At 39.7% G+C, this 72,089-nt stretch overlaps 1 protein-coding gene and 2 pseudogenes across 2 annotated transcripts in view; 2 read left to right on the top strand and 1 right to left on the bottom strand.

Annotated features, from left to right (window-relative positions):
* The first annotated feature begins 27,784 nt into the window (after nucleotides 1-27,784).
* LOC110202930 (uncharacterized) lies at nucleotides 27,785-47,648 on the top strand. The gene is made up of 5 exons (XM_078149313.1): nucleotides 27,785-28,119; nucleotides 29,073-29,198; nucleotides 37,422-37,548; nucleotides 38,898-38,993; nucleotides 42,882-47,648. The coding sequence occupies exons 2-5, from the start codon at nucleotides 29,166-29,168 to the stop codon at nucleotides 45,548-45,550; spliced, it is 2,925 nt and encodes a 974-aa protein (XP_078005439.1). The 5' UTR covers nucleotides 27,785-28,119; nucleotides 29,073-29,165; the 3' UTR covers nucleotides 45,551-47,648.
* A 4,389-nt stretch (nucleotides 47,649-52,037) lies between these two features.
* On the bottom strand, nucleotides 52,038-54,780 carry LOC110202932 (m-AAA protease-interacting protein 1, mitochondrial-like; annotated as a pseudogene).
* A 12,697-nt stretch (nucleotides 54,781-67,477) lies between these two features.
* The window catches only part of LOC144454146 (uncharacterized), a 20,429-nt pseudogene continuing 15,817 nt past the window's right edge, over nucleotides 67,478-72,089 (top strand). Inside the window, exons 1-2 of the transcript XR_013484392.1 lie at nucleotides 67,478-67,808; nucleotides 68,799-68,887. The product of XR_013484392.1 is annotated as an uncharacterized LOC144454146 (transcript). The remainder of the gene's footprint in view (nucleotides 67,809-68,798; nucleotides 68,888-72,089) is intronic.

The raw sequence follows: 72,089 nt of genomic DNA, 5'->3' as shown, positions 1-72,089 counted from the left end.
CTACTGTGGGATTCAAACCCTTCTCCTTCTGAGTACAAAGACTGCCACAATAAAACTTTGGTAGTAGACTAACCCAAAGGGATGGAACCTTTGTTCTGAGGTGCTGAAAGCAAATGACTCTAGGGAAAATTGAGATTTTGTATGATATACCATTTGTAAGTGTGAATCCAGTTTTCATAACACTGAGTTTGTCCTAAACTAAATTCATATATGGTTTCATTTAAAATCACATCTGTTCTCTAATTAGGATACTTGTGATGTTTGACTCTTTATAGTGAGATCACTACTTTATGCAAAATACACTTAAAATTTGGCACTGAGGCAGAATGTTTAGAAATGATAAAGATAAGAATTAAATGGATCATTGTATCACAATGACTCATGGTATCTGAATGCAATCAGTCTAGAAATTCAAACTGATAAATGGATAATATGATTTTCTTTTTCCTTTTTGGTAAATAATGTATTTAATTTTAGTTTTCAATATTCACTTTCATAAGATTTTGAGTTTTAGATTTTCTCCCCTACCTACTACTCCTCATGGAAGCCCAAAGATGGCATGCATCTGATATAGGCTCTACTTATACATTCATACTAAGCATATTTTCCTGTTAGTCATGATGTAAAGGACAATTAGAACTAATGGGAGGAACCGTGAGAAGGAAGCAATAAAACAAAACAACAAAGGAAAAGGAGAGCAAACAGTATGCTTCCATCTACTTTCAGACTCCATAGTTCTTTCTCTGGATATGGACAGCACTTTCCATCATGAGTTTTTGGAATTGTCTTAGATTCTTGCATTGCTGTGAAGAGCCAAGTCTACCAAAGTCAGTTATCACACTATGTGTCTGTTGCTGTGTACAATGTTCTGGTTCTGCTCATTTTATTCTGCATCAGTTCATGTAAGTCTTTCCAGGTTTTTTTGAAGTCTGCCTGCTCATCATTTCTTATAGCACAATAGTATTCCATTACATTCAGATAGCACAACTTGTTTAGCCATTCCCCAACTGATGAGCATCCCCTCAATTTCCAATTCTTTGCCACCACAAAAAGAGCTGCTATAAATAGTTTTGTCCATGTGGGTACTTTTCCCTTTTTGAGGATCTCTTTGAGATACAGACCTAGAAGTGCACCTGCTGGGTCAGAGGGTATGCACAATTTTATAGACCTTTGGGTGTAGTTCCCAATTGCTCTCTAGAATGGTTGGAACATTTCATAACTGCAGCAACAATGCATTAGTGTTCCAATTGTCCCACATCTTCTCCAACATTTATCATTGTCCTGTTTTGTCATGTTAGCCAATCTGATAGGTGTGTTGTGGTGCCTCAGAGTAGTTTTGATTTACATTTCTCTAACCAATAGTGATTTAGAACAATTTTTCATATGACTATATATAGCTTTAGTTTCTTCCTCTGAGAATTGCCTGTTCATATCCTTTGATCATTTATCAATCGGGGAATGACTTGTATTCTTACAAATTTGTTATATTTATTTGTTTGTTTGGCAAGGCAACTGGTGTTAAGTGACTTACCTAGGGTCACACAGCTAGTTAAGTGTCAAGTGTCTGGTCTGAGGTCACATTGGAACTCAGGTCCTCCTGATTCCAGGGCTGGTGCTCAATCTACTGTGCCACCTAGCTGCCCCTATTCTTAACAATTTGACTCAGTTCTCTGTATGTTTTAGAAATGACACTGGTTCTAACAATCCTTTCCCAGTTTTCTGCTTCCCTCCTAATATTGGTTGCTTTGACTTTGTTTCTGCAAAAACTTTTCAATGTAATGTAATCAAAATTATCCATTTTGTATTTCTGTATGTTCTCTATCTCTTGTTTAGTCATAAATTCTTCCCTTCTCCATAGATCTGAAAGGTAAACTATTCCTTGGTATTCTGGTTTGCTTATAGTATTAGTCTTCATATCTAGCTCCTGTACCCATTTTAACTTTATCTTGGTATAGGGTGTAAGATGTTGGTCTATGCCCAGTTGCTGCCACACATTTTTGCAGTTTTCCCAGCAGTTTTTGTTAAACAGTGATTTCTTATCCCAGAAACTGGAGTCTTTGGATTTATCAAATAGTAGATTAGTATACTCATTGACTGTTTTGTCTTGCATGTCTAATCTGTTCCATTGATCTACTATTCTATTTCTTAGCCAGTACCAAGTAGTTTTGATGATTGCTGCTTTCTAATACAATTTAAGATGTGGTACAGCTAGAATACCTTTCCTTGCATTTCTTTTCATTACTTCCCTTAATATTCTGGAGTTTTCCTTCTTTCAGGTGAATTTTGTTATTTTCTTTCTAGCTCTAGAAAATATTTTTGGTAGTTTGATTGGTATGATGCTGAAAAAGTAAATTAATTTAGGTAGAATTGTCATTTTTATTATATTAGCTCAGCCTACCCATGAGCAACTGATATTTTTCCAATTGCTTAGATCTGACTTTATTTGTTGTGAAAAGTGTTTTGTAATTGTGTTTGTGTAGTTCCTGGTTTCCTAATGCTATGCATTAGCTCTATTCCAGGTTGATAAAATATGACATTTTTGATGAACGAACCTTCCTTTCTCCACAGTCACCCTTAATTCTCTATAACTATTAGAATGAGTGAAATGTAGGGATTAAAAATTGCCCAACCTAAAAGAAATTGAGGTAGAGCCCTGACCCAATGGCACTTGATGAAAGGGCCCATGTCCTTTTCTAATGAAATGGACCTCTCATCATCTTCAGTATCTGAGATGCTCCCTTCCTCCTGGACCTTAGATTGGTACTGCTTGATATGCAGACAATAACGGTAGAGCTGACCAGATTTTACATGTGTTTTACATTAAAGGTAGATCTGCCCTGAGCTGGTCACACAACTCAGTTATCCTCCTGGGATCTGACTTTAAATGAGCCCACATTCTGTGAGGTATAAGAAGTTATGTTTCCACCAATGTAGAGGTAGTGGTACTAAACAAGAGAATTCAGAAGTTGTCACAGGAGCAGAAGGGGCAGTTTTACTCAAGAATTTTGAACAATTTTTAAGAGATAGACAAAAACCTGCTGAAGTTAGTGTGGTTAGAAGTGCTGAAAAGTGGGAGAAAAGTTACAAATTGCTCAAAATGCACATGCTTAATAAGTCTATGAATATTATCTTGGGGGCGAGAATTAACACAATTTTAGATCAATGTTGTATATAGAGGGAGGGACCTGGCATTTCTGGACAGGAATAGAACTGCTTGGTTTAGCTTCTGTAAGGTGTGTCTGCCTCTAGCAGCATACCTGCTTCTTGCAAGCATCTACCTCAGGAGTCTCTGTTTTTTTCTGTAGAAGTTATCCCTAAGAATTCTAATTGAAATTAGGAGAAATGTGCTAACAAAACCGACTGCATTTTGTGAACAGCCTCCATGATGTAACTAAACTGTGTTTTGCTGTGAATCACTTGTTTGTCTGGACTTCTGCAGGCTGCCTGTTCCTTGCTCTCCCCCTTCCACCTCCTAAAGTCACGAATCTTTCCTCCAATAAGAAATCAGATGATGGAGGCATGGAGGAGGAGGAGGTCTCTGAAAGGACCAGTCTGGTGGGTGGGGGCTCAGGTGGAATAGGAGCTCTGGGGTGGAGTTTAAAGGCCTGGGAGGAGTCTAGGGCGGAAGAGGGCTCATTCCAGTGGCTGAGGCATTTCAGGTGAGGGAGGGCAGGGCTTGTGGAGGATAGGCAGAAAGGGTCCTTAGCACTTGGTCCTGTCCTTGGGGCCTCAGAGATTGGGCAGAGGGTGGGAGGGCCGTCCCATAGTGGGCTGTCTGAAAACAAGAACATTTGTGGTGAGATTGATCTGTCTACTTCCCATGCGGCTGAACTATTTCCACCTTCCCTGCCACTGAGATCTCTGCCTTCTTCCCTGGGAATTGAGATCTTTCTGCCTTCCCTTAGAGCTGAAATCACACTGCCTTCACTTGGACCCGAGATCTCTGCCTTCTGCACACCAGTTCTGTGGGGTCAGTTCCCAGGTAGGTCTGAGTCAGCCCCTCACAGACCTGGGGCATCTGCTGATTTTTTCTGTTACTGGATCTCATCCTTGTTCTCTGACAATGTGGTGAGTGCCTGCCAGGTCCACCTGGAGCAGTCCTCCTTCCGTAGCCTTGTGTCCTGAACAAGTTCCTCACTGCTAACTCTTTTCCAGACTGCCAATCACTTCCCATGAGTGTGGGGTCACCCTCCCCCAATTTAGGATTGGGCCACCTTTCCCCAAAATTCAAACCTTATCTATCCATGGGGACCCACGAATCCTGTCTTGAGTGAAAGATAACTGAAACGCTTGAGTGAACCCTGAAATGCAAGGGTAAAGGGCATGAACCTACTTCAAAAGAATTTGACCTCTCAAGCCTTCTTTCAGAAAGACAAGGTTTATTGTGCAGCAAATAGAAGCAGGGGAGATTTTAAGAATCTGTGCATTTTCTAGGGACAAGACCGACTTTTTTTAATAGGGTAAAAGATTGTGGGAAGATTTGGGATGGGATCTAGGGGTGGTAAATAGCTTGGGCCAATCTAGAGGTAACAGAGAAGGGGTCTAGATGGGATGAAAGGGTGGGAAGTAGCCTGGGATGTTGCAGAGGTAACAGACCAGGAAGGGGCCACAATGGAAGGACCATTGAAAGGATTATTGAGTATCTAGGTGGGGATAGGTGGGAAAGTTCTGGAAGTGGGTTGCCCTTTTGGGGTCAAGGTCCCATACCCCACCAGAGGGAGATCCCTGATTCAGGAGCCATTGAGGCTTTGACTGGTCTCATCCCATCTGGGATTCCAAGCCTCTTCTGCCTCTTGGTTCTCTGAAGGAGAATGGGGGAAAGGAAGGGGACAGAAGAGAAGGAGTTGGAGAGGGTGTGGCCATCTTTTTCAAGCCTGGCCCTACCTGTAAGTTGCAGTCTCTGCCCTGAGGTCAGGGCATCATCTCCTTTAAATTTCTGTAGGCTGGCCTCTTGCCCTGGGATCCTTCTCCCTCCCCAGGTCTGTGTGCTGAAGATCAAGGCCTGGCCCAAGCAGGGAGCCAGGAGACAGAGGGAATGGCCCCTGGAGCTTCAGACCCCTACCCCAGGTGAGTGCACTCTTTCTACAGACTTTACCAACATTAACAAAGAGGCCATTTCCACAGACAAAGAGGATGGTTTCTGAGGCTGGCAATTCCCCCATCTATGGATTGTTTCTTTACAAAAATAGGCAGGAAATTGAAAACAGTAGTAACAACACCACCCTGTTCTCTCCTTCTGTATTTTGAATTGATTCATGGCACTTTGGCATGACAAACACTAACCACCCTCCAACCCCCCTAATTGCTTCCCTACTTGTGTCCTTTTTTTCTTTTGTTGTTGTTGTTAAATTTTCCCTCATGATCCCTGAGATGCAGGGAAGATCACTTCAATCATTCCACTCTGCTCTGTAGGGGTCTTGTGTTTTTGCTCCTTGGAACAAACAGTTGAAATGTCTGGTGCACACTCATGTCTTGGTAGCTGGTTTGACTCTCAAGGGCACACTGAGAGGGCAGTGAGGGTTGAAAGGAGCAAATGCTGTGAGCTGGGCCTGGGAATGTTCCTGGCCTCCTGTATCCTCTGGTCCAGCATTTCCAGGAAAATATGGCAACTGAAGAAAATAGGTGAATCAGCATCAGGGTCACATTCACATGTTCAAAAACCAGAGTTATTTGGACCAGGCCAAAGAAAAGGGTACCTTCTTTAGCTGTTAATTGATTAGCATTTGTTAAGGACCTACTACTTCCCTTGTTAGAGAGGATATAGGAAAGAGCTGAGTTTGGAGAAGTATTCAGAGTTCTGGTAGTTTTTTTTTTCTGATGAGTGAAAGGGGGGTAGTGAAGAAGACACTCAGTTCTTATCAATGAGGCAGCAGGCTCAAAGGCAAAGACATAATAGAGTGACTTACTTTCTCCTGAAAATCCACTTTTGACCATCTTCACAACAACCCTATATAGTAGGTGTTCTTATCTATTTCACAGTTCAGGAAACTGAGGAAAACAAAGGTTCAGTGACTTACCAACCAGGGTCACCTAACTAGTAAGTGTTTGAGGCTGGATTTGAACTCAGATCTTCATGATCTCCTACCATTACATAACTCCATCAACATTGTATTAATGTGCCCATCTTCCCACAACTCCTGCAATATTGACTGATACTATTTGTCATTTTTGTCAATTTTTCAGAATATGAGATGAAACCTCAGGGTTTTGCTTTTTATGTTTCCTTTATGAGTGGTTTGGAGTCTTTTGTTTTTCTTCTTTTAAAATTTATTTTATTAATTTATTTTGATTTATCAACACTCACTTCCATATGCTTTTGAGTTTAAAAGTTTTCTCCTCCTTGCTCCCCCCAACCCTCCCCACGATGGAGCACAATCTGATATAAGCTATACATTTACATTCCTATTAAACGTATTTTGACATTAGTGAAGTTGTAAGTATAAATTAAAACCAATAGGAGTAACCATCAGAAAGAGGAAAGAAAAGTCAAGAGAAGAAAAACAAAACACAGCTTTTTCTCCATCCTTTTCCCCCCTGTTTATGCTTTTCTTTCTCCTTTCTCCTTCCCCCCCAACTAATGTTTTGCTTTTGCCTACTGCCTCCTTCAGTCTCTCCTCCCTTCTATTATCCCTTTCTCCTATCTTGTCCTTTACCCTTACTGCTTCTTCGCTCCCTTCTATCCCCCGGCCTTTCCTTATCCCCCATGAAGGATTATACATTTTTTTCTGTGTATAAGATGGTTGGTCATAGTACTACTTCCTTTGTCTTGCTGAATATCATAGTACACACCCTCTCATTTTTTAATGTAAAAGCTACTAACTTTTGTGTTACACTGACTGTGGCTCCATGGGATTTGAGCTGTTTCTTTCTGGTTGCTTGTACTCCTTTCTCCTTGATCTGGGAGCTCTGGAATTTGGCTGTGGTAGTCCTGGGAGTTTTCATTTTGAGATCTTTTTAGGAGGTGATTGGTGGATTCTTTCCATTTCTATTTTACCCTCTGGCTCTAAGATATCAGGTCTGTTTTCCTCAATAATTTCTTTGACAAGAAAACACCGTATAAAATGTGTTGTAGGGTATTGTTAAGATGTTAATTTAATCTTAATTTCCTTCTTGACTGCTTTCCATTTTTCTCAATAGGTTTTTTAAGTAAATAAGGAATTTTGCCCTAAGTAATCTGTTTCCCACTTTATCAAACATTGAGTTTTACTGATTTCTAATGGTTCTTAATTTCCCTTGTTTAATCTGTTCCATTCATTTATCTCTTTTATTTTATCAGTACCACATGGGTTTGATGACCAATGCTGTATGCTACAGTTTGAGGTCTGGAAGTTCCCTTCCCTATATGTCCTCACTTCTTTTCATCATTCCCCTTGATATTATTGTAGGTCTTTTGTTTTTCCAAATGATTTTTGTTACTTTCTTCAGCCCTGTAAAGTATCTCCTTCATAATTTTGTTATTGTTACTGATGGTGTTCTTCAATCACGTCCAAGTCTTTGTGACTCCACTTGGGGTTTTCTTGGCAATGATATTGGAGTGGTTTTCTTTTTCTTTCTGCATATCATTTGTCATTTGAGGAACCTGAGGCAATCAGAGTTAACTGACCTGCCCAGAATCACACACAGCTAGCAAGGGTCTGAGCCCAAATTTGAAATCTTTTCTTGTCTCTGAAACAATTTCCATTCTTATTTTTTTATGAAATGAGAAGATATGTTGATTATTTCTGCCTTTTTACATTTGTTTGCAGTATCTTTCTGCCCTAGTCCATGCTTAATGTTTGCAAAAGTTCCATGGGGCAGAAAGAAGCAAATAATGTCTTCACTTCTGATTTTCTTTCTAAAAATATTTGATAAATTTCTTTTTTATCATTGAACATCCACTTTTTGTCCCACATTGCTAAGTTCATATTTACAGGATATGTGTTCCTGGGCTGCATACTGTACTTCACTGCTCTCTGGAATGCATTCCTCCAGTCCCTCTTTATTTCTAGTGGGTTTGGAATTGTATATTTCAGTGTCCTTTCCACTGTACTTGAAAGTTTTCTCTGGATGCCTTATAGAACTCACTTAGCCCCAAGGACCTGACAGTCTAACAGAGGAAGAGAAACATAAAAAAATGATAAAAATTGGTTGGAGTGAGAAGGTACCCCAGTTTTGGGCTACAATGGAGCAGTGAGTCAGAGAAGTTCCAAAGATGTTGAGCCAGGTGAGAGATGAGATATCTTTCTCTTAAATGGAGGTTTGGAGTTCATAACTCCATCCGGCAGTTCTGAGAGATGGAGGTGGCAAATTTGCAAAAGAAGGTGATTTGGAATAGCTTTTGTTAGGTGTGAGTTAGGGAATCAGAGATCAGTTATCAGTCAATAAGGGTCCTCCTTTCCTGTAATGAAAGCCCACATGGTGAATACTATGCAATGAAGAATTGTGATTCAAGAGACTGCAGTTAAAAAAAAACAAGAATTATAAATTCTTGGGACTCTGAAAATGTAAAACATCAGGACTTACCTTAATTGTTCCCAGATAAAATAATAGAGTAAAGGAAATGAAAGGTAATATATCAGTTAAAGTATTAAACCTTGAGGGGCAGCTAGGTGGAACAGTGGATAGAGCACCGGCCCAGAAGTCAGGAGGACCTGAGTTCAAATCCAGCCTCAGACCAAACACTTGACACTTACTAGCTGTGTGACCCTGGGCAAGTCACTTAACCGCAATTGGCTAAAACAAAACAAAACAAAAACATTAAACCATGAGTCAGATGTTTTAAAGATGAAATCACAATGATTTAAAAAGTAAAGGACAATTTTGTATGTATGATGTAGAATTGTTCCCAAATATCATAATCTCTGATACAGTGAATCATATCCTAGAACACTGGCCAAACACACATTGTGCACGAAGCAGATTGTAATTATAGATCACTGCTTCCACATATAAATACATTTTCCTATTTGGCCAACCTCTCTTGTATAGGTCCATTCTCTTGACTTTTGTCCTCCCAAGTTTGCCGAATTCTAGAGGTATGTTTAGATCTTTTACTTCTCTTGAGGAAACTGTCAATATCTTTCTCATGAATTAGCTGAAATACAACCTACATTAATTAGATTTTGCTTTTTTAAAGTATGAAGGAACCCTCCATGATTACTCTTATTTCTATGTAACTGAATAGCAGCATATGGATCAATTCTTTGATGGTTGTGCTAATTTTGGTCTGACAATAACGCCAAGAAAACAGAGGTTCTCCAAAAGCTTAAAGATATCAAGGTACTCAATAGGGGGAAAAGAATGAAGGAAGCCGGTCTTTTCATACCAGATCTCAAACTGCATTATGAAGTCATAATTATCAAAAATTGTCTGATGCTGCCTAAGAGAAAAAGTGGTAGATCAGTAGAATAGAATAGGTATAAATTACCTTATAGTAAGTGACCCTATATGGTATAAGATATCTATATCTATTTTGTATACCCATATTTGGTATATGATAAACCCAAAGATCCAAGGTTTTGGAACAAAAATTCATTATTTCACAAGAACTCCTGGGAAAACTGGAAAACACAATGGCAGAGCTACATATACACCAACATTATTTTGATTATATAAAATTAAAATTTTAGCACAAACAAAACCAATGCAGCCAAAATTATAAGGAAAGCAGAGAACTGGGGAAATTGTTTTTCCAAAAAGTATCTCTGATAAAGGCCTCATTCTTTAAATACATAGAGAACTGAGTTTAATTTCTAAAAACCAAAGTCATTCTGCAATTGATTATTTGAATTAATTGAATATTAGTCATCGCACAGTGTGGATGTTACTTTGTACAACATTCTCCTGGTCCTGCTTATTTCACTCAGCATCATACCATACAAGTCTTTCCAGGTTCTTGTAGCACAATAGTATTCCATTACATTCATATACCACTTGTTCAGAAAATTCTGTAATTGATGGCCATCCTCTCAATTTCCAATGCTTTGCCACCACAAAAAGAGCTGCTATAAATATTTTTGTACATGTGGGTCCTTTTCCCATTTGTATCATCTCTTTGGGATATAGCCCTAGAAGTGCTCTTGCTGGGTCAAAGGGTATGCACATTTTTATAGCCCTTTGGGCCTAGTTCCAATTGCTTTCCAAAATGGTTGGGTCATTTCACAACTACACCAATAATTTTCTCACATCTTCTCCAACATTAGATTATTTAGTTTCCAATTAATTTTTAGTTTATATTTCTATGGCCTTCCATTACATGTAATTTTTATTGCTTCAGTATCTGCAAATGGTGCATTTAGTATTTCTGCCTTCCTGGGAAGAGAAAGGGTCCCAACATGAGAGAAATTCTAAACCTTTTCCCTTAATTTCTAGTGAAGTAGGTTACATTCACGGACCTTCAGTAGAGATCCTCTAGTAATGTCTTTTGGTTTCAGCATTTCTGTCTTAGAGCTATTGTTTACAAAATCTGCATTCCCTTATTACATGCAGCAACAAAAATGGGAATGCCTTACATTTCAGCTCATGCTTCTTAAAGAAGAGAGTTTGTTTTGTTCACCTCATCCACAGAGCTTTCTTCACCCATTTTCCCCATTATCAACTAATATCTGTACTTATCAGAGACAAAGGAAAATTACGTGTGTATATTTTAAATTCAGAAAGAGGATCTGAAGCAATATGCTCACTCCCAGATATGTAATTATTAAAGGAAACCTTTTTCACACAAGTAACAGTACATGACGGTCCCTGCAGTTACATTGAAGTGTATGCACTTTGGGTGCTGGGGCTCTGCTTTTTGGTGTGTATGTTTTTGGGGGTGGGGGAGGGAAACTCATATTCAAGATCTCCATAGTGAGTGTTGTGTTGGGTATGAAGTTGACATCTGTCTGCTGGTTAAGTTTTAGGAGAGATTTGCTTTTTAAGTTGATTCTTATTTAGGAACTTGAGCAAGTAATTGAAAACTGGGTTAGGGCTGATTTGAGTATTGTCCTAAATTCATTAAATCTTGCACTACTTTAAATACATCTACAGGTGGGTAATAGGACAGTGAGATTACCCTCAATTTAAGAGGTATTTCATTTTTCCATTTTGTTTCTTTTAATCCTTATTTTGTGCTCATAAAGTGTTTATAAGAGAGTTATAGCAAATTGATTTCTAATTTTCCTTTTTTTTTCATTTCAACTGATGTAAATGATAGTTTCAGTTTATTTTGTGGGAAATTAAAAAATAAAGCACTCATTCTGAATTGATTCTCAATTAATTAAAAAATTTTTTTCTGTTAAGAGTATATTTATTTGAAAAGTTGGGATTTAAACTTTTTGTTAAGGGGATAACTTTTCTTCGTTCTGTGAGAGTTAAGTCTCAATGGCAACATTGTGATAATTCCATTTTTACATTTAACAGTTTTATTCAAATAAATTTTGGTGTTTTACAAGCAACTGGATGTCTAACACTGAATTCTTTATCTTCTTATGGGGTGTGGATTCTGTCCTTTTCTCGTCAGACAACACTGAAACATGGGGCTCCTTTTGGGTGGTGGGTAAATGGGGGGTGATTCATCCATGATGAGAGTCCATTAGCTTAGTGTCCATGTACGAAGACTGCTCTTCAGTGTGGTAACTTTTGGGGGCTAGTTTTTGTAATTTGATGGGTTTAAATAGTGGGAGGTTGTCTTCAACCTTTTTTTCTTTTTAATCTATTCAGAGAACAAATTCTAGTGGCACAGTAGAGACACAATACCATGCAGCTTTGGTGTATTAGAGTAATCTCCTCTTCCCCCTCCATCCATTAGTATGTAAGCTCCTTGAGGGCATGGATTGTCATTTTAAAATCTTTATGCCTCCAGCTCCTAGCACATAGCAGGCACTTAATAAATGTTGGTTGAATCATGTTGACAAAAAAAAAATTCTGCCTTTCTGCATTGGATTGTGAGGTTTTTATGCCCTAGTACAAGGTCAATTTTTGTGTAGGTGCCATGTACCACCAAGTGAAAGGTATATTCCTTTCTGTTCCCATTCAGTTTTTTCCAGAGGTCAACTATATTTAACTTTTCTAAAATTGTATTGATCTCCTTAACTTCTTGTTTATTTTGTGGTTGGATTTATTTAGATCTGAGTGAGGGAGGTGAGGTCCCCCACTAGTATAGTTTTGCTCTCTATTCCTTCCTGTATCTCCCTTAACTTCTTTAAGAATTTAGATGCTGGGGCAGCTGGATGGCACAGTGGATAGAGCACTGGCCTTGAACTCAGGAGGACCTGAGTTCAAATCCAGCCTCAGACCAACCACTTGACATTTACTAGCTGTGTGACCCTGGGCAAGTCACTTAACCCCAGTTGCCTAAAAAAAAAAGGGGAAAAAGGAATTTGGATGCTATACCACTTTGTGCATATTTATTTAGAAATGATATTACTTCATTGACTGTGGTACCTTTTAGCAGGATGTAGTTTCCTTCCTTATCTCTCTTAATTCGATCTATTTTTGCTTTTGCTTTGTCTGAGATCAGGATTGCTGCCACTTTTTTTTTCCCGTCAGCTGAAGCACAATATATTCTATTCCAGCCTTTTATCTTTACTCTGTGTATCCCTCTACTTCAAATGTGTTTCTTGTAAAAAATATATTGTAGGATTCTGGTTCCTTATCCATATGGGAGAGTTTGAATGGGATGTCCCAGTGAAGACTTCTCAGTGTAACTAAAGTTTGGGATAAGACTATTCTAAATCTGGTAACAGGTTCAGGAGGTAGGATAGGGTTAAGTATAGATTTCTGCAAGTTCCTTTTTTTCTAGTGCCATATGAGTAGTTAAAGTCTGAACCCCCCCCCCCCCGCACTTTGTTTTTACATCTGTAAGCTATATTTCTGTCATGGTGACCTGGCTCCACAGTACAATGTATATCAGTAGTTAAAGTCTGAAACCTCCCCCCTGCACTTTGTTGTTACATCTGTAAGCTATATTTCTGTCATGGTGACCTGGCTCCACAGTACAATGTATATCAGTAGTTAAAGTCTGAAACCTCCCCCCTGCACTTTGTTGTTACATCTGTAAGCTATATTTCTGTCATGGTGACCTGGCTCCACAGTACAATGTATATCAGTAGTTAAAGTCTGAAACCTCCCCCCTGCACTTTGTTGTTACATCTGTAAGCTATATTTCTGTCATGGTGACCTGGCTCCAGTACAATGTATATCAGTAGTTAAAGTCTGAAACCTCCCCCTGCACTTTGTTGTTACATCTGTAAGCTATATTTCTGTCATGGTGACCTGGCTCCACAGTACAATGTATATCAGTAGTTAAAGTCTGAAACCTCCCCCTGCACTTTGTTGTTACATCTGTAAGCTATATTTCTGTCATGGTGACCTGGCTCCACAGTACAATGTATATCAGTAGTTAAAGTCTGAAACCTCCCCTGCACTTTGTTGTTACATCTGTAAGCTATATTTCTGTCATGGTGACCTGGCTCCACAGTACAATGTATATCAGTAGTTAAAGTCTGAAACCTCCCCCTGCACTTTGTTGTTACATCTGTAAGCTATATTTCTGTCATGGTGACCTGGCTCCACAGTACAATGTATATCAGTAGTTAAAGTCTGAAACCTCCCCCCTGCACTTTGTTGTTACATCTGTAAGCTATATTTCTGTCATGGTGACCTGGCTCCACAGTACAATGTATATCAGTAGTTAAAGTCTGAAACCTCCCCCCGGCACTTTGTTGTTACATCTGTAAGCTATATTTCTGTCATGGTGACCTGGCTCCACAGCACAAGGTCTGGCTTGACTGCACATTTTTAGTTGCTTCTTTGACATTATCTCAGCAAACTAAGAAATACAGAGATGTCTACTATTAACTTTGTTCTATGGTAGAGTTTTGAATTCCCACAGCTGGTGGGAGAGGGCCTTACCCCTGAGGGCTATTTAAATCTGGTTCTTTGTTTCTGTGTCAGTCTCCTCTCATCAGAACATATTGGTGGGTGGACACCCAAATGTGGAGATTTGAATAAACTTTTAACTTTCTGTTTCTACCATGAGACACCTCTCAAATTTTTTTTAAGATTTGAGTTGCATCCCACACAAGTTCATCCCATTCACTTTCATAGTTATGATTACTATCTGTGTCTTCCTCTACATCCTATTTCCTTCACCCCCACCCACATCTATGCTTTACTCTCTCCCTTTTCCCTTTCCCTCCTCAGTAGAGTTATTTTTACCACTGCCTCCCTCAGTCTGCCCTCCCCCTTTTTTTTAGCCTTCTCCCTTTTCTTTTTTTCAAGTTAAATTAGTTTATTTTTAAAAATTGTACTTCAGAAAGGGGAAAGACCATGAAAGTAGATATAGACAATCTGGTTGTTATGTATGCAAAACTAACTCTATCCCTACTTCTTTGTTTGATTCAATTTTTGTGCAATCCTTGGTGATTTTTCTTTATATTTTAATGTACTTATTTACAGTAGTGGCTGACATCCTGTATCTCTTCCTCCTAAGATCCAAGGTAAATTCAAAGCAAGTCTAAACATTCTATTGCCTCTTGCCCCCACCAAAAAAGTTTGTGCAACTAGAGACACAATTTAACCTTGTCTCTCCCTTACCATGCTCAAAGTCACAAACCAAAAAAAGACAAAAAGAAAAAAGTTTACAACATTCTTTTCTTTTTTCTTTAAAAAAATTTTTTTTTATTCTTAGCATGTGTTTTTAAAACTTTGGGTGACACATTTTCTCCCTTCCTCCCTCCTCAACCAACCTGATTGAAAAGGCAAACATCTAAATATAGGTTATATATGTGTAGTCATGCAAAACACTTCCTTGTGAAAGATTAAGCCAAATCCTATGAACAACTCACTTATTCCCTCTCACCGTCCCCCATTTCCCCTCAACTGTAAAAGCCTTTTCTTGTCTGTTTCATGTGAGATAATTTACCCCATTGTACTTCTCCCTTTCTTCTTTTCCCAGTATAATCCTCTCTCACCCCTTAATTTTATTTTGCAGATATCACCCCTTCATCTTCAACTCACCCTGTGCACTCTATTTATCTATCTATATATACATATAATTTTTTTCCCTCCCACTACCCTAATACTGACAAAGACTCATGAATTACAAATGTCACCTTTCCCTGCAGGAATGTGAACAGTTCAACCTTAATAAGTCTCTTATGATTTCTCTTTCTTGTTTACCTCTTCCATGTTTCACTTGAGTCTTGTAATTGAAATTCAGATTTTATATTCAGCTCTGGTCTTTTCCTCAGAAATGCTTGAAAGTCCCCTATTTCCTTGAATGACCATTTTTTAACCCTGAAGGATTACACTCAGTTTTACTCAGTAGGTGATTCTTGGTTGTAGTCCTATCTCCTATGCCCTCTGGAATATCATACTCCATGCCCTCTGGACCCTTAATGTAGAAGGTGCTAACTCTTGTGTTATCCTGATTGTGTTTCCACAATACTTAAATTGTTTCTTTCTGGCTGCTTGCAATATTTTCTCCTTCATCTGGGAATTCTGGAATTTGGCTATAATATTCCTAGGAGTTTTCCTTTGGGGATCTCTTTCAGGAGGTGATTGGTGGATTCTTTCAATTTCTATTTTTCCCTCTTGTTCTAAAATATCAGGGCAGTTTTCCTTGATAATACCTTGAAAGATGATGTCCAGCCTCTTTTCTTGATCATGGCTTTCAGATAGTGCAATAATTTTTAACTTCTCTCTCTTGCATCTATTTTCCAGGTGAGTTGTTTTTCCAATGAGGTATTTGAGTTTCTTTTCTATTTTTTCATCCTTTTGGATTAGTGTTACAGTGCCTTGATTTCTCAAATTGTCACTAGCTTCCAATTTCTCCATTCTAATTTTTGTGGATGTATTTTCTTCAGTAAGCTTTTGGAGTTCCTTTTCCCTTTGGCCAATTTTGCTTTTTAGGGCATTCTTCTCCTCATTAGCTTTTTGGACCTCTTTTGCCATTTCGGTTAGGCTATTTTTTTAGGTGTTTTTTTCTTCAGCATTTTTTTGGTTCTCCTTTAGCATCACTCTCAGTTTTTCCTCTACTTCTCTTACTTGCTTCTCAAAATCCCTTTTGAGTTCTTCCATGGCCTAGGACCAATTCATATTTTTCTTGGAGGCTTTGGATGTAAGAGCTTTGGCTTTATTGTCTTCCTCATCACCCAGCCCGGTGTGATATGCCTTTCAGATCAACCATTCAGGTTTTCTTGGGCTGGGAATTTGTTTCACTCTGTCTTTTTGTGGGTTCTGCTGCTTTAGAATTTATTTAGAGCCATTTTTTAAATAGCTATTTGGAGAGGTTTGGGGGACAGCTTAAGGAAGGCAGGATTTTACTCTGCCATCTTGGCTCTGCCCCTCAAAGTTTTTCCATGACATTATTTTCTTTATGAGAATAAATGGGTAAAACCACCACAGCTTGCCACAGGACAGCAGATCCTTGATTCACCCTCTCTTAGGCCACAGTGTATAAAATGATTGGTGTCTGTAAAAAAGAACCAGGTTACAAGTGGGCAGTATACCTGATTTGTAAAATTTCTTTCTTTTTCTTTTTCTTTTTTTTAGGCAATTGGGGTTAAGTGACTTGCCCAGGGTCACACAGCTAGTAAGTGTTAAGTGTTTGCTCTGACGCTGGATTCGACCTCAGGTCCTCTTGACTTCAGGGCAGGTGCTCTATCCACTGTGCAGCCTAGCTGCCCTGCAATTTGTAAAATTTCAAATGGCAGAATTTTTTTGTCATATAGACCTAAAAATCTAGAGGAATCCATTTCTTTATGAAAGAAGTCTTTCTTTATGGATAAGGATTCACATTTGTATAAAGCTTGCCATTACTAAGCATTTTCCTCACAACAACCTCGTAAGGTAGGTTATGCAAGTACTGTTGCTTCTTCAGGAGATCCCTCATATACCAAAGATGTGGGTTTTTCCTCCAGTGGTTTCTCCCCTCATCAAACACCCTCTCATCACATGCAATTCTTATCCATGTTGAGAATGCTAAACAAAGCAGTGGAGGCCTTCTTTTAAGGTTTTTTTTGTTTGTTTTTAATGTGCTAATATTATCCCCATTTTTGCAGATAAGAAAACTGATGCTCAGAGGGATTGAGTTGCTTGCTCCCAATCATGACTGTGTAAATCCAAGCTCCCTGATTCCTACGCTTTTACTCTTTTCACTGTCATCGTGCTACTCAAAAGGGCCAGGATTAGCTGGGAGAGTTCCATAAAGGAGATGGATCTTAAAGGATGGGTAGGATTTAGATGTGAGAGAGAAAAGAAAAGCATCCTGAAAAGCATGCTGGGGTATTATAGCTCTTACTGATTTTCTGCTTGCTAATTCCTATAGCACCAAGATTACAACAGTCTGGCACTCAGTTACATACTGACTTAAATGGCTTATTTGTATTTCTGTGTGTTAACCTTATCCTCTAAACCAGACCACATCATCTAAAAGTATCCTTCATTTAATGCTTTCAGTTATTTCTACAAGAATACATTAGGTAGTGAAACAATGTTTCAGGGAATAATTAGTTACATAGGAACAGTGTTCTAAGTTTCACAATAACAATGTTATTAGAAAATGCATTTACCTGCCTAGCACAGAACTCACCACAGAGGAGATGCACAATGAACATTTACAGGCTGCCCTCAGTGAAGAGAAATTCTGGACAATCTGAATACTTTTCCTTTCTGTCTCAAATGTATGCTGATGACAACCCAAGTAATTTACAACTATGAAATTTCTTGAAGGCACCAATGTTATTAGGTTTGGAACTAGCTGACCATGCAACAAATTTTTAGCAAGATAATTTTGGTCTTTATATGTTACAGAAGTTAAAAAATAGTTGTTTTAATTTTTTTTTTTTTGGTGAGGACTTTGGGGTTAAGTGACTTGCCCAGAGTCACACAGCTACTAAGTGTTATGTACCTGAGGCCGGATTTGAACTCAGGTCCTCCTGATTCCAAAGCCCTCCAAGGTGCTCTATCCACTGTGCCACTTAGCTGCCCCTCCATTTAAATTTTTAAAGGGACCTTGACTGATTATCATGCTTTATATCTCTGGGGAATGCAGCCAAGAAGAAGCTTCAGATAAAAACAAAATTTCCATTTGCTTTTTTTTTTTTTGGTGAGGCAATCAGGGTTAAGTGATTTGCCCAAGGTCACACAGCTATTTAAGTCTCAAGTGTTTGGTCTCAGGCCGGATTTGAACTCAGGTCCTCCTGACTTCAGGGCCAGTGCTCTGTCCACTGTGCCAACCAGCTGCCCCTGCTTTTTTAAAATTTAATTTAAAAAGTGTTATGATAATTTCAAGGATAGAAAGTTTAAAGATTTTCCTGAATAGAAAACAACAGTAAAGTCCATGTAAGAAGAAAAATTTTCCAGGCTTTTCACTTGATTTTAAAAGGCTACAAAAAATTACATATCAGTATGCTCCTCTAAGTATTAGAGAATTCAACAATCCCAAGTATGGAAAAGATAAGCAGGAAAAGCACCATAGACACAATTGGGTGCTACTCACCACCAAGTTGAGAATTTGACTTTAAGTATTATAGGGGCTAAGCTGCTTTGAATGGTGTCTACCACATTAAATGCAAACAGCCACTTAAAAGTTTCTTGAAATGAGACAAAGCTTGGAGTTCTTTTTTTCTATTGACAGCTTTATTTCATCCTTGTAGCACAAAATAACCTGGGAAAAATATGAAAGGTAAATCAATTGAGTATTTATGAACATGACAAAGAATTTTGAGTAAGAAGGCTAAGCAGTTTTTATAGGGAGTTGGTGGCACACACCTGCAATCCGTGCTGCTGGGGAAAGTTGGAGTTCTGAGTTACAGTAGGTGAAAGCTGACTGGTTGTCCACATTAAGTCCATCACCAATACCATGAGCTCCAAAGGTACTGCCCTGAAGTGAACTGGCCCAGATGGAAAGTGAATAAGTGAAAGCAATGGGATTAGGCTCATGAGTAGGCCCTGCATTTCCAGCCTGAGTAAGGTCACTGATCTTTTAAAAAAAGGAGTGGAAACGAGAGGACAGGAGAGGGGAGAAAGCAAGGCTGAGAGTAGGGGAAGGCAAGGAAGAGAGAGGAGAGAAATTGTCAATGTTGGGAAAGGTTTCTGACTTGACATGACCTGCTTTTTGCTTGGAGACAGTGATATTGCTGAACATTCTGGCCTCAGGCCAATGTCATTGTGGAAAAATGCTGAACCTAGTGTCACAAATCCTGGCTTCCTGTTTTGGGCCCGCCATTAATTAGCTGTGTAATCCTAGGCAGGTCACTTAAGTTCACTGGATCTTAGTTTTCTCATTTGTAGAATGAGGGTTTTCAATTAGATACACTCTTAGGTCTGTTCCAATTTAAAAATATTAATGGTTTCAGGTTTGGGAGTTGGTGAATTCATTACAAGCCTTTAAACTGCTTATGCATTTATTTGACTGTGAGAGGTCAGTGGTATTCAGCCATATGTGTCTTTCCTTGGCAACCACTATTTTATCAATAACCAGGAAAAATATTCAGTTTGTTCCAAGTTACAATTTGTGTGACTTTCTCAGTTAAATTAACACTTTCAAGAGATACATTTCATTTCTGACTTAAACAAAAACCCCTTGTAATGGACCTGATTAAATACTCTAAGTGAGTTAAGCACCAAATATCTAAGTCTTTAGGGTTTTATAGTCCCTCTACATTACCTCTTTTCAAGGATAGTGAAATCTCTTCCTGGTGGCATATGTACAGTGATCATTTACAACATCAAAAAGTCTACTTTTCCCTTTAATGTGGTGTAGTAACAATAGAGTTCTCAAGCATTACTAGTATCACCTTCCCTTGTAGGAATGAAACAGTTTGCCCTTATTAGTAACATGCTGTTTCTTTTGATATCTTTTGATATTTTTTGACATCTCTCTTGAGTCTTGTGTTTGAAGATCAACTTTTCTGTTGAGCTCTGGTCTTTTTAATCAGGAAGTTTTGGAAGCCCCCTATTTCTCCGAATATCCATCTGCTCCCCTGAAAGTGCTTATTTTTGCTGGGTAGTTGTTCCTTGGTTGTAATCCAAGCTCCTTTGCCTTATGGAATATCATATTCCATACCATACAGTTTTCTGATGTAGAAGCTGCCAGGTCCTGTGTAATCCTGACTGTGGTTCCTTCATATTTCCTTTTGGCTGCTTATAGTATTTTCTCTTTGACCTGGTAATTTTGCAGTTTGGCTCCTATGTTCCTTGTTGTTTTCAATTTGGGATCTGTTTCAGGAGGTGATGGGTGGATTCTTTCTATGGCTATTTTACCCTGAGGTTCTAGGACCTCATGATTTCCTGAAAGATACTGTCCAGGCTCTTTTTATCATCATGATTTTCAGGTAGAACACTAATTTTTAAATTGTCTTTCCTGGATCTATTTTCTATTGTTTTACCAATGAGGTATTTTACATTTTCTTCTATTTTTTGTTTGTTTGTTTGTTTTGGCTAGGCAATAGGGTTATGTGACTTGCCCAGGGTCACACAGCTAGTAAGTGTTATGTACCTTAAGCTAGATTTGAACTCAGATCCTCCTGAATCCAGGGCTGGTGCTCTATCCACTGCACCACCTAACTGCTCCCATCTATTTTTTCATTCTTTTGTTTTTCGTTTGACTGATTGTTGCTCATGTTAAAGGGGAATACATAAATGGGGTGAGTATAAGTTGACTTGGATGTAATGATAAAAAAAAATCTAATCAAGTGGATTAAATGTATCCAAGTAAGTGGATTAATCTGATCTAAGAAAATGTACTTAGAGGAAAGGAAGGGAGGAGGCAGAGAAGGGTAAATTACATTACAGTAGAAGGCACAAAAACCTATTACTGCAGAGGGAAAGAAGGAAGGGAGAAGAGCATTGTTTGAACCTTTTCCTCATCAGATTTGGCCCTAGAAGGAAATAACATAATCACTTACATACTAATATTGATTGACTTAACCCTTCTCAGCAATCCAAGGATCTTAGACATCCCCAAAGGCCTCATGATGGAAAACGCTATCCATATCCAAAGAAAGAACTATGGAATTTGAATGCAGATGAAAGCATACCATTTGCTATTTTTTTCTTTTTTTCTTTTCTGCTTTCTTTCCTCTTTCTCATAGTTCCTCCTATTGATTATATTCTATTCTTTCTTTTCTTTTCTTTTTTTTGGCTGGGCAATGGGGTTAAGTGACTTGCCCAGGGTCAGACAGCTAGTAAGTGTCAAGTGTCTGAGACCAGATTTGAACTCAGGTCCTCCTGACTCCAGGGCTGGTGCTCTATCCACTACACCACCTAGCTGCCCCTTGTGTCTAATTCTTACTTAGAAGTAAGTGAAAATATGTTTAACAGGACTGTGTGTGTATAGCCTATATCAGATTGTGTGCTGTCTTTGCGAGGGAGGAGGAGAAAAATTTTAAAGTGAAAAGCTTATAGAAGTGATTATTGATAAATAAAAATAAGTTAATTACAAAGTCTAATTTTTTAAAAAATATTTTATATAAGGTGGTGGATGTTATTTGATTTACAACATGTTTATATTATTTATATTATTATTATGCATCTATTGCTTCTTTTATTGTAATTTTTTTAATTTGAAAAATTATTCCTAGAAACTGATTCAATTGTATCCTTAGGAAATTGACTCCTTGTGAACTAGATGCTGCTAAATCATGAATTAAGCTGATAAAGTATGTGGCTACAGTGTTTAAAAACTTATGTATTCAAGTAGGTATATTTTGCTTCAAAATCAATAAAAGTAATGATAAGAAGAACTTTCTGTTTGGGAAATGTAAAAGGGAGCTTGTAAGTTCTCCTTATCTGGGAAGTTCTTTGGGGACTCAGCAGAGAGGTACTTTGGGACTTTCTTTTGGGCAAGGCCATGAAATCTTAATCAGCCTTGGAAAGAAGTTACCTAAAGAAAGCAATGAAGTAGTTTAGGAAAAGTATCAAATTTCACCTGGAATATTATGGATGGCAGCTACATGTTTGAGCCATCTCAGGCTCAGGAGATCCCAGCCTTGATTCAAATCAGGACCCCTTACTTGAATACTATTGATATTGCCCCATCTTAGAATGCAGAAAACAAGAAAATGGCTTCAGTCCCGATGATCTTGGGACTCACTTGTGTCAATTCAACAGGCACTGATTATGTGCCAGGCATTGTGCTAAGTGCTGGGGGTACAAAATGCCAGGAAACAACCCCTGCCCCAAAGAGCTCACTTTCTACATTAAACCCACTGGTTTAGTCAAGTTAACAAGTCAACAAGCTTTATTAAGCATCTGCTATGAATTGTCAACCTGAAAGTTTGGTTAAAGAAGGGAAACTAGTTAGGTGACACATGAATATACAGTTTATTCCCTTTTTGCTAGTAAGTCATGTACATGGAGGCCAGAATGTGATTCTGACTTGGAGATTAAGGAAAATGAGAGAGGTTTTATACAGTTTAGAGTGATCAGGCTCAGGATGTCTGTGTTACAAAAAAATACAGCCTCCATATGTTTGCTTAACATATAGCATGGGAAAGGAATTTTCTTAATTGAATAGGTTGTAAATACAATAAAACAGGAGAATGTCAAAGTGTCAACTGAAACTCAAGATAAGAAAAATCCCATTATTCAAGAGAGTATCTGGTCCCAGACATCCTGGGCTTAGTTGTAACAAACAGGAAGAATGGTGATCAGTTCTATCTGGTCTCGGAATTTGCTGACACAGGAAGGGGTGTTTTTAGTTCACTCAGAGAGAAAAAGATTAATTTAGGTTTTTGGCCCTTATTGGGGCTCAATTACTCTGAAATTATCAGAACCAAGCAACTTAAAGGCTGTTGGAATGCCAAGAGAGGAAAAAGAAAACAGGAGGCATTTTGTAAATAACTACATATATACATACATATATACATGCACACATACAAAATCAGAAGCTCGGATGTACAGTGGATAGAGTTCTGAGCCTGGATTCAGGACAACCTGAGTCCAAATCTGGCCTCAGACACTTTCTAGAGAATTAGTCTCAATTTGCTCTTCTGTAAAATGGTAGCAGTGGGACCTGTCTATGTAGCAGTTACTGTTAGGATAAGTTGAGACAATATTTGTAAAGTACTTGTGCGTGGCACAGAGTAGACACCTAAGAAATGCTTTGGGGGTGGAGTAAAAGCAGTGACTTGCTTGAGCTCTCTCCCAAACTCTTACAAATACCTATGAAACCATTTAAGATCAATTGAGCCCCAATAAGGGCAAAAACCTGAATTTATCTTTTCTTCCTCATTGAACTGAGAATGCCCCTTCCTGTGTCAACAGCTAAAGCTGATCAAGAGCTTTCTTCTGTTTATGACCACTAAGGTACCTTAAACCCTGACACTACCTTGCATAATGGGATTTTCTTGTGTTGATATTCTGTGGTGGTAAAGGAATTTTCTTAATTGAATAGGTTGTCCTGCTAAAATTGCTTGATTCAGGCAGAGTTAAACCTCTGGCTCCATGTACATACATTTTACATGCTGCTAACTTAAGGGAATAAAACAATACGCATTTACTTCTCACCTAGCTTGTTGTCTCCTTGACCAACTTTCAGGTCCACACCTGTTAAAAAATGACTCTAAACAAATTCTGGAGCAGCAGAACCCAGAAAAAGACAGAGTGAAACAGATTTCCAGCCCAAGACAACCTAGATGGTCTCTGAGAAAGGTCTGTTGCACTGGGCTGGGAGAGGAGCACAGTTCAGTGCAGGCAGAGCAGGCAAAAATGGGGTCCCCAGAGCAGGCCTCAGGGGATTGAATCATGGGGAGTTGTAGTGATTTCCAGACTTCTTAACCCACAAATGCCAAAGACAACTTAGAAGATCAGTAGGAAAGGTCTGTAGGACCCGGGTGTGAGAGGAGCAAGGTCTGGCCCCAGCCCTGGAAAAAATCATCTCCCATAAAAGGCAAGAAGAAACTTTTACAATGGAGGGGAAGAGGAGGAAGGTGAGAGGGAAGGAGTGAATCTTACTCTCATTGGATGTGGCTTAAGGAGGGAAAAACATACAAACCCAATTCGGTATGGAAATCTATTGTTGGGAATAACTTCTGGTGCCCAAATAGACACAGTAAGTTAGACACACTCAGGATGAGTGAAGTAGTGGAAACCTTTCAGAGGCTTCCTACAGGATGGAGGTGTGGAACTGGAGCAGAGCACACACTACAGAAGGGAGAGCAAACTGTATATCCCTATTCCTGGCTGCAAGTCCCTCCTGGCTGACTTTCATTGGTAGAAGTCAGGACTAGCACAGGTCACAGACTTCCTGAAATGCCCACCACATGTTCCCCTTGGGATGTTTTTCCCCTTCTTCACACATCACATGTTTAGAAAATGGTGTCTTAACCCTGCCCAGAGTAGGAGAAGCTAGTATTCAGGAGTGTGTTAGGCATGTGAACTCTAAGCAAAGCGTAACCTTTGTTCTGCTTCCAGCGTCCCCAACCACACTACCACTCCTAATCAGATTTAACTGGTTCTTGAAGCTCCTCAGCCAGAGCTATTTCCTTATATGGAAATGTAATCTTTTCAGGTGGCAGCTAGGTGGTGCAGTAGATAGAGCACCAGCCCTGAAATCAGGGGGACCTGAGTTCAAATCTGACCTCAGACCAAACACTTGACATTTACTAGCTGTGTAACCCTGGGCAAGTCACTTAACCCCAATTGCCTTAAAAAAAAAAGAAAAGAAGTATAATCTTTTTTTTACTACTCACACTATCTCAACCTACACGAATGTAGCATGGAAGTGGATAAGAGAGGGGGAGATGACAGAAGGGAGGGTAGATGAGAAGCAAACACTTTTGAGGGGGACAGGGTCAAAGGAGAGAACAGAAATAGGTGGTGGGATAGGATGGAGGCTTTCACAACATGACTGTTATGGAAGTATTTTGCATGACTACACTTGTATAGCCTATATGGAATTGCTTTCCTTTCAATGAAGGTGGGTGGGGAAGAGGAAGGCAGAGAATTTGGAACTCAAAGTTGTAGAAAGAAATATTAAAAATTGTGTTGACATGCAACTGGGAAGTCAGATATACAGGCAATGGGATACAGACATCTATCTGGCCCTCTGGGAGAATAGAAGGGAAAAGGGATAAGAGAAGGGGGTGGAGGTGGTGACAGAAGGGAAGGCTGATTAGGGGAAGGGGTATTCAGAATGCAAGTGTCTTGGTGTGGGGGAGGGGAGAGATGAGGGGAAAATTTGGAACTCAAAATCTTGTGGAGGTGAATGTTGAGAACTAAAAATAAATTAATTAAGAGATGTTTTGTTTCCTACATACAAAATATGTATAAGGCAAATTTCAGGAAATCAAAGGGAATAAGTAGACCAAGAAAGATGGATTTGCAGAAGTGGCTGCTCTCTTGTTTGTTATCCATCAGTTGGCCTCTTAACTCCTGGTCCCAATCTTCTAGATTTCTGGCAGCAGAATCTAATTGTTTTCCACAAAGAATCTGTCAAAGTGTTTGCTATGCATTAACTCTAAGTCCAGTTGATAACATACTACATTTTTAATGAATGAATCCTTGTTTCTCCACAGTCACGCTTAATTCACTGCAATTAAATATTAATATGAGTGAAATTGACATGGTGCTTGGATGCTTGTACTTGGACCCCAATTTCTCCCTAGCCTCAGAACACTGTCCCTGACAGTTTCTCCCAGCCGAAGGATACTGTGCCTTGCAATTATTCATGAGTGGGCCCCAGCAAGACCTTTATCTCTCTCCCTGGTGCTGTTCCAAACAGCACCTGAAGGAATTATTGGTTTAAACTGGCTTTGCACTGGGTTATAAAGACATACCACCACCCTACCTCAGTATCTACATCCTGGGCTCCTCCTTAACTGTATTCTAGACTTAAGACATATGTATACTCCTTACATCCATCTTGTTAAACAAGGCATTGATTGGTGGCAGACTGGACAACTCTCAGTTACCCTGAACTCTAGTTGACTTAGTGTCATAGCAGGCCTAAAACCACACCTCCATGTGGCCCCCCCTTGTGGGCTTTTCCTAGTGAACTCTGGGTAAAATGCCTGCTCAGTAGATAGAAGAAGTGCTTGTTCCTTTAAGAACTGAGCATGCCTTAACCACTCCTAATCCCACCCTGAATCACCTAGTTAGCATATTTATGAATGGGACATCAGAGTGAAGACTTCTCAATGTAATTAAGATAATGAGTTCAGAAGGCAGTGTGAGAGGTGAACTCTCAGAAGTAAAGCCTCCTCAAAGGTCAATAATTCATGATTGTTACTTTTAAAATCCTCCACCTCGAAGAACCTGGTTTGTTTTTTTAAGCATTTAACAGAAAGAATTAGCCCTGCCTCACCCCCAACCTGAGTTGTTTGCCCTTGGCTTCATGACTCTTGTCTTTTAATTTCCAGCCTGGAATGTAAGCCTCACCTCCCAGTTAAGAGGATAGGAAGAAACTTTTGAGCTTATAATGTAAGCCCACCCCCAGTTCAAAGGAGCAGACAGCCATCTCTAGAGATTGTAATAAAGCTAACCTTTGCTTTCCACCTTGAGAAGTCTCTGAGTTTAATTTGGGTTAGGCTTGCTGTCCCACACATTTGGCACATGTTTTATTGTATTTTATCCTATATAAACTTTAACTGTACCTCTCTAAGGTGGCAGGAATCCTTAAGAATTCTTGCCCGCTGAAAAGTGTAACAATAAATCTTTGCCACCTTGACTTAAAGAATGCTTGAGTCTGTGAATTCATTCCAGATGGCCCTGTGTACTCCAGTCTCTGAGGGGTCACAATTTGTGATATTGCAACATAATGTAGAGATTAAAAATTGCCCAACCCAAAAGAAATTGAGGTAGAGCTCTGACCCAGTGGCACTTGATAAAAGGGTCCATGACCTTCTTTACTGAAATGGACCCCTGATTATCCTCAATATCTGAGATACTCCCTTCATCCTGGGCCTTAGTTTTGTATTGCTTGATATTCAGACAATTCAGTAGAGCTGAGCAAATTTTAAGTGTATTTTACATTAAAGGTAGATGTGCCCTGATCTGGTCAAACAGCCCAATTATCCTCCTGGGATTTGACTTTAAATGAGCCCACATTCTGTAAGGTCTAAGAAGTTATGTTTCCACAAATGTAGAGGTAGCAGTACTAAACAAGAGAATTCAGAAGTTGTCATAGGGGTAGAAAGAGCAGTCTTACTCAAGAATTATTTTTAACAATTTTTAACAGAAGAAAACCTGTTGACGTTAGTAGTGTGGCTAGAAGTACTGAAAAGTAGGATAAAGGTTACAAATTGCTCAAAATGCTTATGCTAAATAACTATGAATATTATGTTGGGGGGGGGAGGTAGGATTAACACAATTTTAGGCCAGTATTGTATGTAGAGGGAAGGACCTGGCCTTTGTGGGTAGGAATAAAACTGCTTGCTTTCCCTTCTGTAGGGTGTCTGCCTCTAGCAGCATTCCTGCTTCTTGCAAGAAGATATAATAAATGAGCTTGCCTCATCTACCTCGGAAGTCTTTGTTTTTTTTCTATAGAAGTGATTCCTAACAATTCTACTTTAAATTAGGAGAAATGCGCTAATGAAACTGACTGCAGTTTGTGAACAACCTCACTTGTTTGTCTGGAATTCTGTAGTTTGCCTCTTCTTGCTCTCCCCCTTCCACCTCCTAAAGTCCCGAATCTTTCCTCCAATAAGAAATCAGAAGATGGAGGCATGGAGGAGGAGGAGCTCTCTGAGAGGCCCAGCCTGGTGGGTGGTGGCTCAGGTGGAACTGGAGCTCTGGGGTGGAGTTTGGAGGCCTGGGAGGAGTCTAGGGTGGAAAAGGACTCATTCCAGTGGCTAAGGCATCTCAGGTGATTGGAGGGCAGGGCTTGTGGAGGAGAGGCAAAAAGGGTCCCTAGTACTTGGCCCTGTGTGTGATTGGAAGAAACAGCCCTTCCTGGGGGCCTCAGAGATTGGGTAGAGGGTAGGAGGACCTCCCAGAGTGGGCTGGCTAAAAACAGGAACGTTTGTCCTGAGATTGTTCTGCCTTCTTCCCTTGCAGCTTAACTGTTTCTGCTTTCTCTGTTACTGCCATCTTTGCCTTCTTTCCTCGGAATTGAGATCTTTCTGCCTTCCCTTAGCGCTGAGATCACACGGCCTTCACTTGGACCTGAGATCTGTGCCTTCTGGACACCAGCTCTGTGGGGGCAGTTCCGAGGTAGGTCTGAGCCAGCCCCTCACAGACCTGCTGGTTTCTGCTGGCTGTTCATATTATTGGGTCTCATCCTTGTCCTCTGACCATGTGGTGAGTGCCCTCCAGATCCACCTGGAGCAGTCCTCCCTCCCTAGGCTGGCTGGTGGACAAGATTCTCACTAGTAACTGTTTTCCAGACTCCCAATCACTTCCCATAAGTGTGGGATCACAGTCCCCAGATTTAAGATTGGGTCACCTTTCCCCGTAATTCAAACCTCATCTACACGGACTCAGGAATCCGGTTTTGAGTGAAAGATATCTGAAAAGCTTGAGTGAACCCTGAAATGGAAGGGCAAAAGGTATGGATCTATTTCAAAAGAATTTGACCACTCAAGCCTTCTTTGACACAGACAAAGTTTATTGTGTCACCAATAGGAATGGGTAAGATTTTAAGAATGTATGCATTTTGTAGGGGCAAGACTGACTTTTTTATAGGGTAAAAGAGTGTGGCAAGATTTGGGATGGGATCTAGGGGTGGTAAATAGTTTGGGGTGATGTAGAGGTAACAGAGAAAGGGTCTAGATGGATTAAGGGGTGGGAAGTAGCCTGGGATGATCCAGAGGTAAGAGACCAGGAAGGGGCCACAATGGAAGAACACTTGACAGGACTATTGAGTATCTAGGTGGGGATAGGTGGGAAAGTTCTGGAGCTGGGTTGCTCTTTTGGGGTCCAGGTCCCATACCCCATCAGAGGGAGCACCCTGATTCAGGAGCCATTGAGGTTCTGACTGGTCTCATCCCATCTGGGATTCCAAGCCTCTTCTGCCTCTTGGTTCTCTGAAGGAGAATGGGGGAAAGGAAGGGGACAGAAGAGAAGGAGTTGGAGAGGGTGTGGCCATCTTTTTCAAGCCTGGCCCTACCTGTCAGTTGCAGTCTCTGCCCTGAGGTCAGGGCTTCAACCCCTGTGAATTCCTGTAGGCTGGCCTCCTGCCCTGGGATCCTTCTCCCTCCCCAGGTGTGTGTGCTGAAGACCAAGGCCTGGCCCAAGCAGGGAGCCAGGAGACAGAGGGAATGGCCCCTGGGAGCTGCAGACCCCTACCCCAGGTGAGTGCACTCTGTCTGCAGACTTTACCAACATCAAGAAAGAGGCCATTTCCACAGACAAAGAGGATGGTCTGTGAGGCTGGCAATCCCCTATCTATGGATTGTTTGTTTACAAAAATAGGTGGGAAATTGAAAACAGTAGTAACAACACCACCCTGTTCTCTCCTTCTGTACTTTGAATTGATTTGTGGCACTTTGGCATCACAAGCACTAACCACCCTCCAACCCCCCTAACTGCTTCCCTACCTGTGTCCTTTTTGTGGTTGTTAAATTTTCCCTCATGGTCCCTGAGATGCAGGGAAGATCACTTCAGTCATTCCTCTCTGTTCTGTAGGGGTCTTGTCTTTTTGCTCCTTGGAACAAACAGTTGAAATGTCTGGTGCACACTCATGTCTTGGTAGCTGGTTTGACTCTCAAGGGCACACTGACAGGGTAGTGAGGGTTGAAAGGAGCAAATACTGTGATCTGGGGCTGGGGATGTTCCTGGCCCCCTGTATCCTCTGGTCCAGTGTTTTCAGGAAAATATGGCAACTCAAGAAAATAGGTGAATCAGCATCAGGTTCACATTCACATGTTCAAAGACCCTTACCAGAGTTATTTGGACCAGGCAAAAGAAAAGGGTACCTTCTTTAGCTGTTAATTGATTAGCATTTAAGGACCTAGTACTTCCCTTGTTGGAGAAGATATAGGAAAGGGCTGAGTTTGGGGAACTATTCAAAATTCTGGCAATTTTCTTTTCTGATGGGGGAAAGAGGGGGTACTGAAGAAGACACTCAGTTCCTATCAGTGAGGCATCAGGGTCAAAGGCAAAGACATAATGTAATGACTTACTTTCTCTTGAAAATTCACTTTTGACCATCTTCACAACAACCTATATAGTAGGTGTTCTGATTATCTTCATTTACAGTTCTGGAAACTGAGGCATGCAGAAGTTCAGTGACTTACCAGCCAGGGTCACCTAACTAATAATTGTTGAGGCTGGATTTGAACTCAGATCTTCATGATCTCCTACCATTTTATAGCTCCATCAGTATAGTATTAATGTGCCCATCTTCCCACAACTCCTCCAACATTGACTGGTGCTACTTGTCATTTTTGCAAATTTTGCAGAATATGAGATGAAACTTCAGTGTTTTGGTGTGTATGTTTCTCTTATTAGGGGTTTGGAGGCTTTTTTCATGTGCTTGGGAATACTTGGCAGTTCTTTTCAGAATTTTTTGTTCTATCCTTTGACCGTTTATCTATTGGGGAAAGGCTGTTTGCTGTTCTTCAATTGCTTCAGTCTTGTCTGACTCTTTGTGACACTCAGGCATTTTCTTGGTAGAGAACTAGAATGGTTTGCCATTTCTTTCTCCAGCTCATTTTACTGAAGAGGAACTGAGGCAGATATGCTTAAGTGCCTTGCCCAGGTTCACATTGCTAGTAAATGTTTGAGGCTAAATTATAACTTGGATCTTCCTGACTCCAGGCCTGGAGCTCTATGTACTGTGCCACCTATGTGCTATTGACCATTAGGCTTTTTTAAAATAATATTCCATTTTTCCCCATTTTTCTTCAATTCTATATAAAAAAATTTTTTATTCCTAAAATTTGAGGTCACAATTCTCTACCTGCCTCCTTCCTCTTACCCCTCCTGTGTATGGTAAGGAATCAGAAACAGGTTATACATAAGCAATTATGTAAAGCATTTCCATATTGGTCATTTTGTGAAAGAAAACTTGAACCATGAAGAAAGAAAGTGAAAAATAGTATGCTTTAGGTTTATATTCTGACTGAATTAGTTTTTTCTATGGAGAGGGATTGTATTTTTCATCGTGAGTCCTTTGAGATTGTCTTAGATCATGGTATTGCTGAGGATAGCCAAGTTATTCACTCTTCATCATTTAGTATTACTGTTACTTTGAGCAGTATTCTCCTGGTTCTGCTCACTTCACTCTGCATGAATTCATGGAAGTTTTTCTGGGTGTTTCTGAAACCATCCTGCTTGTCATTTCTTGCAATCATATACTACAACTTGTAAAGACATCCCCAATTAATGGGCTTCTGCTCAATTTCCAATTCTTTACCACCACCAAAAGAGCTATTACGTAGGTCATTTTCTCTTTTTTAAAATCTTCTTAAAATTAATTAATTAATTTTTAGTTTTCAACATTGGCTTCCATAAGATTTTGAGGTTTAAATTTTCTTCCCTTCCCTCTCCTCCCCCCTCCCTAAGATGGCATGCAATCTGATAGATGCTTTTACTTATATGTTTATATTAAGCATATTTTCACGAGTCATAATGTATAGAATAATTCTTTTTCACAGTCCAGTGATTTATTTTAAATTTGAGTAATTTTAAATTGCACACTGAAAACTGAACAGCAGTATTTTGTTTGTATTCTGTCTTCTGTACACTCAGTGATCTAAAACACCACAATATCCAATGTACACAAACCTCAGGAAAGGGTTAGTAAATAAATACACATGGATTGGAATCATGGTGCTCTTTGTTCCTGAATGGAATGGTCCCACAAAAAAAGAGGATACAGCACAATGCAAGGGCATCTGTTACATATGGAGTGAGCAAAACATGCTATCATTTCTGTACGTGTAATTTTAAACCTGCATAGGTTAGAGGGCCTTTTATGCTCATTTTAAAATATTGGGTGAAGTTGTCTGTAGGCATTTTACAGTAATTTGAAGAGCTATGCCATCCAACCAGTGTAGGAGATTCTGATTAGTATTGTCTTTGTTGTTACTGGCAGTCTTGCATGGTGAAGTAGTGATTTTTGCTTTAGCTTTTCTAGGAATATACAATAAGACTTAAATGCATTTAGACAGTACATGTTTTAAGTTGCTCACATATATTGAATTAAAGAGATTTTGTATTAGAGTTGTTTTTGTTTTATATTTTTTTAATAAACACTACGGAGTGCAAATCAAGTTCTTCACAACAGACTGAATGTTAAGCTGTTCTATAAAGGAGGAGGGGGAGGAAAAAAGCTCAAAACATTTTTAAAATCTTTTGTGGATACTGACTTGGTAATGCTATTGCTAGGTCAAAGGGTATGCAGTTTTATAGCTCGTTGAGCATAATTCCAAATTGCTCTTGTGAATGGTTGGATAAGTTAACAAATCAACCACAGCTCAGTATTGTTCCAGTTTTCCTACTTCCCTTAAATATTGATTATTTTTTCTTTTCTGTTTTATTAGTTAATTAAATAGGTAAGAGGGGGTGACCCAGAGTTGTTTTAATTTGCATTTGAGAATTTTTCTATGACCATATATAGCTTTGATTTCTTTGTCTAAACTGCATGTCCACATCTTTTCACCATTTATTAATTGGGTCGTGACTTGTGTTTTTACAAATATGACTCAGTGCTGTGTATACTTGAGAAATGAGGCTTGTATCAGAGATAATTGCTGTAAATTTTTTCCCAGTTGTCAGCTTTCCTTCTAATCTTGTTTCTGCAAAAAACCCTTTTAAATTTAATATAATCAAAATTTTCCATGTTACATTTAGTAATGCAGTTTATATGTGAATTTATTCCATTCGTATTGATAGTTATAATAACTAACTGTATTTCCCTCCATCCTGTTTCCCCTTATCTCTCTCCCTGTCTCCTCCTCCCTCTTCCTGTTCCTCTCTGTCTTTCTGTATCTTCTCTGACCTTTTACCCTGTCTCTCCTCACAAGGCTTTTGTTTCTGACCAATCCCTTCCCCAGTCTGCCCTTCTTTCTATCAGTATCCCCTCCTTATCCCTTTCCCTTTCTACTTCCCTAAAGGATGAGATAGATTTCTATACCCATCTGAGCATGTATGTTATTCCCTCCTTGAGCCAATTTTGATAGGAGTGAGGCCCAAGCCCTCCATTCCCACCACCCGCATCTTCCCCTTCACTGTAATAGCTCTTGTTTGCCTCTTTTAAGTGAGATAATTCACCCATTCCACCTTTTCTTTTTTCCTTCTTGGAGTGCAATTCTCTTTCTCACTCCTTAACTGTGTTTTCTTGAATATCATCCCATCATAGTCAATGTATACTGTCAATGTATACTCCTTCTAATTGCCCTAATCATTATAAAAGACTTAAGAGTTGCAGGTATCATCTTCCAGTGTAGGAATACAAATAATTTAACCTCGTTGAATCTCTTCTGTTTTCTCTTTCCTCTTTACCTTTTGATTCTTCTCTTGGGTCTTGTATTGGAATATCAAATTTTTTGTTCAGCTGTGGTTCTTTCACTTAGGAATATTTGATTATCCTCTATTGAATGTCCATTTTTGTGCTCCCATGAAGGATTACACAGTTTTTCTGTATGAGATGGTTGGTCATGGTGCTAGTTGCTTTGTCTTGCTGAACATCATATTGCACACCCTCTGATTTTTTTAATGTGAAAGCTACTAACTTTTGTGTTACACTGACTGTGGCTCCGTGGTATTTGTGTTGCTTCTTTCTGGTTGCTTGTACTCTTTTCTCCTTGACCTGGGAGCTCTGGAATTTGGCTATGATAGTCCTGGGAGTTTTCATTTTGACATCTTTTTTAGGAGGTGATTGGTAGATTCTTTCCATTTCTGTTTTACCCTCTGGCTCTAAGATATGAGGTCTGTTTTGCTCAATAATTTCTTTGCCAAGAAAACACCGTATAAAATGTTTTGTAGGGTATTGTTAAGATGTTAATTTAATCTTAATTTCCTTCCTAACTGCTTTCCATTTTTCTCAATAGTTTTTTTAACTAAATAAGGAGTTTTACCCTAAGTAATCTTTCCCCACTTTATCAAACTTGGAGTTTTACTGATTTCTAATGGTTCTGAATTTCCCTTGCTTAATGTGTTCCATTCATTTATCTCTTTTTTATTTTATCAATACCACATGGGTTTGATGACTAATGCTGTATGCTACAGTTTGAGGTCTGGAAGTTCCCTTCCCTGTATATCCTCACTTCTTTTCATCATTCCCCTTGATATTATTGTAGGTCTTTTGTTTTGCCAAATGAATTTTGTCATTTTCTTCAGCCCTGTAAAGTATCTCCTTCATAATTTTGTTATTGTTATTGATGGTGTTCTTCAATCACGTCCAAATCTTTGTGACTCCATTTGGGGTTTTCTTGGCAAAGATATTGGAGTGGTTTTCTTTTTCTTTCTGCATATCATTTGTCAGTTGAGGAACCTGAGGCAATCAGAGTTAACTGACCTGCCCAGCATCACACACAGCTAGCAAGGGTCTGAGCCAAAATTTGAAGGCAGATTTTCCTGACTCCTGGCTCAACATTTTATGCACTCTGCCCCCATAATTTCAACACTATAGTAGTAAAAGTGTAAACATCTTTATTAAATCTCCTTTTGAGTTTGAATCTTTTGTTGTCTCTGAACTAATTTGCATTCTTATTTTTTTTATGGAATGAAAGGATACATTGATAATTTCTGCCTTTTTACATTTGTTTGCAGTATCTTTCTGCCCTAGTCCATAATTAATTTGTGCAAAAGTTCCATGGGGCAAAAAGAAGCAAATAATGTCTTCAGTTCTGATTTTCTTTCTAAAAATATTTGACAATTTTTTTATCATTGAACATCCACTTTTCGTCCTACATTGCTAAGTTCATATTTACAAGATATGTGTTCTTGGGCTGCATACTGTGTTTCAGTGCTCTCCAGAATGCATTCTTCTACTTTCCTACTTATTTCTAGTGAGTTTGGAATAGTTTTGCATATTTCAGTGTCTTTTTCCTTGTATTTGAAAGTTTTCTTCTGATGGCTTCTAGAATTCACTTAGCCTCAAGGACCGGACAGTCTAACAGAGGAAGACCAACATAAAAAAATGATGAAAATGGGTTGGAGTGAGAAGGTGCCCCAGTTCAGGGGCACAATAGAGCAGTCAGTTAGAGAAGTCTCAAAGATGCTGAGCCAGGTGAGAGATGAGATATCTTTGTCTTTAAGTGGAGGTTTGGAGGTCATAACTCCATCCGGCGGTTCTGAGAGATGGAGGTGGCAACTTTGCAAAAGAAAGAGATTTGGAATAGCTTTTGTTAGGTGTGAGTTAGGGAATCAGAGATTAGTTATCAGTCAATAAGGGTCCTGCTTTCCTGTAACAAAAGCCCACATGGTGAATACTATGCAATAAAGAATTGTGATTTAAGAGACTGCATTTTAAAAAATACAAGAATTATAAATTCTTTGGAATTTCAAAGTGTAAAACATCAGGACTTACCTTACTTGTTCCCAAGTAAAATAATAGAGTAAAGGAAATGAAAGGTGATATATCAGTTAAAACATTGAACCATGAGTCAGGTGATTTAAAGAAATCACAATGATTAAAAAAGTAAAGGGCAATTTTGTACATATGATGTAGAATTGTTCCCAAATATCATAATCTCTGATACAGTGAATCACATCCTAGAACATTGGCCAAACACACATTGTGCATGAAGCAGATTGTAATTGTAGATGACTGCTCCCAAGTATAAAGGCATTTTCCTGTTTGGCCAGCCTCTCTTATATATGGTCTCTTGACTTTTCTGCTCCCAAGTTTGCTGAATTCTAGAGGTGTGTTTAGACCTTTTACTTCTCTTGAGGAAACTGTCAATATCTTTCTCATGAATTAGCTGAAATACAACCTACATTAATTAGATTTTGCTTTTTCAAAATATGAAGGAACCCTCTGCAATTATCTTGTTTCTATGTAACTGAATGGCACCATATGGATCGATTCTCTGATACTTGTGCCAATTTTGGCCTGACAATAAAGCCAAGAAAGCAGAGGTTCTCTAAAAGGTCAAGTTTATCAAGCTAATCAATGGGGGGAAAGAATGAAGTAAGCCGGTCTAGTCATACCAGATCTCAAACTGCATTATGAAGTCATAATTACCAAGATTATCTGGTGCTGGCTAAGAGATGAAGTGGTGGATCAGCAGAATAGATTAGATATAAATTACCTTATAATAAGTGACCCCATACAGTATATGCTATCTATACCTATTTTGTATACGCCTATCCGATATACGACAAATCCAAAGATCCAAGCTTTTGGAACAAAAATTCATTATTTCACAAAAACTGCTTAGAAAACTGGAAAACACAATGGCAGAAACTAAATATAGGTCAACATTATTTTCATCATATATAATTAAAATTTTAGCCCAAACAGAACCAATGCTGCCAACATTATGGGGAAAGCAGAAAATTGTGGAATTTTTTTCTAAAAAGTATCTCTGACAAAGGCCTCATTCTTTAAATATATAGAGAACTGAGTTTAATTTATAAACACCCAAGTCATTCTCCAATTCATAAACGGTGAAAAGCTGTGATCAAGCAGGTTTCAGAATAAAAAATTAAAGCTATATATATAAAATCATGAAAAAGTGTTCTTAATCACTATTGTTTAGAGAAACACAAGTTAACACAACTTTGAGGTACCACCTCATACCTATCAGATTGGCTAATATGATGAAAAGGAAACTGATTGATGTTGGAGGGAATGGGGAAAAACTGGGACATGAATGCACTGTTGGAGTTATGAAGTGATACAACCATTCTGGAGAACAATTTGGAACTATGCCAAAAGAGTCATAAAACTGTGCACGCCCTTTGATCCAGAAGTACCCCTACAAAGTGTAGACCTCAAACACATGAACATAAAGAGGAGAGGGCCTATTTGTACAAAAAATATTTATAGTAGCTCTTTTTGTGATGGCTGAGAATGGGGAATTGAAGAGATGTCCATCAATTGGAGAATGGCTAAAGAATCTGTGGTATATAATTATATAATGTATTGTGGTATAAGAAATGACAAGGAGGATGATTTCAGAAAAACCTGGAAAAACTTACATGAACTGATGGAAAATGAACAGGACTGAGAGGACATTATATACAGTAACAGCAATATTGTTCAGTGAAGAACTAGGAATGAATTAGCTACTCTCAGCGACATAGTGATTCAAGAAAATCCCAAAGGACTAATGATGAACCATATTTTCTGCTTCCAGACATAGAAACAATATTGTTTGCATACCGACTGAAAGATGCTTTTTCACCTTCTTCCTTATGTTTTTATCAAATACTTTTCTCCATATTTCATTGAGCTCTTCCTGATGATGGTTTTTAGTGTTGACTCTGATACTCAACAAGGATATGACTTTTGGGTAAATCCCCTTTCTGTGCTTCAGTTTCCTCCTCTCACTTAATGAGGGTTAGATTGCATGAATTGTGGAGTCTTTCACCTCTCAATCCTGTGACATTTGATGGTTTAGGAGTTGGTGACATTCCAGGATGTGGCTGTGGACTTCACCCCAGAGGAGTGGGTCCTCTTAGACCATCCTCAGAAGGAGTTGTACAAGGAGGTCATGCTGGAGAATGCCTGGAACCTTCTCTCCCTGGGTAAGGACATTTCCTCTGGCAGCTCTGAGTCTGCTATGAAGGGAATATTTTAATTCCTGAGTGTGCTGGCTTTGGAGCAGTTATCAATTTCTAGAAAGAGGAAAGTGCTGGTCTCTTGTGTCCAAGAGACAAGGACCTCCTGCTCCCTGGTTTTCCTATAAAAGGTCAATATGTTGTGTGAAGATTACATGAAGGTTTCCTTGTTGCTCCTGAAACTGTCTCTTCCAATTCTAGGTAGGTTGAGGTCAAAGTCAGATCAGTGTTGAAGCTTCTCAGATGTAGAACCAATCCCATGGATTATTTAGTCCAAACTCTCCCTGGACATGAATTTTGTCTGCCACATTTCTGAAAAGTGCTCAGGTGGCTTTTCCTTGCAACCCTTTCCTCTTTGGGATGGCCCAATCACTTAGGATATTCATTTTGAGAAGCATCAGTTTGTACCTCACAGCTCCTAGTTGTGCCTAATGTAACACATTTGTCCTTCATCTTCTTTTACATCAGCTCCACATTCCAGCACAGATCGTGGCAAAGGAATAAGCATTTCTATTCACCTGCTGTTCACCAGGTGTTGTGCAAAGTACTTTCTTTACAATATTATGTTATTAGGTGATGTGATTATCCCCATTTGACATTTGAGAAAACTAAAGGAAACAGGTTAAGTGACTTTTCTAGAGGCTCACAGCTAGTAATTGTATGAGCCTAGATTTAAACCCTGGCATTCCTAACACCAGGGCCAGGGCTCTTTCCTCTGTACTGCCAGCTGTGTCTAATTTCTAGATAATGGAAACCATGCAGGGGGTCCATCCTCCTATGAGAAAGGTACACCAAGATCAAAATTTCTCATTGAATATTGCCTCCAAGATCTTCTTCCCCACCTCTCCCCTAAACTCCCAAAATGAATGCTATGGAAACCATGCTTAAGGACTTGTGGGACTCATCCTGTGCTTTTTGCTTGCATGCCCCTGTCAATGGCAGGAATAAGAGACTGGCCAGGAATCAGACTAACTAAGGTTCCTTGAGTTCCCTGGCAGGAGAATCTTACCGAAAAAGGCAATGACTACCTGCGTGAACAGTGGGAAGGTTTTTTATGGGTTTCTGGGAGTGATGAGTAGGGTAGGGGATAGGGCAAAATCTGTTCATCAAGGTCCCTTTTGCTGGAGCTGAAGGCTGATCTGGCACATCCTGTTTTGTGTTCCTTGCATTACAAGCATTAATGGGAGAATAATCTTGATATGTTGAACATGATGGAGTGATTCTCAATGGAGTAGCTTTGTATGTACACTGTTTTCTGTAAAGACAACCAAATGGCAAGTTTTTCTCTATGCTCATTGCTGATTCATCATGCTCAGGGCTTCCAGTCCCCAGAGAATATTGGATTTCTTATTTTGAGGGAAGGGAAGCACCATGGATGCTGGAGCAAGAAGGCCTGAGGAGCTGCTGCCCAGGTGAGTGAGGTGAAAGCAGGTATAGGAGAGCTGTGGTTACAAGAGGCTTCTAGGTGTTGTGGGAAAGGAAGTGCTAGATTTGGAGGCAGGAACACCTGACTTGGAATTCTTTTTCAGACACTTTTAGAAGGGTGTCCCCGGACAAGTTACTGAACCCCACTGAGTCTATTCCCATTCTGTAAAAGGAGGAAGTTGGATGCCATGGCAATTAAGCTCTCTCCCAGTGATAAATCTATGATCCTAAAAATAATCATTGTTTGGAGGTGCAAAAAGGGTTAGGCTTTCCAATATGGGCTGTTCCTTAGACTTTCTGCAAGTTGATGAACATTTATTGAGTGCCTGCTATGTGCCATACCTTCTGTTAAGCACCAGGGATAGAAAGAGATACAAGGAACATTCCATGCCTCCTGGAGCTCAAAGGCATGGGGCAGACCACACCCCAAGAGCACTGTACAAACCTGTTATGGTCAGGCAAAATTGGAGCTCATTGAGAGAGTGAAGGAGGACCAGAAAGGCCTTTTGTGGCTAGTGGGCTCTAGCTGGGGCTCCAGGGAAGCCAGGGGAAGCCTTTGAGGTATGGGGATGTCATTGGAAATCCCACAGAATCATGAGATGGAGTGTCCTGTTTATGGGCCTCCTAAGAGAGTCTCAGACCGGTGGGTTATAACATGTTTGGTGGAAATATAAGTTGAAAGAAAATCAGAAGTGTAGCAGTGGGCTAGGTAAAGGAGAGGTAGGTGATTAATAGCCCTAGAGAGGATTTTATACTTGATCTTTTCCTAGGGAGCCACAGGAGGTTGTGGAATACATGAGGCCATGGTCAGTAAAGAACCTTAGGAAGATGAACTTTGATCAGTGGGTGGAGGCATGACTGGACTGGGGAGAGACTGGAGGCAGCTGGAGCAAGGAGGAGGTTCTTGGAAAAACTGAGCTGTGAGGTGTTTGGGGCCTGGACCAAGACAGTGGCAGTGTTGGGAGAGATGTTACTAAGGTGGAATCAGAGGACTTTGCAGCAGATTGAATGTGGGGTTCAGGAGTGTGTGTGAGGCAGTGAGGAGTGTGTGGAATCTCATTTGTAAGCCTACTCTGTTGGGAGGATGCCTTGGAGACCATTGGGAAAAAAGGAAGATGGGAAGGCTGGGGGAAAGAGAATGAGTTTGGTTTGGGGAACAATGAGAGGAGTGTTACTAAAAGTGTGTGTGTGTGTGTGTGTGTGTGTGTGTGTGTGTGAATGAGAGAGAGAGAGAGAGAAAGAGAGAGAAGGTGATTGACTGTGAAAGGCCACAGGAAGGCAAGAAGGATGAGGATGAAGATATGGCCAGTGGATTCAGCAAGTTTGAGATTTTTGGTAATTTTGGAGAGAGGAATGTCAGTGGAACAATGACATTGGGAGCTCGACTGCAGAGAAAGTAGAGGAAAGGAGTTAAGACAGCAGTTGTAAATGGGCATGACCAGCTGTTTAGCCAGGAAATGGAAGAAAGACATTGGAAAATATGTCTTGGGTTGAATGGATCACGTGACTGTGTTTTGAGGATTAGAGAGAAATGGTTTTATTTCTGGCAGTTGGAAGGAGTCATTAGTGTGGGAGAGACTGGAAAGTAGTGAGAAAAGGGGGTGTTGGAGAAACTACATACTGAGAAAGACAATGTCCTGGAATGGGATGATTTACACATGGCAAGGAGTTTGCTTTAGCTAGCAGAAAGAGGACCATTTGACCTGATTGTGGTATCAAAAAGGAAGAAAAGGCACTTGATTTGGGAGATGAGGAAGAGAAAATTAGATGGCAAATTTCTCTGCTGAGAAGGTGAATGGGGGGTCGACAGAGGGAGTGAGCAATAAGGGACAGTTGGGAAAGAATGAAAAGAATTGGAAAAGCTGCAGTGGTGAATGACATAGGGAGTCACTTATGTGGTTTTTAGTTATTTTAATCATTTCTGAATCTTCATGATCTGATCTGGGGTTTCCTTGGCAAAGAAACTAGAGTGATTTGCAGTTTCCTTTTCAGACTTATTTTTTAGATGAGGAAACTGAAGCAGACATGTCTGAGTGACTTGATGAGGGTCACACATCTAATAGGTGTCTGAGCCTAGCTTTGAACTTGAGTGTTTCTAACCAGTACTCTATCTACTGCACAACCTGGCTACCCCAAGGGAGTCAGTTAGGGAGATGTCAAAGGATAGCCTTGTCACAGTGAGGTCCACACTGAAATGATGTACCCCAAATTTGCATGGACCCAGACAGGTTAGCTTTGTTATTTTCTCTCCATCCAGCAGCATCTAAGTAGTAGCAAAGGCTGTTGCCTTATTTAGAATTAACCTAAGGCTGTGCTTTACATAAATCAGCAATCTGTGTTTTCTCCCCAAATCTTTAAGGCTCAATCTTTGGCCCATTCTTGGAGAATCCTTGGCCTGAATTACTGAGTTGCCAGCCCCTTTCGGTTTGGTATAGTGGGAAGTAGAAACTCCCAAGTATCCTATAGTATGAGATGCTCAGGAGCCTGAAAAGAAGTCTCTGTGATCTTCACTGTGGGTCTGGTCAGGTCCTATCAGGGTTAGAAGCAGACAGGTCACTCAATAAAGGAGATGAGGTGCAAGGAAGAGCCAGAAACTGGGCTGAGGACAGAACTTGCATTTGCTAAATAAATCAGGGAGCAGAATTCAAGGACTGAGGTAAAGGCTGGGGCCTGGTGTCAGCTTTGGGCCCAGTCAGTCCATAAGCATGGATTGAGCCCCTCCAGTTTTCTCAGCACCTCGGTAAGCTTTAGGAAGGGAAAAGCCAGTCTCTGCTGTCAAGGAGTTCCCAATCTGGCATACAAACATGGAGATGGTTTGAGAAGAAGCAACAGATCAGGATGCTTGGTCTCAGCTGATCCAGGGCAAGGAGAGTGTTTGTGAAAGGAAAGACATCTAGTTCAGCGGCATGTGAGCAAACTCAAGGAGTGGGGTTAGTAATGGTTTGAGAAGGAGAATAGAATTAGGGAGGACAGAGTCAAATTCAGAAGAAGAATGAGTCACCTCAGAGACATCTGCAGGTTCAGTTCCAGAGCTCTACGGTAAAGTGAATACTGCAATCAAGTGAATCATCTGAATTTTTGGTTTCTCAGTGCGTTTGAAAGCTTTGTTTACCACATACTGTTATCTATGACATGTGCAATGTTATTCTGTCTAAAAAAATGTACATACTTTAAAAATATTTAATGGACAATAAAAGCTAACTATCGTCTGAGTCCTCTGACTGATCACAGTGGTGGTTGCTCAGGGTTGGTGGCTGCTGTGGCAGTTTCTTAAAATAAGGCCACAGTGAAGTTTGCCACAGTGATTGACTCTTCTTTTCCCTTGAACTTAAATCCCCATTGTAGGAATATTAATCGGCCTAATCTTAATATTGTTGTGACTCATCGTAGACGAAGACCGAAAGAGAGGGAAAGAACAACTGAACATTTAGTAATAAATTAGTTTTCTTAAGAAAAAAATAGTAAGTGTCATGGAGAAAGGCTGCTTAGCTCTGTGGACAGAACATGGCCACTTGCAAGGTTGGAGTTCTGGTCTCAGCAGCAGAGATGTAGGTCAGGTCACTCAGCCATTCTGAGCTCATGGCCTGACTTGAGGGTGTAATAAGAAAGCCCTGGGTCTGTCCGTGTCACAGGTGTTTGAGGATCCAATGTGATTATGTGTGAAGCTCTTTGTAAGTTAAATTGTCCTGCATATATGACCTAGTGGCATTTTCAAATGATTGATTCTATCCATTAACTTTGCAGACTGTTCTCTTAGCCTGGGGAAGTAGGATATAGATCAGTTAGTTTACTTTGTCGCAATGGAGGGAAGGGATTATGATTATGTATGGGTATACATGTGTCTGTATGTGTGTTTTATTGTTTGTTTCTTGCAGAAGGAGAGATTAGACCTGAAATGAAAGAGACTACTGAAAAGCTAAGCATTTCTGTGAAAGAGACTCACCAGGAAAGCTTCATGACTGATGGTCCTTGTGACTTCACTGAGAGACAAATCTATCCTGTATTTCACAGATTCCACACAGGAGAGCAACCTTATGATCATCATCCTTGTGGGAAAGACTTGAGTCAACAGTCATCCCTTATTTACCACACAAAAATTGATACTGGAGAGAAACCACATGAGTGTCATGACTGTGGTGAAACTTTTAGTGAACACTCATCCTTCATTATTCATCCCAGTATTCTCAGTGACAGGAAACCTCATGAATGCAATGAGTATGGAAAGGCTTGGAGTTGCAGCTCCAGTATTGCTGTTCATCAAAGAATCCTCACTGGGGAGAAAGTGTATGAAAGTAATCAGTGTGGAAAGGCTTTTAGACAAAACTCCCAACTTGCTGCACATCAGAGAATCCACACAGGAGAGAAACCTTATCAATGTAATCAGTGTGGAAAGTCTTTTAGAAGTACCTATGATCTTTCTGTACATCAGAGAATCCACACTGGGGAGAAACCTTATGAATGTAATCATTGTGGAAAGGCTTTCAGGCAAAACTCCCAACTTGCTCAGCATAAGAGAATTCACACAGGAGAGAAACCTTATCAATGTAATCAGTGTAGAAAGACTTTTAGAAGTACCTCTGATCTTTCTGTACATCAGAGAATCCACCCTTGGGAGAAACCTTATGAATGTAATCATTGTGGAAAGGCTTTTAGACGTACCTATGATCTTTCTGTACATCAGAGAATCCACACTGGGGAGAAACCTTATGAATGTAATCATTGTGGAAAGGCTTTCAGACAAAACTCCCAAGTTGCTCAGCATCAGAGAATCCACATGGGAGAGAAACCTTATCAATGTAATCAGTGTAGAAAGACTTTTAGAAGTACCTCTGATCTTTCTGTACATCAGAGAATCCACACTGGGGAGAAACCTTATGAATGTAATCATTGTGGAAAGGCTTTCAGACAAAACTCCCAACTTGCTCAGCATCAAACAATCCACACAGGAGAGAAACCTTATGAATGTAATCAGTGTGGAAAAGTTTTTAGAAGTACCTCTGCTATTTCTGTACATCAGAAAATCCACACTGGGGAGAAACCTTATGAATGTGATCAATGTGGAAAGGCTTTCAGAACAATCTGCAAACTTGCTGCACATCAGAGAATCCACACTGGGGAGAAACCCTATGAATGTGATCAATGCGGAAAGACTTTCAGAATGAGCTACAATCTTGCTGCACATCAGAGAATCCACACTGGGGAGAAACCCTATGAATGTAATCAATGTGGAAAGGCTTTTAGAAGTACCTCTGCTATTTCTGCACATCAGAGAATCCACACTGGGGAGAAACCTTTTGAATGTAATCATTGTGGAAAGGCTTTCAGACAAAACTCCCAACTTGCTGAACATCAGAGAATCCACACTGGGGAGAAACCTTATAAGTGTAAACATTGTGGAAAGGCTTTTAGAAGAATCTCTGCTATTTCTGTACATCAGAGAATCCACACTGGGGAGAAACCTTATGAATGTGATCAATGTCGAAAGACTTTCAGAACCATCTGCAAACTTGCTGCACATCAGAGAATCCACACTGGGGAGAAACCCTATGAATGTGATCAATGTGGAAAGGCTTTCAGAATGAGCTACAATCTTGCTGCACATCAGAGAATCCACACTGGGGAGAAACCCTATGAGTGTAATCAATGTGGAAAGGCTTTTAGAGTGAACTCCACACTTGCTCAACATCAGAGAATCCACACTGGGGAGAAACCCTATGAATGTAAGCAATGTGGAAAGGCTTTCAGAGAGAACTTCACACTTACTCAACATCAGAGAATCCACACTGGACAGAAACCTTATGAATGTAAACATTGTGGAAAAGCTTTTAGAAGTACCTCTTCTCTTACTGTACATCAGAGAATCCACACCGGTGAGAAACCTTATGAATGTAACCAGTGTGGAAAGGCTTTCACACGAAAATGTTTACTGGCTCGACATCAGACAATTCACACTGGGGAGAAACCTTATCAATGTGACCAGTGTGGAAAAGCTTTCACACAAAGGTCATTTCTTACTGTACATCAGAGAATCCACACTGGGGAGAAACCTTATCAATGTAATCACTGTGGAAAGTCTTTTAGAGGTACCTCTGAACTTTGTGTACATCAGAGAATCCACACTGGGGTGAAACCTTATGAATGTAATCAGTGTGGAAAGGCTTTCAGAGAGAACTCCACACTTGTTCGACATCAGAGAATCCACACTGGGGAGAAACCCTATGAATGTAATCAGTGTGGAAAGGCTTTCAGAGAGACCTCCACACTTGCTCAACATCAGAGAATCCACACTGGGGAGAAACCCTATGAATGTAATCAGTGTGGAAAGACTTTCAGAGTGAACTCCAAACTTGCTGCACATCAGAGAATCCACACTGGAGAGAAACCCTATGAATGTAATCAGTGTGGAAAGGCTTTCAGAGTGAACTCTAAACTTGCTGAACATCAGAGAATCCACACTAGGGAGAAACCTTATAAGTGTAATGAATGTGGAAAGGCTTTCAGACAGAACTCCCAACTTGTGCTACATCAGAGAGTCCATAATTGAGAGAAACCTAATGTGAGAAAACTTTGTTATGTATACTCTCACCTTACTATAGAAATCTGATGAAAGAAAAGGCCAAGAGACATAGTTTCTGCATAATCATTTCATTAATTATGGCTAATGAATAATTAATGAAAGGATGGTCATTTAGCTATCTCTTGTAAACCAAAGATGAATCATGGAGTTATATCAAGACTTACATGCCCTTAGAGAAGTGGGTGTTACCAAATGGCATAAATCAACTCTGATTAAAAATTAATGAAACTGAATATCATAATAATATCATGAGGTAGACTTATTCTTTTTTTTTATTAATTTATTTGGAATTATCAACAATGACTTCCATAAACTTTTGAGTTTTAAATTCTTCTTCTCCCTCCCCACCTCACTCCCCAAGATGGCACATAATCTGATATAGGCTATAGACATACATTCTTACTAAACATATTTTCACATTAGTGATGTTATAAATAAAAATTAGAACCCATAGGAGGAACCACCAGAAAGAGGAAATAAAACACAACAGAAGGAAAAAAATAGCAAATAGTATGCTTTCATTCTGGATAACATTTTTCATCATGAGGCCTTTGGAGATGTCTTAGGTCCTTGTTATGTCTATCAATATTAGTCATCACACAGTGTGGCTGTTACTTTGTACAATGTTCTCCTGGTCCTGATCATTTCATTCAGCACCAGACCATACAAGTCTTTCCAGGTTTTTGTAGCACAATAGTATTCCATTACATTCATATACCACAACTTGTTCAGAAAATTCTGTAATTGATGGGCATCCTCTCAATTTCTGATTGTTTGGCACCACAAAAAGAGCTGCTATAAATATTTTTGTACATGTGGGTCCTTTTCCCAATTGTATTATCTCTTTGAGATATAGCCCTAGAAGTGCTCTTGCTGGGTCAAAGGGTATGCACATTTTTATAGCCCTTTGGGCCTAGTTCCAATTGCTTTCCAAAATGGTTGGGTCATTTCACAACTATACCAACAGTGCATTAGTGTTCTAATTTTCTCACTTCTTCTCAAGCATTAAATTTAGTTTCCAATTAATTTTTAGTTTATATTTCCATGGCCCTCTATTATATGTAATTTTTATTGCTTCATGATCTGCAAAGGATACATTTAATATTTCTGCCTTTCTGGGAAGACAAAGGGTAACATCTCCTAACACGAGAGAAATTCCAAACATTTTCCTGTAATTTCTAGTGAAATAGCTTCCATTCAGGGACCTTCAGTAGAGATCGTCTAGTAATGTCTTTTGGTTTCAGTACTTCTGTCTTAGAGCTATTGTTTACAAAATCTGCATTCCCTTATTACGTGCAGCAACAAAAATGGGAATGCCTTACATTTCAGCTCATGCTTCTTAAAGAAGAGAGTTTGTTTTGTTCACCTCATCCTCAGAGCTTCCTTCACCCATTTTCCCCATTATCAACTAATATCTGTACTTATCAGAGACAAAGGAAAATTACGTGTGTATATTTTAAATTCAGAAAGAGGATCTGAAGCAATATGTTCACTCCCAGATATGTAATTATTAAAGGAAACCTTTTTCACACAAGTAACAGTACATGACGGTCCCTGCAGTTACATTGAAGTGTATGCACTTTGGGTGCTGTGGCTCTGCTTTTTGGTGTGTATGTTTTTGGGGGTGGGGGAGGGAAACTCATATTCAAGATCTCCATAGTGAGTGTTGTGTTGGGTATGAAGTTGACATCTGTCTGCTGGTTAAGTTTTAGGAGAGATTTGCTTTTTAAATTGATTCTTATTTAGGAACTTGAGCAAGTAATTGAAAACTGGGTTAGGGCTGATTTGAGTATTGTCCTAAATTCATTAAATCTTGCACTACTTTAAATACATCTGTTTATATGTCTGCAGGTGGGTGATGTGACAGTGAGATTATCCTCAATTTAAGAGGTATTTCATTTTTCCATTTTGTTTCTTTTAATCCTTATTTTGTGCTCATAAAGTGTTTACAAGAGAGTTACAGCAAATCAATTTCTAATGTTCCTTTTTTTTCCATTTCAACTGATGTAAATGATAGTTTCAGTTTATTTTGTGGGAAATTAAAAAATAAAGCACTCATTCTCAATTGATTTTTAATTTTTTTTTCTGTTAAGAGTATATTTATTTGAAAAGTTGGAATTTAAACTTTTGTTTTAAGGGGAACTTTTCTTCATTCTGTGTTTTGATAGTTTTTGTAATTTGATGCCTTTAAATAGTGGGAGTTTATCTTGAACTAGTTTTTTGAACCATTCCCAGAACAAATTCCACTGGCACAGTAGATAGACAATACTATGCAGCTTTAGTGGATTAGAATAATCTCCCCTTCCCCCTCCACCTCATAGTATGTAAATTCCTTGAGGGCAGGGACTGTCATTTAAAAATCTTTGTACCTCCAGCTCCTAGCACATAGCTGGCACTTAATAAATGTTGGTTGAATCATGTTGACAGAAAAAAAAAACTCTGCCTTTCTGCATTGGATTGTGACGTTTTTATGCCCTAGTACAAGACCAGTTTTTGTGTAGGTGCCATGTACTACCCAAAGAAAGGGTAGCCACTAGATAGCAGATCCTTGATTCACCCTCTCTTAGGCCACAGTGTACAAAATGATTTGTGTTTGTAAGAAAGAAACAAGTGGCACGTGGGCAGTATACCTGATTTGTAAAATTTCTTTTTTTTTTTTTAGGCAACTGGGGTTAAGTGACTTGCCTAGGGTCCCACAGCTAGTGCTAAGTGTTTGGTCTGAGGCTGGATTTGAACTCAGGTCCTTCTCACTTCAGGGCCAGTGCTTTATCCACTGCACAACCTAGCTGCCCTGTAAAATTTCAAATGGCAGAATATTTTTTGTCATCTAGACCTAAAAATCTAGAAGAATCCATTTCTTTATGAAAGAAGCCTTTCTTTATGAATAAGGATGCAAGTACTGTTGCTTCTTCAGGAGATTCCTCATATCTCAATGATGTGGGCTTTTCCTCCAGTGGTGTCTCCACTCATGAAACACCGTCTCATCGTATGCAATTCTTATCCATGTTGAAAATGCTAAACAAAGCAGTGGAGGCCTTCTTTTAAGGTTTTTTTTTTCATTTTTAATGTGCTAATGTTATTCCCATTTTTGCAGATAAGGAAACTGATGCTCAGAGGGATTAAGTGAGTTGTTTGCTCCCAATCATGACTGTAAATCCAAGCTCCCTGATTCCTACACATTTGCTCTTTTCCCTGTCGTCATGCTACTCAAAAGGGTTAGGATTAGCTGGGAGAGTTTCATAAAGGAGATGGGTCTTAAAGGATGGGTAGGATTTAGATGTGAGAGAGAAAAAAAATCATCCTGAAAAGCATGCTGGAGTATTACAGACCTTATTGATTTTCCATTTGCTAATTTCTGCAGCATTAAGACTGCAACAGTCTGGCACCTAGTTATATACTGATTTAAATGGCTTATTTATATTTTTGTGTGTTAACCTTATATCTCTTAACCAGACTACATCATCTAAAAGTATCATTCATTTAATGCTTTTAGTTAGTTGTACAAGAATACATTAGGTTGTGAAACAATGTTTCAGGGAATAGATGGTTACATAGGAACACTGTTCTAAGTTCCACAATAACAATGTTATTACAAAATGAAGTTATCTGGGAAAACTTTACTGCGCTTCTTTCCCTCCTCCCCCACAACCTAGCACAGTACTCACCAAAGAGGAGATACAACGAACATTTACAGGCTAACAGCAGAGGAGAGAAATTCTGGCTAATCTGAATACTTTTCCTTTCTGTCTCAAATGTATGCTGATGACAACCCAAGTAATTTACAACTATGAAATTTCTTGAAGGCACCAATGTTATTAGGTTTACACCTAGCTGACCATACAACAAATTTTTAGCAAGATAGTTTTGGTCTTTTTATGTTATACAAGTTAAAAATAGTTGTTTTAATTTTTTTTTTTAGTGAGGCAATTGAGTTTAAGTGACTTGCCCAGAGTCACACAGCTACTAAGTGTTATGTGTCTGAGGCCGGATTTGAACTCAGGTCCTCCTGATTCCAAAGCCCTCCAAGGTGCTCTATCCACTGTGCCACTTAGCTGCCCCTCCACTTAATTTTTTAAAGTGACATTGAGTGATTATCATGCTTTATATCTCTGGGGAATGCAGCCAAGAAGAAGCTTCAGATAAAAACAAAATTTCCATTTGCTTTTTTTTTTTTGGTGAGGCAATCAGGGTTAAGTGATTTGCCCAAGGTCACACAGCTATTTAAGTGTCAAGTGTTTGGTCTCAGGTCAGATTTGAACTCAGGTCCTCCTGACTTCAGGGCCAGTGCTCTGTCCACTGTGCCAACCAGCTGCCCCTGCTTTTTTAAAATTTAATTTAAAAAGTGTTATGATAATTTCAAGGATAGAAAGTTTAAAGATTTTCCTGAATAGAAAACAACAGTAAAGTCCATGTAAGAAGAAAAATTTTCCAGGCTTTTCACTTGATTTTAAAAGGCTACAAAAAATTACATATCAGTATGCTCCTCTAAGTATTAGAGAATTCAACAATCCCAAGTATGGAAAAGATAAGCAGGAAAAGCGCCATAGACACAATTGGGTGCTACTCACCACCAAGTTGAGAATTTGACTTTAAGTATTATAGGGGCTAAGTTGCTTTGAATGGTGTCTACCACATTAAATGCAAACAGCCACTTAAAAGTTTCTTGAAATGAGACAAAGCTTGGAGTTCTTTTTTCTATTGACAGCTTTATTTCATCCTTGTAGCACAAAATAACCTGGGAAAAATATGAAAGGTAAATCAATTGAGTATTTATGAACATGACAAAGAATTTTGAGTAAGAAGGCTAAGCAGTTTTTATAGGGAGTTGGTGGCACACACCTGCAATCCGTGCTGCTGGGGAAAGTTGGAGTTCTGAGTTACAGTAGGTGAAAGCTGACTGGTTGTCCACATTAAGTCCATCACCAATACCATGAGCTCCAAAGGTACTGCCCTGAAGTGAACTGGCCCAGATGGAAAGTGAATAAGTGAAAGCAATGGGATTAGGCTCATGAGTAGGCCCTGCATTTCCAGCCTGAGTAAGGTCACTGATCTTTTAAAAAAAGGAGTGGAAACGAGAGGACAGGAGAGGGGAGAAAGCAAGGCTGAGAGTGGGGGAAGGCAAGGAAGAGAGAGGAGAGAAATTGTCAATGTTGGGAAAGGTTTCTGACTTGACATGACCTGCTTTTTGCTTGGAGACAGTGCTTTGCTGAACATTCTGGCCTCAGGCCAATGTCATTGTGGAAAAATGCTGAACCTAGTGTCACAAATCCCAGCTTCCTGTTTTGGTCCCGCCATTAATTAGCTGTGTAATCCTAGGCAGGTCACTTAAGTTCACTGGATCTAGTTTTCTCATCTGTAGAATGAGGGTTTTCAATTAGATACACTCTTAGGTCTGTTCCAATTTAAAAATATTAATGGTTTCAGGTTTGGGAGTTGGTGAATTCATTACAAGCCTTTAAACTGCTTATGCATTTATTTGACTGTGAGAGGTCAGTGGTATTCAGCCATATGTGTCTTTCCTTGGCAACCACTATTTTATCAATAACCAGGAAAAATATTCAGTTTGTTCCAAGTTACAATTTGTGTGACTTTCTCAGTTAAATTAACACTTTCAAGAGATACATTTCATTTCTGACTTAAACAAAAACCCCTTGTAATGGACCTGATTAAATACTCTAAGTGAGTTAAGCACCAAATATCTAAGTCTTTAGGGTTTTATAGTCCCTCTACATTACCTCTTTTCAAGGATAGTGAAATCTCTTCCTGGTGGCATATGTACAGTGATCATTTACAACATCAAAAAGTCTACTTTTCCCTTTAATGTGGTGTAGTAACAATAGAGTTCTCAAGCATTACTAGTATCACCTTCCCTTGTAGGAATGAAACAGTTTGCCCTTATTAGTAACATGCTGTTTCTTTTGATATCTTTTGATATTTTTTGACATCTCTCTTGAGTCTTGTGTTTGAAGATCAACTTTTCTGTTGAGCTCTGGTCTTTTTAATCAGGAAGTTTCGGAAGTCCCCTATTTCACCGAATATCCATCTGCTCCCCTCAAAGTGCTTATCCTTGGTTATAATCCAAGCTCCTTTGCCTTATGGAATATCATATTCCATACCATACAGTTTTCTGATGTAGAAGCTGCCAGGTCCTGTGTAATCCTGACTGTGGTTCCTTCATATTTCTTTTTGGCTGCTTATAGTATTTTCTCTTTGACCTGGTAATTTTGCAATTTGGCTCCTATGTTCCTTGTCACAGCAGTTCTCAAAGGTCCAAAAACTGGGGTAGCTTGGTCGCACAGTGGAAAGGGCACTAGCCCTGAAGTCAGGCGGACCTGAGTTCAAATCCAGCCTCAGACCAAACACTTGACACTTAGGTACAACCCTAATTGCCTAAAAAAAAAAAAGAAGAAAAAAAGAAAAAAGTCCAAAAATTGATTTTCCAAGAGAAAGATGATTATCCTAATAATTTTGAATGTTGCATCCTTGCCATCATCTGATCAGGTTTCACTCCTTGTGTAAACTCTCTCTGAAATTCACTGTTTGCACTAAGAAGCTGTTTAGTTTCTACATTCTGCTCCCCTAGCTGAACTTAGAATGTTTTGGTTCCACTCCTCAGGGAGTTTGGCACTGGTTAGATACCAAAAGCCCATCAGGATTTCCTTCCTATGTATATCATCATAGTAAATGGAGATGTCACTTGATACAGTGCATAAAATTTCATCTAATTTACAGGCAGTGAAGCAACTTTTTCTTTCAACACTTGGAGTACCCCGTTGGTGACAAGCTCTTCCAGAAGACCAAATTTGCATTGAGAAAGCAGCTCAGATCTATGAGCAAAAGCCTGCTTTGCTCCCTTGGTGACCTCCAGGTTGAAATAGGCTAAGATGAGGAAGAAGCAGAGTCGGGTGTGGAGCCTCAGGAAGGGGTTGAACAGCCCCAGGTACACGATCCTGGTCTGCTGGTGCTGTGGTGGCTGTGGCCTGGTTGTGGTCTGAGAGGTTGGGACCGCTCAAAGACTGGAGTACAGGATGTGGTTGTCCAGAATGAATTCACAGACTCAAGCATTCCTTGAGTCAAGGTGGCAAAGATTTAGTGTTACAATGAGCAACAATTCTGAAGGAACCTGCAATCTTAAAGGGGTACATTTAAAGTGTATATAGGATAAAACATAATGAAACATGTCAAATATGCTAAGTAGGTGATTTAGGGCAGAATTAGGGTGTGGTGAAGGAGTGGTCAGTTCTCAAAGGAACATGCATTTCTTGGACCTACTCTGCAGGCATTTTATCCAGAGTTCACTAGGAAAAGCCCACAAGGGGGGACCACATGGAGGTGTGGTTTTAGGGCTGCCACATCACTAAGTTAACTAGCAATCAGGGGTAACTGTCTTGTGCGCCACCAGTAAATGTCTTGTCTGACAAGATAGATGTAAGGAGTATCCATATGTCTTAAGTCTAGAATACAGATAATGAGGAGTCCAGGATGTAGATAATGACATAGGGCATTAGTATAGATAGTCCAGTGGGTAAGCATATCTTTATGAACCAGTGCAAAGCCAATTCAAAGTAAGAATGCCTTCAGGTGTTGTTTGTAACTGGACCAGGGAAAGAGATAAGGATCTTGCTGGGTCCCACTCATGAGCAATTGCTAGGCAAGGTATCCTTGGGCTGGGGAGAAACTGCCAGGTATAGTGTTTCTGAGGCTAGGGAGAAACATGGTTATGGAATTGGGGTTCCAGTACAAGTACCCAAGCACTCCATGAGCTCCTCTGTGCTGCTGTAGCTGAGGAGCAGGGTAGGGGCTGGGGCAGGGGCCAGGACTGGGGTCAGAGTCAGGGAGAACAAGGCAGCAGGAGCGGGGGGGCTGAGGTTGGGGGTGGCGGATGCAGTCTGGCAGCTGAGGTGACAGCCACAGCAGTAGCCAGAGAAGGGTGGCTATGTCTAGGTGGGCCAAACCGGGCCAGGTGGAAAACTGCAGCTTCAAAGCAGGTCTGTGGCATTTGCTTCTGGAGAGGTCTGGCCATTTACAGCCTTGTCTCTCTGCAGTGGTGGCAGAACCTCTTTTTTAATTGAGCCTTTGTCAGCTGCTAGAGTCTGGACAGCCCACTTCCTTTTCTTCCCCTCTCCCCTTCTTCTCTCCCTTATTTTCCCTTTTCCCTCCTACTTCTTATAGTATGTTAGATTTCTATACCTAACTGATTATTCTATTCCCTCTTTGAAACAAATCTGATGAGAGTAAGGTTCAAACAATGGTAATGTCCCTCCCTTCTTTCCCTGTACCATAACAGTAGAATTACTATTACTAGTAGTAGAAATAAGAAATTTGTGCCTCTTCATACGATGTAAATTATCCTTGTCTGCCTCCTCCTTTCCTCTTCTCCCAGTACAATCCCTTTTCACCACTTATTTAGATTTTTTTTAGCATCATTTCAAAGTCAACTTATACCTATGCCCTTTGTCTAAGTATACCCCTTTTAGATGTCATAATAACAGTATGACATAATAACATAATAAAGTGATTTTCTGTGTAAGAAAATTCAGAAATGCATTCAAGTGAATTGATGTTATTTGATTGGCAACATGTTTATATTATTTATATTCTTATTATGCATCTATTGCTTCTTTTATTGTAGTTTTTTTTCAATTTGAAAAATAATTCCTAGAAACTGATCCAGTTGTATCCTTAGGAAATTGATTCCTCTTTTGAACCAGATGCTGCTAAATCATGAATTAAGCTGATAAAGTATGTGGCTACAATGTTTAAAAACTTATGTATACAATTAGGTATATTTTGCTTCAAAATCAATAAAAGTAATGATAAGAAGAACTTTCTGTTTGGGAAATGTAAAAGGGAGCCTGTAAGTTCTCCTTATCTGGGAAGTTCTTTGGGGACTCAGCAGGGAGGTACTTTGGGACTTTCTTTTGGGCAAGGCCATGAAATCTTAATCAGCCTTGGAAAGAAGTTACCTAAAGAAAGCAATGAAGTAGTTTAGGAAAAGTATCAAATTTCACCTGGAATATTATGGATGGCAGCTACATGTTTGAGCCATCTCAGGCACAGGAGATCCCAGCCTTGATTCAAATCAGGACCCCTTACTTGAATACTATTGATATTGCCCCATCTTAGAATGCAGAAAACAAGAAAATGGCTTCAGTCCCCATGATCTTGGGACTCACTTGTGTCAATTCAACAGGCATTGATTATGTGCCAGGCATTGTGCTAAGTGCTGGGGGTACAAAGTGCCAGGAAACAACCCCTGCCCCAAAGAGCTCACTTTCTACATTAAACCCATTGGTTTAGTCAAGTTAACAAGTCAACAAGGTTTATTAAGCATCTGCTATGAACCAAGCAACTTACAGGCTCCTGGAATGCCAAGAAAAGAAAAAGAAAACAGAAGGCATTTTGTAAATAACTACATGCATACATACACACATACAAAATGAGAATCCAAGATGTACAGTGGATAGAGTTCTGGGCCTGGATTCAGGAAAACCTGAGTCCAAATCTGGCCTCAGCCACTTCCAAGAGAGTTGGTCTCAATTTTCTCCACTGTAAAATGATAGCAGTGGGACGTGTCTATGTAGCAGTTACTGTTAGGATAAGATGAGACAATATTTGTAAAGTACTTGTGCCTGGCACAGAGTAGATACCTAAGAAATGCTTTGGGGGTGGAGTAAAAGCAGTGACTTGCTTGAACTCTCTCCCAAACCCCTACAAATACCTATGAAACCATTTAAGATCAATTGAGCCCCAATAAGGGCCAAAAACCTGAATTTATCTTTTCTTCCTGGTTGAACTGAGAATGCCCCTTCCTGTGTCAACAGCTAAAGCTGATCAAGAGCATTCTTCTGTTTATGACCACTAAGGTACCTTTAACCCAGACACTACCTTGCATAATGGGATTTTATTGTCTTGGTATTCTGTGGTGGTAAAGGAAACTCAGATATCCTGGATCTGACATTTGCCTATCAATTAACACAGACAGCCTGAGTCAGGGTTTAAATGTCCTGCTAAAATTGCTTGATTCAAGCAGAGTTAAACCTCTGGCTCCATGTACATACATGTTACATGCTGCTAACTTAAGGGAATAAAACAATATGCATTTACTTCTTACCTAGCTTGTTGTCTCCTTGACCAACTTTCAGGTCCACACCTGTTAAAAAATGACTCTAAACAAATTCTGGAGCAGCAGAACCCAGAAAAAGACAGAGTGAAACAGATTTCCAGCCCAAGACAACCTAGATGGTCTCTGAGAAAGGTCTGTTGCACTGGGCTGGGAGAGGAGCACAGTTCAGTGCAGGCAGAGCAGGCAAAAATGGGGTCCCCAGAGCAGGCCTCAGGGGATTGAATCATGGGGAGTTGTAGTGATTTCCAGACTTCTTAACCCACAAATGCCAAAGACAACTTAGAAGATCAGTAGGAAAGGTCTGTAGGACCTGGGTGTGAGAGGAGCAAGGTCTGGTCCCAGCCCTGGGAAAAATCATCTCCCATAAAAGGCAAGAAGGAACTTTTACAATGGAGGGGAAGAGGAGGAAGGTGAGAGGGAAGGAGTGAATCTTACTCTCATTGGATGTGGCTTAAGGAGGGAAAAACATACAAACCCAATTCGGTATGGAAATCTATTGTTGGGAATAACTTCTGGTGCCCAAATAGACACAGTAAGTTAGACACACTCAGGATGAGTGAAGCAGTGGAAACCTTTCAGAGGCTTCCTACAGGATGGAGGTGTGGAACTGGAGCAGAGCACACACTACAGAAGGGAGAGCAAACTGTATATCCCTATTCCTGGCTGCAAGTCCCTCCTGGCTGACTTTCATTGGTAGAAGTCAGGACTAGCACAGGTCACAGACTTCCTGAAATGCCCACCACATGTTCCCCTTGGGATGTTTTTCCCCTTCTTCACACATCACATGTTTAGAAAATGGTGTCTCAACCCTGCCCAGAGTAGGAGAAGCTAGTATTCAGGAGTCTATTAAGCATGTGAACTCTAAGCAAAGCTTAACCTTTGTTCTGCTTCCAGCGTCCCCAACCACACTACCACTCCTAATCAGATTTTAGCTGGTTCTTGAAGCTCCTTAGCCAGAGCTATTTCCTTATATGGAAATGTAATCTTTTCAGGTGGCAGCTAGGTGGTGCAGTGGATAGAGCACCAGCCGTGAAATCAGGGGGACCTGAGTTCAAATCTGGCCTCAGACCAAACACTTGACACTTACTAGCTGTGTGACCTAGGGCAAGTCCCTTAACCCCAATTGCCTTAAAAAAAACCCCACCAAAATTAGTATAATCTTTTTTTTTACTACTCACCCTATCTCAACCTACACGAATGTAGCATGGAAGTGGATAAGAGAGGGGGAGATGACAGAAGGGAGGGTAGATGAGAAGCAAATGCTTTTGAGGGGGACAGGGTCAAAGGAGAGAACAGAAATAGGTGGTGGGATAGGATGGAGGCTTTCACAACGTGACTGTTATGGAAGTATTTTGCATGACTACACTTGTATAGCCTATATGGAATTGCTTTCCTTTTCAATGAAGGTGGGTGGGGAAGAGGAAGGCAGAGAATTTGGAACTAAAAGTTGTAGAAAGAAATATTAAAAATTGTATTGACATGTGAATGGGATGTCCCAGTGAAGACTTCTCAGTGTAATTAAGGTAGTGAGTTCAGAAGGTAGGATAGGGTTAAGAATAGATTAGTGTAAGATCTTCTCTTTTTAGTGCCAAATATTAGCAGTTAAAATTTGTCTAGTTGTTAAGCCCTGGCCTGCCTTCTGATCTTATCCAGCTTCGACTTTTGTCACAATCCCAGGAAAACGCTTAAATGTTCAATTCCCCTTATCTCCCTTTGACGGGTCTTATTCAGATGCCTTTCTGTTCCCAGCATTATCTGTTCAATCCCTGAGACCTCCCCAAAACAATTGTAAATTACCACCCTAACCATACATTTTTTATTGCTTCTTTGACATTATCTCAATGAACTAAGAAATATAGAGATGTATACTATATCCTTTGTCCTGTGTTGGAGTCTGGCATGTGAGCTTGTGAGCTGAATTAAGAGACAACTGTGGGGGAGGAGGAATTTTTTTTATTATTTGAGCCAGCTTATGTGTCTATGTCCCTGGTCTCCACTCATCAGAGCTTACTGATGGAGGGACACCCAAATCTTGAGAGTTGAAATAATAATAATTATAGCTATAATAAATTAACTTTCTGTTTCTCCTTGGACACCTCTGTGTTTTGTTTTATTTTTAATTTGAGTGGCATCCCACACAACATGCAACTGGGAAGTCAGATATACAGGCAATGGGATACAGACATCTATCTGGCCCTCTGGGAGAATAGAAGGGAAAGGAGATAAGAGAAGGGGGTGGGGGTGGTGAGAAAAGGGAAGGCTGATTGGGGGAAGGGGTATTCAGAATGCAAGTGTCTTGGTGTGGGGGAGGGGAGAGATGAGGGGAAAATTTGGAACTCAAAATCTTGTGGAGGTGAATGTTGAGAACTAAAAATAAATTAATTAAGAGATGTTTTGTTTCCTACAAAAAAAATATGTATAAGGTAAATTTCAGGAAATCAAAGGGAAAAAGTAGACCAAGAAAGATGGATTTGCAGAAGTGGCTGCTCTCTTGTTTGTTATCCATCAGTTGGCCTCTTAACTCCTGGTCCCAATCTTCTAGATTTCTGGCAGCAGAATCTAATTGTTTTCCATAAAGAATCTGTCAAAGTGTTTGCTATGCATTAACTGTAAGTCCAGTTGATAACATACTACATTTTTAATGAATGAACCCTCCTTTCTCCACAATCACCCTTAATCCTCTACAATTAAATATTAATATGAGTGAAATTGACATGGTGCTTGGGTGCTTATGCTTGGGTGCCAGTTTCTCGCTAGCCTCAGAACATTATCCCTGACAGTTTCTCCCAGCCCAAGGACACTGTTCCTAGCAATTACTCATGAATGGGCCCCAGCAAGACCTTTATCTTTCTCCCTGGTGGTGTTCCAAACAGCACCTGAAGGAATTATTGGTTTAAACTGGCTTTGCACTGGGTCATAAAGACATTCTTACCCACTAGTATACTATCCTACCACCCTACCTTATTATCTATATCCTGGCCCCCTCATTAACTGTATTCTAGACTTAAGACATATGTATACTCCCTACATCCATCTTGTTAAACAAGGCATTGATTGGTGGCAGACTGGACAACTCTCAGTTACCCTGAACTCTAGTTGACTTAGTGTCATAGCAGGCCTAAAACCACACCTCCATGTGGCCCCCCTTGTGCGCTTTTCCTAGTGAACTCTGGGTAAAACTCCTGCTCAGTAGGTACAAGAAGTGCTTGTTCCTTTAAGAACTGACCACTCCTTAACCACTCCCTAATCCCACCCTGAATCACCTTGTTAGCATATTTATGAATGGGACATCAGAGTGAAGACTTCTCAGTGTAATTAAGGTAATGAGTTCAGAAGGTAATGTGACAGATGAACTCTCAGAAGCGAAGCCTCCTCAAAGGTCAATAATTCTTGATTGTTACTTTTAAAATCCTTCCCCACTCAGACCCTGTTTTTTAAAGCACTTAAGAGAAAGAAGTAGCCCTGCCCCACCCCCAACCTGAGCTGTTTTCCCTTGGTTTCCCTCCTCTTTCCTTGTCTTTGAATTTCCAGCCTGGAATGTAAGCCTCACCTCCCAGTTAGAATGTAAACCCACCCCCAGTTAAGGGGGTAAGGGATGGTGGTGGGTGGAAACTTGTTTGTGTGGTGGGTGGAGGCTTGTTTGAGTGATGGGTGGAGACTTTGCATGGTGGGTGGAGGTTTGCTTTCAGAAGGTGGCCCCTGTTAGGAGGTCTCTCTCTCTGTCTGTCCATGTGTATCAAAGGAGCAGACAGCCACCTCCTGAGATTGTAATAAAGATAACCTTTGCTTTCCACCTTGAGAAGTCTCTGAGTTTAATTTGGGTTAGGGTCACTGTCCCACACAGCTTTAGACGTCCCACTGAGATTTCATCCATCTGTGAGAGAGACTACTGTCTGGACCCTGGGGGTCAGGGCGCCCTTGGAGATTTCTCTGGTAGCCCTCAGACCACACTTAGGGAGCCTCGCTCCGTTTGGGTAAGGTGTTGAAGACAATCAAGGGGGAAACAAAGGCAGAGCAGCTATGGCTGGCCGAAGTGGGGAATAGAGTGAAGCATGGGATCAGTCATGTGAGTTGTATGCATACAGCTGGATGATAACTGGGCTCTCATGTCACTTTAATGGTAGGTCCTTGACCTGGAGGGAAGGTGATGACTCTCAGCCAAATTAACTAATTGCTAAGTCTTTCACTTTGGGGGGGGGTGTGACCCTGCCCGGAATAAGATTCCGGGGACACTGAGGGAGCATTCGAGTGACCATAGGGGAGAGGGCGACCTCTTCTGTTGGTTAATTTAGTTGTTGAGTCACTGATTTGGAGAGGTGTATTGCCTATAGGTAAGAGAATCATGGGCAAACAGCAGACCAGAAGCTGCCATTTGATATTCTGGAAGACAGTCTTTGAGGGAGTAGACTCTAAGATTGAAATGAACTACCAAAATAAAAGGGGAAAGATAAAAAGAGAGAAAAAAATTGATTAAATCTGATTTGATGACTCTGCAGCAACTTGTATGTCTGTTTTGTGTTCCTGTTTGTGTCCGTGGTGTGAATGAGCGAGAATAGAGGGTTTGAGAGTAAAAAGTTTGGAAACTTTAGGAAAAAAATTTTTTTTTATAAGACCAGTGAATTGTACCGAATGCTTAGTAAAGTTGTAAAAGTGGTTGGGAAGGAGAGGGGGAGGGAAAGCCCTATTCAGTTATCTCCCTTCAGAAATGCAAAAGAAAGCTGTATAGGTAAGTTGAGAAAGTGTGAGGAAGTGGTTTGTTTAAAGCAGAAAAGTGGAAAAATAATTTTTTTAGCCTAATTAAAAAAAATAGTTAAAGTTATGGAGAGATGGAAGGAATTATGTCCACCCACCTTTCAGGCTAGATCCGTAGGCATGTTCTATTAAATCCAATATGGATATTGGCTGTGATAAAGATATTGGTTATTGTGAGTTATGATTATTACTGTTCAATTAATTATCAAACTCCAGAGGTGTCCACCTGGAGGGAAAGCTGATCTTACTTTGTCAGCATCCATTTAAATACCTTAGGCTTGCTTTTTCTTCCTGGGCCAAAGAAGGAAGTAGTTAGAATACTGGCTCAGCATGTTCTAAACTGACCTGATTACAATAGGTGATTCCAAACTGTTTGTAAAACTTTTGCAAGAAAATGTGGACATGAATGGGGAACTGAAATATTGAAGAAATATATATATGAATTTGTGGATAATAATCCTTCATAAAGTGTCAAGGGTATTGAACTTAGAAATGTATATTTGTATAATTTTAAGAGTACATATTGTTATTTGGCATTAAGAAATCTATTAACTATATGGCCCCAAGAAAGTTGTATTTACTTTAGTTTACTGTTCAGTAAGGGGATGGTGGTGGAATTCATCCCCAGGGATATTGCAAAGGTCACATGATTGTAAAGGTGCTTGGCACAATGTTTAGTCTAAAACAAATGCTATCTGAATATAAACTGTTTTAAGTTAAATATAATTGCTTTATATTCTTTAACTTTATGTGGGTTTTCTTTGATATGAAATTTATGTCAATGGTGATGAGATGAATGATTCTCTGTATAAGGAAATTTGGGTCTGATTAAAGTCAAGCCATGGTGGGGGGTAATTAATTGGTTTGTATTTTAAAGTTTAAATAGGTGATAGTTGGTTTCTGGTATTGTTGTTTTTCTAAAACTCTCTTAGATTGTGAAGGTTGAGAGACCATTGTGAGGTAGAAATGGTACATATGGATTGTTCTTTTTAAAGGATGTGATAAAATTGGATAATTTGAAAACTTAACATTTAATGAGGTATATTTGGTTGTAAGCAGGTAATTAATTGATTCTGTTTCAAGTTTTAAATACCTGATAATTGCTTATAGTATGGTTGTATTTCTGAGATTTTTTTTATATGGTGTAATCTGGTAAACAAATTGTATCAGCTATGTTGTGGGAAAAAAAAGCAATTTCTTTTATAATCTGGAGATGTTAGATCAAGAATTGCTACCCCTCCAAAATTAAATAAAAAAATAGGGGACAATGAATGGGTTAGAATAAACTTCCAAGTTTTATTTGTTTTTAGGAGGAAGTTTCACATATAATTCTCATCAAACCTGTGTGAAAGTTTCCTGTGTTATGAAATTCCTGAGTAAATGAGAATCCTTGAGATATGTTAATTTGGAGATTTATGGACTATCACGTTCGCTATCTAGGTGAGATTCCAGAATGTAATAGTTTTTCCTAATTTCCAGTGATATATTTAAAGACAAAGGGAAAAAAATACTGAGTAAATTTTTAAAGGTTTGATAATATTTGTTATTGTGATAAGGCTAATTTAATTGGGTGTGTTCTTCATGCATTATAAAAACTGAATTTTTTCCTCCATTACTAACACCTTTTTGACTAAGGAACTTTGTGGTATCTAGGAATTCTGTAACAACTAGGAATTTAGTTTGTTACAGTACTTTGGGAAGTTATTTATGTTACTTAAGGACATTTTACATCAACTTAGTTTTAATGAATTCCAATTTTAAAGGTTTATTTTCACTTTAAGGTTGAAAGGAAAGCTATCTATCACTTTAAAAACTTCTAACAAATGTTCTTCATAAAAGTTTAGTGATTATTCTTCTTAATACCAGGATAAATTTTAAGTGTTTTTAAAGAGGGAAATACTTTTAGAAGATATGCCTTAGCTCGATTTTTTTTTTGAGGCCTACAAAATTTTCATTTGCAAGATAACTTACTGCTAAATTATTGTAATGAGCTGTAAAGCAGAAGAGATCTTGCTGTTTTGATCTGAATCTGTAGTCATTCCAAGGCCTAAGCAAGAGTTAAATTAGTGTTTGAACTTATATGTATAAGATTCAAATCTGAAGTATCTCATTCTTTCAGAGTGAGTATAATTAGAGAAGAATAAACAAGCTTGTGAACAAGGACATAAATCCATCAACTTGTGAGGTTAAAGTTAGTAACCTCTTTGTTTTGTTTAAGGAACAGGATTCCAGCATAGTTATGTTAGTGAAGAGTAGTAATTTGAGCTCTTTTGTGTTAACTTAATGGGAAATCTAATATTATTTTAATCTGGAATTCAAACATGTGCAGAAATTTATACAAACTTCTGAAGACTCACCTAAAGATGTTCCCATTGTTTAAAGGAATTATGAGAGCAGTAGTATTTTTCTGTGATCAGTCTCTTACTGTTACCAATGTGAGATTAAATTCTTATTATCTAGGATATGTGACTTTATGGGACAGAAATTTACTATTGTTTTGAGCTTTGATTACCAGGATAATTGTCTGAGTTGTCATGAAGCCAATAGTAGAATGGCATGTGCTGCAGGCTGAGAACTGATAAAGGTGGATGTCTGTGCCTGGGAAAAGTTTTGAGGATGACCTTGGACACAGCCTAGGTAGGATCTTCCTGACTCTATTTCCCAATTGTGCTATTTCCTTTCTGAAAAGGAAAATTCCCCACCTAATTAATCCTAAGCCCTGCTTTTAACATCCAGTGACTACATGATTGGCTATCAGATATGACTTGTGCCTGGAATCAAATAGAGCTAAGGAAGTTCTTTCCTTCTGATGTGATATATGACCCTGTCCCTCTGGAACATCTCTGAGTTACCATAATAGGATGCAAGTACATTCATGGCCAAATAATAATAATATAGGGATAACATCCTCCTAAGGAGGAAATATTTAGACAAAGGTGTAATGTGATAGATGTCTAATTAAATAGGATAGCAAATTTTGAGAAAAGCAACAGGATTAGACTGGTTCCTCTAAGAATTATATACAAATGTATATGATTGGATGCCAAAATGTATCCATCATGGAAATCAAAGCTTTAAGCATGTTTAGGTAAGAAGATCACAGATTTGGATTTTTACCCTATGCCAGAGAAGCAGAGTTCCCTTTTTGAGCTGCCTATGAATTAAACCGATTGTACATGAGTAAGGAACTTAATGTTAGTTAATATTGATAATACTGATTGTATTGATTTGTATGGTTCATGTCTAAGATTTTCTTTGTTATCTTGATTACACGTAAATCTCTCCTTTCAAAACTAGCCTATTGATTAGTTTAATCTGTATCTGACTTAACATAATTATGCAATTTTTCAAATTACGAGAAAACATTGTTGTATTGTTTGAACCTAGTCGTGTGTGACTGGGAAAACTGAATCCTCTCTATGTGCCTTTTACTAAAGACTTATGAGGGATTCTGTGATAACTAGGAATTCAGTTTCCTTAATAATACTCTGGAATTTGTGTTATTTAGGAACTTTTGCACCAATTTAGTAAGGTTTTATAAACAAGAATGGAAATGCATGCAAGCTACTTAAGGCTCATTTTAGAGATGTTCCTTAGGCAATGTGAGATTATGTAACATCTTAGGTTACTATAGAACTGGGACTAGTGTTCCTGTATGTGTTCCCATATGAGTTAGGCTTCTTTACAATTAGGTCAGGGGTCTGTGAGAATGTTATTTTGTTATTTGGATAATATCATACTTGTTTAAAGTTTTGTTACAATTAATAATGTTAAGAGGAGAATGGCTTGTGGTTTATTTTGTAAATGTCATCAGAGAAACATGGCGTGACTGAAAAATTTAAGATCCTATATGTACTGTGTTAAAATGGATTATTTAATATATCTGTATATGTACTGGAGCCTGTGGATTAATGTAAAGTATGAGACACTGGGTTCTGATGTTAATTTCTTGAACACGACAATTGAACATAATTTCAATTTTGAGTTTGTAAAAAAAAAAAAGAAATGATGAGGGTTATAAGGATTAGAATTAGTAATTTAAAATTGTGCTAAGATCACTTTTGTAGGAGAATGGACAGAAACCTGGTTCCTACAAGAAGATAAGAAGAAGAAGATGCTGAGATGCTGCACTGGAGATGGCTGGAACACATACCAAGGACCAGAGGACTTCATTGATGATATTCCCTGCCAGAGAGCTGTAGAAGAAAAGACTTTTTGAATCTTAAAGGGACAATTGCATTATTATTGTTTTCTTTTCGGTCTCTGTATCTGTGTTATGAAGGGGCTGCCCCTTTGATTTGTCAATGCCTGTATTTACTTAAAGGGGTGATAGTTGGAGAGAGAGGAAAGAGAGCTGAGAAGAATTTGAATTCAGATTTAATGTGAAAGGTGCTATCAGAAGAATGAAAATTTCTATATGCGATTATATGGAAATGCAATTGATGTTAAGTTTATTGTTAGTATTGCAAAAGTTATTACTGTTTCTAAATTGCATTATATTTCTAAAACATTAGATTGTAACATTTGAAGGGAATTATCCTACTCCCGCTGTGTCTCCCCTTTATGCAGGACTCCTTGTCCCATTTTGGTTAAGATAGAAGGGAAAGAATTCAAGCTGATGGTTCTGAAGAGTTAGGGTTGAGTGCCAGTTTGAGACCACCCTGATGGTTACTAAGATTTGGTGGGATGTGAGAAGTCTTCAGATAGTGTAGAACAAGAGGAGGGATTGAATGGGATGTCCCAGTGAAGACTTCTCAGTATAATCAAGGTAATGAGTTCAGAAGGTAGTGTGAGAGATGAACTCTCAGAAGTGAAGCCTCCTCAAAGGTCAATAATTCTTGATTGTTACTTTTAAAATCCTCCCCCACACTGAGACCCTATTTGTTTTTTTAAGCACTTAACAGAAAGAATAAGCCCTGCCCCACCCCCAACCTGAGTGGTTTGCCCTTGGCTTCCAGCCTCTTTCCATGTCTTTGAATTTCACACCTGGAATATAAGCCTCTCCAACCAGTTAAGAGGATAGGAAGAAACTTTTGAGCTTAGAATGTAAGCCCCATCTCCCAGTTAGAATGTAAGCCCACCCCCAGTTCAGGGGGTAAGGGATAGTGGTGGGTGGAGACTTGCTTTCATAAAGAGGCCCCTGTTACTCAGTCTCTTTCTCTCCACATGTATGAAAGGAGCAGACAGCCATCTCCAGAGATTGTAATAAAGCTAACCTTTGCTTTCCACCTTGACAAGTCTCTGAGTTTAATTTGGGTTAGGCTTGCTGTCCCACACTTTTGGCACATGTTTTATTGTATTTTATCCTATATAAACTTTAACTGTATCTCTCTAAGGTGGCAGGAATCCTTAAGAATCCTTGCCTGCTGAAAAGTGTAAAAATAAATCTTTGCCACCTTGACTTAAAGAATGCTTGAGTCTGTGAATCCATTCCAGATGGCCCTGTGTACTTCAGTCTTTCAGGGGTCACAACCTCTCAACCTGTCATACTGCAACATAATGTAGGGATTAAAAATTGCCCAACCCAAAAGAAATTGAGGTAGAGCTCTGACCCAGTGGCACTTGATAAAAGGGTCCATGACCTTCTTTACTGAAATGGACCCCTGATTATCCTCAATATCTGAGATGCTCCCTTCATCCTGGGCCTTAGTTTTGTATTGCTTGATATCCAGACAATTCAGTAGAGCTGAGCAAATTTTAAGTGTATTTTACATTAAAGGTAGATGTGCCCTGAGCTGGTCAAACAGCCCAATTATCCTCCTGGGATTTGACTTTAAATGAGCCCACATTCTGTAAGGGATAAGAAGTTATGTTTCCACAAATGTAGAGGAAGTGGTGCTAACAACAGAATTCAGAAGTTGTCACGGGGGTAGAAGGAACATCTTACTCAAGAATTATTTTAAACAAATTTTTAACGAAGACAGAAGAAAACCTGTTGACGTTAGTAGTGTGGTTAGAAGTACTGAAAAGTAGGACAAATGTTACTGTTAGGGATCTGTAAGGATGTAGAGGGCCACAGGCTATTCATGAGATCTCACTGAAGGGCTGAGGCCCCTCTCAAGTGTTGGTCCATGAGCAAAGGTCGCTTGGTTTGGTGCTCAGTCCTATGAATCTTTAACAATCTTTACCTCCCCTAGTTACTGTGTAGTCATTAGCAGTTTACTTGTGATTGGAGACAGATAAGTGCACGGAATGTGCATGCACTGCCCTCTAGCACAGCATGGGCTCTACATCATTGTAACGTGAGAAGAAGTTCCTGTTACTTTACTACTTAAGTGAAGGCTTTGTTTAAAATAAACTGAGTTGCTTCCATCTTGTCTCCCACCTCATCAATGCGTGAGATAGAAGATCAAGCTGGTCTTGAGCCTTCAAAGTTAGTATAGGATCCTTGCTGTTGTGGTGAGCTGACTTAGTTGTGCACAACAGGTTACAAATTGCTCAAAATGCTTATGCTAAATAACTATGAATATTATCTTCTCCTGGGGGGGAGGTAGGATTAACACAATTTTAGGCCAGTATTGTATGTAGAGGGAAGGACCTGGCCTTTGTGGGTAGGAATAAAACTGCTTACTTTCCCTTCTGTAGGGTGTCTGCCTCTAGCAGCATTCCTGCTTCTTGCAAGAAGATATAATAAATGAGCTTGCCTCATCTACCTCGGAAGTCTTTGTTTTTTTTCTATAGAAGTGATTCCTAACAATTCTACTTTAAATTAGGAGAAATGTGCTAATGAAACTGACTGCAGTTTGTGAACAACCTCACTTGTTTGTCTGGAATTCTGTAGTTTGCCTCTTCTTGCTCTCCCCCTTCCACCTCCTAAAGTCCCGAATCTTTCCTCCAATAAGAAATCAGAAGATGGAGGCATGGAGGAGGAGGAGCTCTCTGAGAGGCCCAGCCTGGTGGGTGGTGGCTCAGGTGGAACTGGAGCTCTGGGGTGGAGTTTGGAGGCCTGGGAGGAGTCTAGGGTGGAAAAGGACTCATTCCAGTGGCTAAGGCATCTCAGGTGATTGGAGGGCAGGGCTTGTGGAGGAGAGGCAAAAGGGTCCCTAGTACTTGGCCCTGTGTGTGATTGGAAGAAACAGCCCTTCCTGGGGGCCTCAGAGATTGGGTAGAGGGTAGGAGGACCGTCCCAGAGTGGGCTGGCTGAAAACAGGAACGTTTGTCCTGAGATTGTTCTGCCTTCTTCCCTTGCAGCTTAACTGTTTCTGCTTTCTCTGTTACTGCCATCTTTGCCTTCTTTCCTCGAAATTGAGATCTCTCTGCCTTCCCTTAGCGCTGAGATCACACGGCCTTCACTTGGACCTGAGATCTGTGCCTTCTGGACACCAGCTCTGTGGGGGCAGTTCCGAGGTAGGTCTGAGCCAGCCCCTCACAGACCTGCTGGTTTCTGCTGGCTGTTCATATTATTGGGTCTCATCCTTGTCCTCTGACCATGTGGTGAGTGCCCTCCAGATCCACCTGGAGCAGTCCTCCCTCCCTAGGCTGGCTGGTGGACAAGATTCTCACTAGTAACTGTTTTCCAGACTCCCAATCACTTCCCATAAGTGTGGGATCACAGTCCCCAGATTTAAGATTGGGTCACCTTTCCCCGTAATTCAAACCTCATCTACACGGACTCAGGAATCCGGTTTTGAGTGAAAGATATCTGAAAAGCTTGAGTGAACCCTGAAATGGAAGGGTAAAAGGTATGGATCTATTTCAAAAGAATTTGACCACTCAAGCCTTCTTTGACACAGACAAAGTTTATTGTGTCACCAATAGGAATGGGTAAGATTTTAAGAATGTATGCATTTTGTAGGGGCAAGACTGACTTTTTTATAGGGTAAAAGAGTGTGGCAAGATTTGGGATGGGATCTAGGGGTGGTAAATAGTTTGGGGTGATGTAGAGGTAACAGAGAAAGGGTCTAGATGGATTAAGGGGTGGGAAGTAGCCTGGGATGATCCAGAGGTAAGAGACCAGGAAGGGGCCACAATGGAAGAACACTTGACAGGACTATTGAGTATCTAGGTGGGGATAGGTGGGAAAGTTCTGGAGCTGGGTTGCTCTTTTGGGGTCCAGGTCCCATACCCCATCAGAGGGAGCACCCTGATTCAGGAGCCATTGAGGTTCTGACTGGTCTCATCCCATCTGGGATTCCAAGCCTCTTCTGCCTCTTGGTTCTCTGAAGGAGAATGGGGGAAAGGAAGGGGACAGAAGAGAAGGAGTTGGAGAGGGTGTGGCCATCTTTTTCAAGCCTGGCCCTACCTGTCAGTTGCAGTCTCTGCCCTGAGGTCAGGGCTTCAACCCCTGTGAATTCCTGTAGGCTGGCCTCCTGCCCTGGGATCCTTCTCCCTCCCCAGCTCACTCTGCTGAAGACCAAAGCCTGACCCAAGCAAAGAGCCAGGAGACAGAGGGAATGGCCCCTGGGAGCTGCAGACCCCTACCCCAGGTGAGTGCACTCTGTCTGCAGACTTTACCAACATCAAGAAAGAGGCCATTTCCACAGACAAAGAGGATGGTCTGTGAGGCTGGCAATCCCCTATCTATGGATTGTTTGTTTACAAAAATAGGTGGGAAATTGAAAACAGTAGTAACAACACCACCCTGTTCTCTCCTTCTGTACTTTGAATTGATTTGTGGCACTTTGGCATCACAAGCACTAACCACCCTCCAACCCCCCTAACTGCTTCCCTACCTGTGTCCTTTTTGTGGTTGTTAAATTTTCCCTCATGGTCCCTGAGATGCAGGGAAGATCACTTCAGTCATTCCATTCTGCTCTGTAGGGGTCTTGTCTTTTTGCTCCTTGGAACAAACAGTTGAAATGTCTGGTGCACACTCATGTCTTGGTAGCTGGTTTGACTCTCAAGGGCACACTGACAGGGTAGTGAGGGTTGAAAGGAGCAAATACTGTGATCTGGGGCTGGGGATGTTCCTGGCCCCCTGTATCCTCTGGTCCAGTGTTTTCAGGAAAATATGGCAACTCAAGAAAATAGGTGAATCAGCATCAGGTTCACATTCACATGTTCAAAGACCCTTACCAGAGTTATTTGGACCAGGCAAAAGAAAAGGGTACCTTCTTTAGCTGTTAATTGATTAGCATTTAAGGACCTAGTACTTCCCTTGTTGGAGAGGATATAGGAAAGGGCTGAGTTTGGGGAACTATTCAAAATTCTGGCAATTTTCTTTTCTGATGGGGGAAAGAGGGGGTACTGAAGAAGACACTCAGTTCCTATCAATGAGGCATCAAGGTCAAAGGCAAAGACATAATGTAATGACTTACTTTCTCTTGAAAATTCACTTTTGACCATCTTCACAACAACCTATATAGTAGGTGTTCTGATTATCTTCATTTGACAGTTCTGGAAACTGAGGCATGCAGAAGTTCAGTGACTTACCAGCCAGGGTCACCTAACTAATAATTGTTTGAGGCTGGATTTGAACTCAGATCTTCATGATCTCCTACCATTTTATAGCTCCATCAGTATAGTATTAATGTGCCCATCTTCCCACAACTCCTCCAACATTGACTGGTGCTACTTGTCATTTTTGCAAATTTTGCAGAATATGAGATGAAACTTCAGGGTTTTGGTGTGTATGTTTCTCTTATTAGGGGTTTGGAGGCTTTTTTCATGTGCTTGGGAATACTTGGCAGTTCTTTTCAGAATTTTTTGTTCTTATCCTTTGACCGTTTATCTATTGGGGAAAGGCTGTTTGCTGTTCTTCAATTGCTTCAGTCTTGTCTGACTCTTTGTGACACTCATTGGCATTTTCTTGGTAGAGAACTAGAATGGTTTGCCATTTCTTTCTCCAGCTCATTTTACTGAAGAGGAACTGAGGTAAATATGCTTAAGTGCCTTGCCCAGGTTCACATTGCTAGTAAATGTTTGAGGCTAAATTATAACTTGGATCTTCCTGACTCCAGGCCTGGAGCTCTATGTACTGTGCCACCTATGTGCTATTGACCATTAGGCTTTTTAAAAAAATAATATTCCATTTTTCCCCATTTTTCCTCAATTCCATATAAAAAAAATTTTTTATTCCTAAAATTTGAGGTCACAATTCTCTACCTGCCTCCTTCCTCTTACCCCTCCTGTGTATGGTAAGGAATCAGAAACAGGTTATACATAAGTAATCATGTAAAGCATTTCCATATTGGTCATTTTGTGAAAGAAAACTTGAACCATGAAGAAAGAAAGTGAAAAATAGTATACTTTTTAGGTTTGTATTCTGAGTGAATTAGTTTTTTCTATGGAGAGGGATTGCATTTTTCATCATGAATTTTTTGAGATTGTCTTAGATCATGGTATTGCTGAGGATAGCTAAGTTATTCACTGTTCGTCATATAGTATTGCTGTTACTTTGAGCAGTATTCTCCTGGTTCTGCTCACTTCACTCTGCATGAATTCATGGAAGTTTTTCTGGGTGTTTCTGAAACCATCATGCTTGTCATTTCTTATAACATTATGGTATTTTGTTGTAATCATAAACTACAACTTGTAACGACATTCCCCGATTAATGGGCTTCTCCTCAATTTCCAATTCTTTGCCACCGCCAAAAGAACTATTACATAGATCCTTTTCTCTTTTTTAAAATCTTTTAAAAATTAGTTTATTTATTTTTAATTTTCAACATTGACTTCCATAAGATTTTGAGTTTTAAATTTTCTTCCCTTCCCTCTCCTCCACCCTCCCCAAGATGACATGCAGTCTGATAGAGGCTCTACTTATATGTTCATATCTAACATATTTTCACATTAGGCATAATGTATAGAATAATTTTTTTTTCACAGTCCAGTGATTTATTTTAAATTTGAGTAATTTTAAATTTTACACTGAAAACTGAACAGCAGTATTTTGTTTGTATTCTGTCTTCTGTACACTCAGTGATCTAAAACACCACAATATCCAATGTACACAAACCTCAGGAAAGGATTAGTAAATAAATACACATGGATTGGAATCATGGTGCTCTTTGTTCCTGAATGGAATGGTCCCACAAAAAAAGCAGAGGATGCAGCACAATGCAAGGGCATCTGTTACATATGGAGTGAGCAAAATACGCTAGCATTTCTGTATGCATAACTTTAAACCTGCATAGGTTAGAGGGCCTTTTATGCTCATTTGAAGATATCAGACAAAGTTGTCTGTACACATTTTGCGGTAATTTGAAGAGCTATCCAATCCAGCCAGTGTAGGAGATGCTGATTCATGTTGTCTTTGTTGTCATTGGCAGTCTTGCATGGTCAAATACCGATTTTTGCTTTAGTTTTGCTTTCAATATCCAATAAGACTTAAATGCATTTAGATACTACATATTTTAAGCTGTTCGCATACATTGGATATAAGAGATTTGATATTAGAGTTGTTTTTTTTTAATAAACACTACTGAAGGCAAATCAAGTTCTTCACAACAGACTGCTTGAATGTTATGCAGTTCTGTAAAGGAGGAGGGGGAGGGAAAAAGCCCAATAAGTTTTTTAAAGTCTTTTGTGGATATTGACTTCATAATGCTATTGCTAGGTCAAAGGGTATGCACAGTTTTATAGCCCTTTGAGTATAATTCCAAATTGGTCCCCAGAATGGTTGGATCAGTTCACAAATCCAACAACAGTGCATTATTGTTCCAGTTTTCCTACTTCCCTCCAATATTT

This window comes from Phascolarctos cinereus, unplaced genomic scaffold (assembly GCF_003287225.1).
Source record: "Phascolarctos cinereus isolate Bilbo 61053 unplaced genomic scaffold, phaCin_HiC Scaffold_2;HRSCAF=192, whole genome shotgun sequence".
Classification (NCBI taxonomy): Eukaryota; Metazoa; Chordata; class Mammalia; order Diprotodontia; family Phascolarctidae; genus Phascolarctos; species Phascolarctos cinereus.
This window is presented reverse-complemented; position numbering and strand designations above follow the sequence as displayed.

Excerpts from the sequence above, each read along its gene's own strand:
- LOC110202930 (XM_078149313.1), top strand. The coding sequence starts at position 29,166 with ATGGCCCCTGGGAGCTGCAGACCCCTACCCCAG. Across the intron at positions 29,199-37,421 it reads GCTGCAGACCCCTACCCCAG|GAGTTGGTGACATTCCAGGA; the intron begins GTGAGTGCACTC and ends TTGATGGTTTAG. Across the intron at positions 37,549-38,897 it reads CTGGAACCTTCTCTCCCTGG|GGCTTCCAGTCCCCAGAGAA; the intron begins GTAAGGACATTT and ends CATCATGCTCAG.